This window comes from Pogona vitticeps, chromosome 1 (assembly GCF_051106095.1).
Source record: "Pogona vitticeps strain Pit_001003342236 chromosome 1, PviZW2.1, whole genome shotgun sequence".
In the NCBI taxonomy this organism is placed as follows: Eukaryota; Metazoa; Chordata; class Lepidosauria; order Squamata; family Agamidae; genus Pogona; species Pogona vitticeps.
In genome coordinates this window covers 61,981,932-62,053,946 of record NC_135783.1, presented here as the reverse complement: position 1 = coordinate 62,053,946, position 72,015 = coordinate 61,981,932, and the positions used below count along the sequence as shown (strand labels likewise).

General features: G+C 40.3%; 2 protein-coding genes across 9 annotated transcripts in view; one reads left to right on the top strand and one right to left on the bottom strand.

Annotated features, from left to right (window-relative positions):
• Positions 1–5,045, top strand: part of FSAF1 (40S small subunit processome assembly factor 1) — a 19,651-nt gene extending 14,606 nt beyond the window's left edge. For both annotated transcript variants that reach the window (XM_020801189.3, XM_072993839.2), the window contains exons 4-8: positions 2,241–2,336; positions 2,756–2,839; positions 3,380–3,432; positions 3,649–3,806; positions 4,881–5,045. In XM_020801189.3, coding sequence (XP_020656848.3) covers positions 2,241–2,336; positions 2,756–2,839; positions 3,380–3,432; positions 3,649–3,775 — 360 coding nt within the window. In that variant the 3' untranslated portion in view covers positions 3,776–3,806; positions 4,881–5,045. The remainder of the gene's footprint in view (positions 1–2,240; positions 2,337–2,755; positions 2,840–3,379; positions 3,433–3,648; positions 3,807–4,880) is intronic.
• Positions 5,046–17,317: 12,272 nt separating this feature from the next.
• Positions 17,318–64,848, bottom strand: TRIM67 (tripartite motif containing 67). Of its 7 annotated transcripts, none has more exons than XM_078383163.1 (10): positions 63,680–64,848; positions 47,417–47,512; positions 44,378–44,500; positions 42,160–42,270; positions 41,519–41,678; positions 34,514–34,671; positions 33,876–34,014; positions 29,742–30,045; positions 20,618–20,780; positions 17,318–18,847 (listed from the first exon to the last, which is right to left on the bottom strand). In XM_078383163.1, exons 1-10 carry the CDS (start codon positions 64,670–64,672, stop codon positions 18,782–18,784), a joined length of 2,313 nt encoding a protein of 770 aa, XP_078239289.1. In that variant the 5' UTR covers positions 64,673–64,848; the 3' UTR covers positions 17,318–18,781. The 7 variants fall into 7 exon arrangements, with proteins under 7 accessions (XP_078239289.1, XP_072849885.2, XP_072849878.2 ...); XM_072993784.2 differs by having other exon boundaries at positions 34,514–34,659; positions 63,680–64,780; XM_072993777.2 differs by having other exon boundaries at positions 41,525–41,678; positions 63,680–64,780.
• Positions 64,849–72,015: the final 7,167 nt, after the last annotated feature.

Below are 72,015 nucleotides of genomic sequence, written 5' to 3'. Positions count from 1 at the left end.
TTTTGGGACCATGCTTCACTTAACGATGACAGTTTTAGGTCCCCTTGTTTCGCTTAACTTTTTTTTTTTTACAGCCCCATTTTTGCTATTTTTAAAATATTCTAAAATGTTTAAAAATGTTTAAAATGCTTGGAATCGTTAGTGCACCTAATAAAACCTTCATTAACTTAATTTGGCTTTGTTCTGAGCCTTTTTGAATTTTTTGTGAAATTTTTTCCCCCATTGAAATAGGCTTCAATGCATTTCAATGGGTTTCGCTTAACGTTTTTTCCTATGGGGATTTTCACTTAAGGATGGTAATCCGTTCCAATTGGAACGGATTATCCGGTTTTCAGTGCATCTCTATGGGAAATGGTGTTTCGCTTAACGATGTTTTCACATAGCGATGTTTTTTTTGGAACCAATTAAAATCGTTAAGCGAGGCACCACTGTACTGAAACTGCTATTACAAGACATTTATATATGTAAGTCCCAAATTATCAAGATGTTTTCTTAACTTTTGCTCCAAAAAGGAAATGGAGTGGGCCTCATAATGTGGAACAAAGGATATACATTTGTGAGATTCTCCCTATTTGTATTGGGGTACTCTGCACTGATTAGACAGGCCATGGTGGTTTTCTGTAGATTTCCCAGGGATTTGTATGGGATATGAAGATGTGACTTGTGAAGATGCAATGCGCTTGGGCTCTTGGTGGAGAAAAAAAATAGCACAGTCTTGTGCACCGTTTCTTTGGACTTAGCATCACAATATTGAATAGGTCTCCTTTCAGATCATTAGCATAATTTTTCAGCCAAAGGCAGGCTGTTTGCTTAGCAGAACCCATGCATGGCAGTGATTTGGAGCAGAGTAGAATGCAAAGAAAAATGGAGGAAAGATCATCACCATGGAGGGGGAAGAGTAGTCAGTGGCATTCTCTGTCTCATATTTCTTGACAGGCATTCTAGCACTTTGTAGTTTTACTAAAGTTGACTGAGAAGTTCATTCTCACACTGGCAGCAAAATGTCTAAGACCAGCATTTAGACACTTGTATGTGTGTCCGTGTGTAACATCTATGTCTTGTGCCCACACACACCCCTGGCATTTTTTATGCCACTTCATACCAACTGACACTGTGCCATTTGATCCAATGTCCAAACAGTAATTGTAGCTAATCATTTGGATGGATCATTCTGTTTAAGTTAGACAGGAGAGGCTACATCATGTGTTTCAAATCTGGCCAGTCTTGCTGCTATAGCTGAATGCAAGAATATACATCTTGCACCTTTATTTAATGAGTGCTTAATCCCTTTGGTAAGGGACATGGTGACGTTGTGGGCTAAACCGCAGAAACCTGTGCTGCAGGGCCAGAAGACCAGCAGTCGTAAGATCGAATCCACGTGACGGAGTGAGCTCCCGTCGCTTTGTCCCAGCTCCTCACCAGCCTAGCAGTTTGAAAGCATGCAAATGCGAGTAGATAAATAGGGACCACCTCGGTGGGAAGGTAAAACAGCATTCCCTAGTCACGCTGGCCACGTGACCACGGAAACTCTCTTCGGACAAGCGCTGGCTCTATGGCTTGAAAACGGGATGAGCACCGCCCCCTAAAGTCGGACACGACTGGACTGAAAATGTCAAGGGGAACCTTTACCTTTACCTTTAATCCCTTTGGTAGAGGATATGCTGTTTATGCAGAAGGTCCCAGGTAGAGATGTGTAGGTTGATGTTTTGGGATTTTAGTCCAAAAAACAGAGATCTGCACATTTCTGTACACAGGCACAGTTGCTAATTTAAAATTACCAGGTAGTAGATGATAGGAAAGACTTCTGTATCACTAGGCCAATGCCAGTACAAGTTGATAACTCGATTGACCAGTGATCTAAGCCCAGAGTTTGGAAAAGTTATTCCTCCATTCATTGATATAATGCCGCTTCCTATGATAGTTGTAAACTACTTGTACTTCCATGCGTACATGGGCAACAAGATATTTATGGCTGGCAAGAAGCTTCTCTTCTTCAGCTACAAAGGAAAACTAGTGATACTAGGATAGGTCCTTATGCAGACCTCAGTAAGCAAAACCCTCATAGAGATGAGTAACATTTAACAATTCTTCATGAGTTCCACACTGCAGCTTCATAAGGATTCATTTTTGGTTCCAACACATTTTGGTATTCAAATGTTTATAGATGTTTTGTTGATAACACAGTTGCCAACTTCCTGTTGACTGATGTTTTGAAAATTGTCGTGACCATTTTTCATAAGGCTCGTTTGGAAGTGCACCAGTTTGGAATCACTGGATTTGAGAAAAAGGAACAGCGGGTTTTAGAACAAGAACGTGCTGTCATGTTGGGAGCAAAGGTATTGGGCTTTCTTTCCTCTTGACGGGTGACATGAAAAACGGGCAATCTGTCCACTACTACCATCATGATTTAAAGTGAGAACTTGACATAAAAGGGGCAAACTTGGGAAAGAGATACTTTTTTTGTTATTTACACATGTGCAAGCTAAGACCAACATGTAAAATAGATTTCAGAGCTTAACCATTAGAGTCCTTGACTCAGATTAAATCCTGGTTCTGTTGAGTTCAAAAGGCATGCATTTTCTCTCTTAAGAGAGTAGGGATTTTTTTATATAACTTTAAATAAGTCTAGAGATCTGCTTTACAGAAAGATGCATTCTGTGCTGTTACCTTTCTCTTTAGGTTGCCATTGACTTTTGTACCTACTCATCTTTTTGAAAATTTTGTAAAAGTTGTCATTTTCAAACAATTGTTTCAGCCTCCTAAAAAAGAATATCTGAACTACAAGATTCTTCAACAGAAAATCAAAGAAAAAAAAGCAAAGAAAGAAGAGACTGTCATGGTTTGTATGAAGTGTTTCCTATAAAAATAAATGCAAATTTGCTGGATAAATGCTTCAGTTTTCATAAGGACAGATGCATTTAACATTCTTCACTTTCAAGTGAAGCCGCAGTGTTGCCAGGGAACAGTCATATAGTGTATTGGTATGGAAGCTAGCTCAGTCTTTCTGAGCCTGACTATAGGATTATGGGAAGTGCACTCATTTCAGAGTACTGGATTAGGGAAGGCTCGTTTGCCTGGTCCCTGGTTTTCCAGGAAAAAAAACATGCTTTGATTGACTCATGAGAACCACTGAAACAGGAAAGTGGCCAGAAGTCTGTTTTGGTTTCACAAACACGTTTCTTAGTAGGTCAAAACAAGGCATGGGGGTGAAAACTGTTTTCAGAGAGAATTGGTACTGCTGAAAGATTCTGGGAATGGCAATATGCCTCTTCCAAATAATAACAGGAAGAGGGAGGGTGCACAAAAGGGGGCGGTCCTCATGCAGACTCCTTTTTGTGGACACATGCACTAAAGTATCTTTATTGATCTTCCTGAACAGGAAAATAAATCTGATTCTCTCAAGAGGCAGAAGAAAAAAGGACATGAAGAGAGGTGAGCCAATATTTGAAGAAATACATAAATAAACAATAACAATCTGGATCTGTTTTCAGCTTTACTAATAAAATCATTATAAGTCAGGATAGGAATCATAAAAGTTACTTGGGACATGCCTAGTGAGATTATTGACTCTGATTTGCTAGTAGTTGCTAGTAGTTGGTTTTTCTTTCAACATCTTGTGATACTTATTTTTTTTCCCTTTAAAAACAGGAAGTCTAGGAAGAAGACAAAGCAGAACATATTGCCTACAGGACAAGTTGGAACATTTAAAAATGGGACCCTGATTCTTCGTAGTTCTGACATAAAGAAAATCAAATCTTCCAAAGTAGTTAAATGAAATCACTGTACCATACTGAACAGAAAATGAGGTGAATAAATTTTGTTACAATATATATTTTTTAAAAAAAAAGTTTTACGTTTTTAAAAAAATATTTTATCTTTTGAAGAAAGAGCATTGAGGGAGAGATTTGTGGAGACATGTTTTGTGTTTTTTTCATATTGGGTGAAATCCTGTTGCTTAGTGTGCAACGGTTGTTGTTGTTTAGTCATTTAGTCATGTCCGATTCTTCGTGACCCCATGGACCAGAGCACACCAGGCCGTCCTGTCTTCACAACTACAGTAGGCCTATTGAATTAGTGGGGGTTTGGTCAACTCCTCCATTAAGTTCCATTGATTTACTAGGCCTACTCTGATTGCAACGCCATTGTATAGTTAAATAATGAGACGTTATAAAATAAACTCACAATATTATATGAAAATCATAATTCTTTTTTTAGCTACTGTTATTACAGTAGATAAGTTAACAATCAAGGCCACACTGAAATTAAACTAGGAGAGTTTTCTAATGGATTGTGCCCCAAGCCCATTTGATTTCCTATCCCTAGCTTCTCTTGAGCTCTGTACTGAAACAACAGCTGAGCCAGTACTTATTCAAATAAGAATTTAAAACGTGGAAATTTAGGACATTATTTGGAATCTCAGGAGGAGCCTTTGGGCCATTTTTCAGAGCTCTGTCCAACATTATTTTTAGTGGGAGAGAATCAGCTCAGTCTTCAGATTGACTTCTTATAGTGTAACAAATCTAAAAATGCTGGAATATCTCAAAAAGTTTGGAAATATGTTTGTTTAATAAAGAAATCAGAAGTAAAGCTGTCTTTAAAAAGGAAAATTTGGTCATAGAAAAGATTGCATGATGTTCTACTTCAGAACTAAGTCCAGTTGAACTACGAAATAGAGAAAAAGATGCCTGTTTGCTGGGATCTTAGATATTATTAACTTTTTCTTTATTTTTAAGTTTTTTTCTTAAATTTATTTTTAAAAACTATGGGGGAGGGGGTCGTGTTTTCAGTGCTGTTTATTCAAAGGTTCTTCATTTTGAACGGTTACCTCTTGGCAGCAGAAAACTAACATCCTTGCACTCTCTTTTATACAACCTTATTAGAAACGAAGGGTCCTAGCATGCCAGCTGCTTCCTGCAATGTGTGCATTAAGACTGGGCACAAAAATAAGCTGCCTGCTGAACAGCATAAGATATTGATCCCGCAGTAAAAAGTCATCCCAGCTAAATGTTCACTGAAGAATTCTTAATAAATATTTATGAAGTGTGTTAAGTAGTAAGACTCTTCTCTCCTGCAATGACTGAAACACAGCTGGGAAAGTGGTCCCTGCTCCACACAGGTCTGAACGTGCAGAGCTTCACAGCTTGAATAAGCTGTTCCTGCTTGATTGTTTGCCTTGCAGTCTGTTGAGTCAGCTCCCATTGTAGTCAATTCTGTTATTTCTAAATGTATGCAGTTTGTCATAATTGTTGCTTACCTAATCCAGAGATTTGCTCCAGAAATTCTTACATCACATTTATACCTTTTTCCCAACTTTTTCCCATGGGAACTGCAAAAGATTAGGGAACTGATAGCCTCTCTGCCCATTAGGCTGTGTCCAGGGTGCCTCTCAGAAGACTACCAGTCTCCTAATCCCTTACAGTTCCCTTTGAGCTTGGCTACTCCGATCCATCTCTTCTGTCTTTTTCAAAGGAACACAATGACTGGTGAAGTCTTCATTCCCCACCTGTGCATAATTGAAAACTCTTGTGAGTACTTTGATTTCTTTGCCAAAGCCCTCACAGTTCAGGTTGGAGGAATCCCTGGTGAATTCTGGAAGCTGACTGCATGTTACATGCCTAGATATGACATACAGTTTCTTTTGTGCTCATGGCTCCCACTAGGCTGGTGATACAATATTCAGGAAATAATAGCAAAAAATGTATCTCAGCAGATTTCCAGTCTAGTACAGTGGGGTATGAACTACTCTTCTGTTTAAGAAAAACTTGGAAGGAAATGGCACAAACAAATAGGAATGGCTTAAGCATCCAATATTGAATCTGTAGTTTTATTAGGCGTGCAAAAGGAATCTACCATATGCTGCAGGATTTAGTTTAAATGGGAAGTCAACTTGCCTTCTGCTACACACTTCACCATACCTCTTACTCCCCAGAATTTCTTTTCTTCCCACCCAAGAGTTGCCAGAAGACTGTACCCTATAATCCTTACTATGAATAATTAAGCAGTGCTTTGTCCCTGAAAGAATATTTTTAGAAAGGCACATGGGCACAGATATATTTTATGGAGGAAATAAATGAGGCATTGTCATTGGATCTGTTGGCAGTGTAATAAGAATTTATTAAAATCTGTAAAACAGCATAAACTCATACTTTATGTTTTCAAAAGGGTAATACACAAAAGTCTAATTTTGAGATAATAAGACAAAGAAAATTGTTTCCAATTCAAAAAATACAAAGTTTGTTATACGTAGAAAATTAGAAAAAGTCAGTATTTCCCTTCCCTTCTTCATCTGGCGCCATAGATAAGAGATGGACATTCCACCAGATCTAAAGATATAAACTATGGTATACAACAAAACCAAAAATGATTAGAGAGGGAAGCCAGAGCAAATAATCAAGTTTTTCTTGTCCAGATGTGAACATAACATGACTTTCTTTCCAATTGTTTTGCCAACATTTAAAGTAATGTCTTCCATGCTTTTTATAACAACTCGAGGAAAAAAAGAAACAGCAGTTCTACCTCATGCAGTAATTCTATCACATTTTCATCAAACCGTGTCTCTGAGCTGTGCTTCCATTAACTTATTTTCAATAGTTTCGTATTTTTATTGACAGCATTTATGTAAGGCAGGGTTACGAACTCCCGCAAAGTCCAAAGCGGTCCTATGTTTTTAAATATTGCTTGGCAATAAGAAATAATACTGATTTGTCTTCCCATATCAAGTTGGTCCAGTGACAAAGAATCCATCCTCCAGAACTTGCACAACTTACTTTTTGTGGTCTGCAGCTGCCACCACTCAACCTGAGCAGCGTGACCACATGGAATCTGTTGCCATAAAGAAAACAAGATTCTTCTCTCCTGTACATGACAGACTTTCTGGGGGAATTCTAACCCAAAAAATTAATGTTTCCAAGCTCTGATGTTAGCTCTTCTCTTGGCTATTCTTGGATAATTATGCCACAGCTTGGCCCAGCTTTGTCATACATGTTAATCTCTCTGCCTTCTCAACAAACCTTAGGAAACAGCAATGAGCATTCCTTCATTACTTTCCATGGAGAAATATCAACCTGGGTATCAGTCTCAGGTGTCTGGACCATCACCTCTCCCCCACTGTCCACAGCCAAGAGAGAGCAAGGAAGGAATCGGGCTGTATGGATTTTTGGCCTCTTCCTTTCTATCCTTCTACTTATTTTCCTTTCTACTTATTTTTGGATACTGAAGTTATTTTAATTGCTTATTTTCTCTGATGTACCCTGCCCAGAGTAGTCGAATGACTAGATGGGCGGGATATAAATATAAGAAATAAATAAATAAATAAATAAATAAAATACCCCTTTTCTGAAATGAGGCTGCATATGTCAAGAGGGAGGAAGGAGGGGTGCAGCCTGGTTTGCCCATTTTGGGATTTATCTTGGAAAAGAATGGATGAACAGGCCCAGAGGTCAAAACTATCCTCAAAGCCCAAGTAGATTCATGCATATACCATTTTGTAGCTTTACAAAGATTCTTGAAATCTTCCATGGGAAAGAGTTTTCACTTTGAATCTCGGCATACATGTGGCAATCCCTGACAGCATGCTGAGCACCCCTTTTTAAAACTACGATGAGGCAAGCCCTTCCATGGGAAAATGTTACAGACATATGAAGGAAATGTTGTGCTCCATATATCCAGAATATCTAGGCTGCTGTAAGCTTGTGATTGCTTTCAAGATCTATTTTGTGAGCTTCCAATGTTACACTGGGAACTGGTGCCTCAATGTGCCTATGGCAGCAGTTATTCATTGGACTCTTTCCCTTCCCCTCTGCCTTACAATGAAATGCAACTTTGCAACCAATGCTGGATTACAAGACACATGTAGGCGCTTATTTTGGAACCTTGGAATTCTCTGACCTGCCTATCACCAGCCCTTCTTTTTCTGCACAGTACATAGAATGGAAGCATTACAAGAATGGCAAGAGTTCTAGATATGGCCTTAGGAAGCAGGAAATATGTCGGCACTAAACAGTGTGGCACTTTGGTACCACTTTAATTGCCCAGGTTCTACCCTATGCAGTCTTGGGAGTCTTAGAATTCTCTGCTACAGAGCTCTTGTGCCCTGCCCTGAAGTACGTCAGAGAGTTCTAAACACTTCACCAAACTATAAATCTCAGAATTCTGTAAGACAGAGTGACAGCAGTTGAAATAGGATCGAACTACCATAACTTTGTGGTGCAGACAACATTCAGGAAGTAGATCCTGAGCATGACTGCACGTCCCACCTAGATCTAGCATCATAGTTAAAATCTGCGGTTACTTTGTGCTGTCATGTACATCCCCAGCAGTGCTTTTGAGATATGTGAGAAATTCAAGAGTGGTTCACCATAGCCTTCCCCCCGTCCCCAATGAGTTTGAGTGGCTAAATTGAGACTTGAACCCAGGATTCCTGAATCCGAGTCCGGCACGCTGTCCGCTATGTCACACGGGCTTTCAACGCCACCCTCTCAGTACCATAAAATCTGCTGCCTTAAAGAGAATAGGGTTCCTTTTTTGCTAATACGGGACATATTTTTCTGGAGGGCTTTTGGAATTTTGTCTAAAAAGGAATGATTCTAAGATCTGAGAGTAGCTAATCTCCTTTTTCCTCCTGGATAATTATGCCATGGCTTTTCCTGCTGTGGAGAGAGTCTATTCAAAAGGTAAGGCTGGTCATGTGAGTTTTTTCTCACCTAATTAGCACCCTCCATAATAGCAGGGGTTTAACGTATGAAAGGAACTATTTGGGGGGGGGAGTATTTCAAGAAAATAAGCTGCTGTATAAAACTATCCAATAAAACATATAATTGTATCCATTTCAGTTAGTTTGACAATGCAATTGGCTTAGTGTGTTTTTAGATTCTAAAGAAGCTTGAAATCCTTTAAATAAATCTACGCTTTGTTTCCCAAATAAATATTGTCAATAAAAATAGGTAACTATACATTTTAAAATACCCACAGGATAAATATTAGTAATAATGAGCCATCTCCCCTATATTGTTTTACTGGTTCTATTCAGTATGTTAAGCTGTGGACAAAATCACTGAAGTTGTAGGAATTTTATTACTACTGTATTTGCTACTGAACCTTCTACATTAATGTTGCAGTTTTTCTGAGCTACTGTGAAAGTAGCAAAAATCCAGGACTAGGCTTAAAAAGGTGAACAGAAACTCCAATTTGCCTGATAGCTTCAGTCCCATCAAGAGAACTGTCTCTAAATGAAATATGCCAAAGTCCTGCTTGGATTCTTGTCCATTCAGTTCCATACCTTCTGAAGTCTGAAGACCAAACTACCTGCTGTGTTGCGTGAATACATTTGAAGTGAATTATTTGTTTTATTATTACATAAATAGCAACTGAGAGGGAGCCTGAAGAACTTTGGGAATGTGGAAGTTTGTAAAGGGAGAGTTCACCTTGAACCGCCTAGAGTGGTCGAAATGACTAGATAGGCGGGGTATAAATACAATAAATAAATAAAATAAATAAACTTCCCCCATGTCCCAACAGAAAACACTTCTGCAGAAATCTGAGGCATCTTTTCATGTTCCCATGAGTGCCTGTAGAGGCTTCTCTTAAAATTAGGAAAACAGCATGGTTTTGTCAGAACCCTGTCAGGGAGAAAGAAAAAATAATAATTCTGCCTCCTCAAATAGGGGTGGGCAATCTCCCTGGGGCAGGTCCTCATGCTGGACCCCCACCCATCCACTGCTGGCCACATCTTTCACTACCAATAAAGTTTCCACCGTGCCACAAAATCCCAGAGACCTAGTAGTGGCAAGAAGCCTGTGAAGAAATTCTGTTTTTTGAGTTTCACAATAGTAATGGGAGGGGGTAAGATATGTTCTCCATGCCCTTCCTATGGTATAAAGAGGGCTCAGTCTTCCTCACAGCTACTATTTTCAGACAAGAGCTACTCACTGTACATTTACTCACACAACAACACATCTAGTTTGGCCACCACTTCACATACCAAGGCTGGACAGTAAGCAGCCCATGGGTCTTGTGTGCCTCTACTCCAAGGCACAATCCAAAATGGAGCTATTAAATTTTAGTGGCAAAGTACCCCTCCAAAACTAGACAGAAAACTTGGGGGAAAGGCGATATTTCAAGCAAGCATTTTGCTTCAAGTAGCTTGTAGTGATTTGACATTTATATACGTACTTCTCTCCTTCAACATACTCACAACAAAGCTTGTACTACATGTGGACACCCATTTCTCGCCCTTCCAGGCACCCACAGAGGGAAAGAAAAAAGGATGTGGAACAGGTTTACATGCATATAGACCTCAGCATGGAACCCCTACCCCACAAATCATGCTACAAGTGTGGTGAACAAGTGCAGTTTGGACATATCTCTGGTCCTCCACTACACAAAGAACAATGCTGGCCCAGCAGATTTATGGACCTTGCTTACATTATAGGCAAAGCAGAGCTGTGGCCATGTAAGTCTGAAATAAAATGGCAGCAACTGCAAGCACATTACATGGCTTTGCACTGCAGGAAATGGTGAAGCCTTTGATGGTTTGAAAAAACATTTTCCATGTTTAAAAGGGAGGATAAAAGTCAAAGCAGCACATTTCCTCTTGCTCTAAAACATCTATGAAACTTGGAAGCCAAGTGCTCTTTTTTTTTCTGAACACGTTTTTTAAAAAAATCTACAACACTATAATGGAACTGGACCAATAACCAATAACAGACTACGCCAGTACATTACAAGGCATTATTTACAATAAGATGGATTGGTATGTATACATAATACATTACATTACATATTAATACGTATCCTCTTACGCTCTATAGCTTATTTCACTTTTTTTTTACCACAATCCCCACGAAGTTAAGCACATTGAAATCTATGGCCTTATGTATACTTAACTGTTGGATTGTTGCCATTCTGTCTGTATGTTTTTCATTTTACAAAGGGAATTAACATGTGTTTTGGGGCTTCTTCTTTGCTAAATTAGAACAGTCCAGTCTGGATGCAAGCCTGGATTTATTTATGAATTAAATGTATATCAAGGAAAGGTGCTCAATAACCCATTTAATTATATAGTCCCCTTATATACTAAATTTTAGGCTCCCCCTATCCAGATCAAAATTATGTCTACAAAAATGTTAGTTTACCAAACAAATAAACAAAAATTAGTAGAAAATTGATTGAACAACTGCATGTGGCATCCTTACTGGAATCCTATTGATGCTGGCCCAACTTGCAGTTAATTGAGGAAGTGCTGGGTATGTCTCAATTGTGTGCCTGCTCACATGCTGAGCTATGGAACTGAGATGGGCCCAGGCATTTCATCAATTAGTTGCAATGAGCTGCACAAATCTTATGTGAACTCTAGAAGGGTTATTCCCCATTATACCTTATTTTTTTTTTCTTATTAGCTGCATGAAGTACACCATGCAGCACTTGTACCAAGGAGATGAACTAAGAGGAAGAATTATAATGGATGATTACCTGCACTGTACAGTGGCATGCATGATTTAAATCAAAATTTCACATTGTCTTCCAAGACTAAGCCTTCCTCTGCTTCCTCAGTGATAAAGATAACATAAGAATGTGGACTCGGCATTGAAGGTTTTTTTTAAAAAGCATTAAGAAAGCTTTCAGTTTTTATCTTTCATCTATTAGTCACTAAGGGCTCTATCTACATCTTAGCCTCAACTACAGTAGACCTATTGTTTCAATGTGAATTGTTGACTTATTAACCATTGATTGAATGGGTCTCCTCTTATTGGGATTAACCACTGGATTTTATCCTAAATACTGTACTTTGTTCAAGACTGTATTCATCTCTAAAAAGTGTGAGATGGAGAGGGCAGTAATTTAAGGGGCAGAATTCTGCACATAAAGCAAAAACATTTGAGCAGGTGGCAGAATTTCCCAGTTAGTATGCACGCTTGTGTTCTGTAGCCCATGCATGTACACAGAGGCAGCAGATGTACTGGAGCTGTGGACCAGAACACCATTAATGTAAGGCTACAGTATTTGTTTCCTCCATAGCAACCATTCCTCCATAGGTTCTGCTGAGCCAAGGGAGACAGGAAAGCAGAAAACCCAAAGAAGAGGTGGTGAGAACGGACCAGAGCTTTATTTATTTACCTATCAGAGTGTGTGTGTGTGTGTGAGAGAGAGAGAGAGAGAGAGAGAGAGATTCTCCATCCCTGAAATCCCACATGATTCTATATCCCTTGCGAGAACCCACCTGGGGACACAGGCTGCTGTGTTTGGCAGCTCCGGACATGGAGGCAAACAGAAAGGTATGGAGGTCAATCTGCTCGACTCTGGCGGCCTCTGGGCCCAGGATTATTCTGGTCAGCCTTCTCTTACACGGAGATAACACTGTCTGTGGTTTTTTGATGAAGAAAAAGTGGGCAACCATAGGACAAAGACCAGATATAGAAGAGAAACAATAAAAGTAAAACTGCTAAAAACAATTTGGCGACTAATCTCCCGTCGCAGCAGGTTTCTCTCATTTTCCCCATAATATTTTAAGGGTGTCTTTCTGCCAGCCTAATTGCATGCAGGTAAAATACTCCATAACTTCAGGCTTCTTTTTAAAAAAAGACTTCTAAGACCTGAAACAAGGTAAGGAGACAGGCTGTGTTCAAATGGCTAATCTGGAGACACAGATTTGTTACTTTCGGGGAATCTCATTATGGACTAGAGAACTGGGGACTTAGAGACATATGAAGGACATATGCCGTCCACGGATCCTGCCTTGAACTGTGTCAAGTTCAAGAGGCTCCATAACATTAACAACAACAAAAAACCACAAAAAACTATATACATACACACGGAGCCATTAGATAATATTATTATTTTTAACCATAAGAATAACATATGCTAGAGAGTTTGTTTTCCCTGTTTCCTTACTTGTTTTTTAATTGGTTACATAAATCTTGATACCCTTTGTTGTTCATTTTTAGAAGCCCCTCATAATCTGAAGCCCTAACTTAAAATATACAGTGGACCCTCGACTTACAGACGGCTCGACTTACAGACTTTTCGAGTTACAGACTTCTCTGGCTGCAAAATTTAGATTCGACGTGCAGCCATAGAATCGACTTACAGGCCAGAAAAAAACCAAGATGGAATAAAAATAGAATAAAAACCACTGGTTATGGGATTAATCGGTTTTCAGTGCATTGTAGGTCAATGGAGATTCGACCTACAGACTTTTCGACTTGCAGCCACCATTCCAATACGGATTAATTCCTTAAGTAGAGGGTCCACTGTATCTTACTTAGCTTGTATTTAAACTCAGCACATTAAATGGAAGATAATTTTTGTTAACACAAGGGTATAGTTCTAAGGCATCTTTCTAGAGCTGTTTCCTACACCTGTGATGACCACACAAATCAAAGAATGGTCACTCTGTATTCAGTTTGTATGAGGACCTCAGTGGTGAAATGGCTTCTATGGTGAAAGAGCCCTTTCTCTTTATGATGAAAGAAGCAAAGGTTTTATTCATTTTATCTCTCTCTTAGAATTAGAATACAAGGAAAACCTAACACAGCATGGACAATTTGTATTCTCACAACAATGAAAAATTTCCTGTTTACCCTACCTATTCTCCTGTTGACTGCATGTAGTTAATTTTGTCTTATCAACCTACACTAATATCTCTCTCATTTATTATCTCTAAGAAAAGTCTAGTACAAGTGCCCCATAAATACAAAGTAACACAGCAGTGTATAGACAGAAAATACTATTTTGGGGTGGGGGTGGGGACTTTTGAACTAGTAATAAAAGTTATTTCAAATTCTTTGAAGACTGAATTGAAAGAACACAAATTGCTAGGACTCATTTGGAGTGAAGACAGAAGTAATGGTTTGAAACAATGCGGTTTTAGCCATAGTAAGAAATGGCAAGTGCTTTTTGTGATCCACCTTGTATACAATTCATATATAGCTTAGATATGGCACTCATATCCACTAATGATTCCCAAACATTTTGTTAAGCAGGACAAACATTAATAGGATTACTGTGTGCCTCAGGCCTACCTCCTGTTGACTTTGGCTCTCAACCAGAAATTGAAAGCTCTACATGTCTTTGAATCTCATTATTTCCAATAGTCATTTCCCCACCTTCTGTGACTCTCACCCATAAACCTCTTGTACCCGATAGCAGTTGAATGGCTTTCCAGTTGTTTGGGAACCATTGTTGGGATGTGCAAGTTTGTTAAGAACAATTTGCTAAGTCAATATTATAGTTACATGTTCTATGTTCATAGAAGGCATGTTCACAGTGAGCAGGATCCAGAACATGCTAAGTGAGGTAGGCTTGAAGCAAACCCAGCTACATTTTCTTAAAATTGTGGATAAAAATATGACAACTTTTCAAATATGAAAATTAAGAAATAGAACAGCATTCTTTGCTAGTTTCATAATATCACAGTTCTAGAAATATTTTAAAATTAAAATACTGTATGAAAGTTGCTACATCTTAAAAGAAAGCACCATTGTTTGCAAGTATATGAGGAGAAATTATTATTTTTCACTGGGTTGGATCCAAAATTTCCTTTCCTCTAGCGAAAGTCATTTTCTGTAAGAAGTTCCTGGAAGAAGTTTTATCTGTGGAAGCAATCTTTCAATAAAAGATAGCTGCTTTTTCCAGAGGAAAGATATATTTCTGTCAAACCTAGGCTTAATCTTTCTTTGCTAGCCACAGCTTTTAAAAAAGCTCCACAATGTGCTTCTTTTGTAATTGGAGAGCACAAGGGCTGGAAGATAAGGTAGTTACAGGTATTGCACGGAGATTTCTCCACCTGTATTGTTCCAATATTCCCCCAACTGTGTTTTAATCCTTTGCCAATAACATTATCTGGTATACACTGAAAGTATATTGAGTTCCATGCAAAGTTCCACATCAAATGTCATGTGTTAAGAGATGGGTAGATTTAAACCAGTGCATATGAACATGTTTTATGCATCAGTTGGGCAAAGCCCAGCCAACCCAACCTGATGGTGGTGTTAACATAGCAACCACAAATTTCTAGTTACAGCATTTTCAGCTTTTCTCTGAAAATGTATCCCTCTCAAAATGGACGCACACAGTTGCACTTCACCAGCAATTTCAACCCAGCAGAATATTCACCTGTCATCACATATATATTCAGACCAGCGATAATGAGTTCTGAGTTCTGACTGAGCACAGGATGCCTACTCTCTGGCTTGAACTTCATTGGTTCTAGGAGTCCTAGTTTTAGGGTGGCCACGTGAGACAGAATCTAGGGCTCCTGTATCTGTAATGGTTGTGTAGAAGAGCTGATGCACTGTTGTCATGCAAGCTACACCTGCTGAAATGTCCTCCTCCATGCAACTCTTGTCCTCCATTTCATGTGGTTACCCCATTTACAAGGTTGTGGAGGATTTGGGTGTCCTTGCCTCCACCTGCAGTCTGAAATGATGCACCTCAAATACCAGCACATCACACAGGACTCCAGCTTCTTTGTTATCTTTCTGTGGAGGGACAGTATGTATATATGAAGGTATGTGGGCATGCATGCACATGCAAAGAATGAGTAGGAAAACAATACTATGAAAAGACAGAAATGAAATTGGAAAAGTATTTGATAATGCAAGGTATTCTCTTAATCTACGAAAGCATTTTCTAAACTCCAGCTTATTGGCATGCTAAAACTTAAGCACAGTGTTCCTTTGGTTACTTAAAGCAGGGCACAAACCTCACAGACTTCTTCATTAAGTAATTTATTTGGCTATCATAGTTTGCCTAGTACATAGTTTCTTCCTTGAGGAGCAAAAGAAAGGCATGGCTGTTACTGATGATGACTTCCATCCCCTTACAGCTTGGACTGTTTATTTGAAAATGGTAAGTTCTGGACAATCCAGCCCAGCATCATAGGCACTGTAGCTGAACACTTCTCCCTCTCCCTTCGCTTTGTGCACCGGCTTTGCTACTCAGTTCCTAGCTTATCATGTTGACTAGTTAAATGAAACTGAGCCAGATGCTGAAACCCAGTAATAAATAGACTAAGTCCACTGTAACTGAGTTACAGAGGAGTTGACTCCCTAAATCCCCACTGACTCATTAGGCCTGCTCTAGTTATGAGTTACTACTGTATATACTGTACTGTATATATGATAGGGCTGCCATGCCAGCAACATTCCTTTCCCTGAGATTTCAGGGACAGAACTAAGACTTAGTGGTGTGTCCTGAAGCTTCAGGTGGCAGATCTTTCAGAGCAGTTGCAAAATGATATGCATGTGTGACAATGTAAAGACATAATGATGAATGTAAAGAAAAGTGAAATGCTGCTATAAAGGGTCTGCCTTCCCGTTTCTGTGGGGAGAGACTTCCAGGTTGAAGGCTAGATCACATAGTGAAAAGGAAATGTATTGCTAAAAAGGAAAGTAATATTGTTTTCTATGTTAAATGTGGTGGAAGGATCTACTTGTAGATATCTGGGTGATTTGCAATATATCAGAATGAACTCTCAAGCCATGCCATGTGAACAGTCTCCTGCCTGAGAATTCAGGACCAAAGACTGACAACCTTAGATATCATAGATGGACCAAGAACTGAGCATGGAAATCAGCAGGAGGGGAGAGTGGATCAGAGTGCTCACCCAATGTGGATTCTTGGCTACAGAAACCACTGTTTACTGTAAACCTTAGTTTATAAATCTGTGATGGTTTGGACCACACCTGAGGAATAAACTAAACATGACATAAAATACATCTCTGCAGTTTGGCCCTAAGGTCCCAACTGTTACTCATCAGTATGTCAGTGTTATTCACTGTTCATACTGTTTAAAGATCCACCCAGCTGATAGCAACAAACTAACTTTGAAGGATTTTACTGCAGTCCTGCAAGATACATACATAACTTCAACTCTCTCAATACTACAGCTGATTACAGTGCTAAAGCATAGGGGACTAAATCCAGTTGCTAGTCCCAATTAGAGCTGACCATAGGACATATATAGGTGCTGCCTCAATGGGCTGTTTTCATTCAGTGGGTCTACTCTAGCTGGGATGTGCAGATGGATTGCCTGAAAATGTTTTACTTCTCAGGGTGTGTTCTAATACATTGTTCCCCCCCCCTTAGTTACACATTCTTGAAAACATTGTTCAGGTTGGCAGGAAATCCAGGCTAGAGCCAGTGCTTAGTGCTCTAGCTCCATGTTTACTTACTGAAAAAGGGATTACTCATTAAGGATGTATTTGCAACATCCAGCAGTTTTCTTCTTCTGTTGCCTTTTTTTTTTTTTGCATATATGCAATTTGCACCCATAGAGAAAAGGTGCTCATTGTGAGTGAGAAAGTTCATCACAGTCCAGTTTGTCAGGCTGCAAAAAGAAGATGGAGACAGGGCTACTACAATATAATGACAAGAAGGCTAAAAGAAGGGGGCACAGGACCATCCCAAGATGTTAAAGATCTGTTATTATCAAGCAAGTATGAACTGTATGTGTCAACTGCCCCATATCCCAAAATTCACATTTAATTGAGCAGATATTTAGTTTCTTTTACTAAAGCCTGCATATTATTTGGTTGAAATATGGTGTACCGATCATTACATTAATGTAAAGCCCCAAATCACAGGCACATGGTGGCGCTGTGGGTTAAACCGCAGAAGCCTCTGTGCTGCAAGTTTAGAAGACCAGCAGTCGTAAGATTGAATCCACATGACGGAGTGAGCTCCCATCGCTTTGTCCCAGCTCCTGCCAACCTAGCAGTTCAAAAGCATGTAAAAATGCAAGTAGATAAATAGGGACCACCTTGGTGGGAAGGTAACGGCATTCAATGTCTAGTTGCGCTGACCATGTGACCATGGAAACTGTCTTCGGACAAATGCTAGCTCTATGGCTTGGAAATGGGGATGAGCACCGTGCCCTAGAGTCGGACACGACTGGGCTAAATGTCAGGGGAACCTTTACCTTTACTTTACAAATCATTAAGTGAAAACAGCAATGTATGACCTTCAGCCAGATGTGACATGCAGATGTACCACTGTGGATATTTAGGATTAAATACTGTACTCCATTGGAATGACTCTGAGATGTGCGGTTTGAGGACTACAGCATATATTGCTTTAAACATTTCATCCTTGCTCACAGTGGAATACGTGAGAATAACAGGATTATGCTACTGACTTCAATAGGATAACAATCCATGCTACTATTGTTCCATCATGCCCAAATGTTTGGGCTGAGAGGGAGCCAAACAATGCCTTAATCAAAACATCTGCACTGGGAGAGAGTGCTTATAACATCCACATTTCCCAAAACAAATCTGCCCATATAATATGTGGCTCACAATCATCCACATTGGTGCATTGCCAGTCAGAGATCAGGATGGAGCAATAGTATCCAGAATGAATTTAATCCAGAGGAGGCTAAAGGGGATTCACAATTGTTACAATCAGTAGAGATTAATATGATTAACCTTCTCTAGTATGTGCAATTTAGTTTGAAATGTAATGATGAAGTATATGAAAAGGAAAATGTGATTTTAAAAATCTTTTTAAAAATCGGATCTATGATTGTCTTTAGATGGACAGACCAATCAGTTTTCACACAATGATATAGTAAAAATGCACAGGAGGTTTTGTGACATAAGCAGCTTGAAGGAATGCAAATATGTAAAAGGCATGTAGATTTGGAAATGACAACCAGTGAATTACCCGAATCAAATACCCAATGTTAATTTTGATCTAAACTATGAATGTTTTTTTAAATTGACTCAGGCCAAAAGTTATATAGAAAGATTACAAAATCCAGCTCAGATTTCAGTAGCGGAGCTTAATTGCTCGGCAGCTTTGGTGGTCTTATAGTCTGAGGTATCTCAAGTCCTGTGTGCAGAGTCACCTGCAAGAGGGGAAGAAGCAACGAGAATTCAGAACTAAAAATAAAATGCAAAGGAGGAAATCTACATAAGTTTTACAACACTAGGAAATGATTAATTGAAAGGCTTTGTCATTAACTTAGAGCAGGGCAAATGTTAGTTACATTCCCAGCAAGGAAAAGGTTCTTAATGACAGTGGCCATGACTGACACCGTAATGATCTGGAGGAAAGCCTGAGCAAAATATTCAGCATATTTCAGTATACTCAATATGAAGTTGCCCTAGAACATTCTGTCCACAAAGCAGATAAACTATGCAAAACATTTTGTGTATTCTGGATAGTTTCACAGGCAGCACTGAGCAACTTTGACAGGACTGGAAGCAAATTTACCTGCCCCAGATTCTACAGCAGGCTATAACCTTCTGTTCCCGGTTTGTGACCTCAATACTGTATTGAGCAGTGTGTCAGTTACCAGAATTGGGGGTGGGGGTGAGAAAACTGTTGTTGTTGTTTTAATTTGAAAAAAGAAGTACTGGGATCACACACATTAGAAGAATTGCACAACTGGAGGTTGCAATTCCCCTCTAAAGCCATGAACAGCATGTTCTTTTTTCTGTTGCGGGAAGACTGGATGGGTGGCATAAAAATGACCTAAATAATGGTTGTTGTGGGTTTTTTGGGCTCTTTGGCCATGTTCTGAAGGTTGTTCTTCCTAACGTTTCGCCAATCTCTGTGGCTGGCATCTTCAGAGGACAGCACTCTGTGCTCTGGTGCACAGAGCACAGACTGCTGTCCTCTGAGGATGCTGCCCACAGAGACTGGTGAAACGTTGGGAAGAACAACCCTCAGAACATGGCCAAAGAGCCCAAAAAACCCACAACAACCATTAGGTCCCGGCCGTGAAAGCCTTCGCGGACCTAAATATTCCTCAATCAACTGGAGAGTGGTGTGCATGGGGGAGGAGGGATCGTTGTATTTTGAGATATCAGAGAGATAGGAGAAACCTTCACTCCCACCTACCAGCAATTTTTCAAAGTCAGGAAAGGGAGGGTTAAAAGTTCATCTCCATGCAGGTTGAATTACATGTGGCTGGGCCAGTGAGGAGACTGCCATCCACATGTCTGTTTGCACACATACACGTGCATCTCCAGCTCTACCCCCCACACTCAAAGGCTGTGTACTCATCTACGCCAAGTGATTGTATAAAGCCCTTTCTGTTCCCCTCTGCAGTTCTTTGAGTCAAAGGAGAAGATTTACACAAGATACATGAAAGGCAGCAGATACAACGTTAGCTACCTGTTTTGTGCAACAAAAATGATTTTTTCCCTTCCAGTAACAACTATAACAAAAGCAACAGCAACAACAAATAGTAATGGTGTGCCTTCAAGTCAATTCCGAGTTACATCAACCCTTCCCAGAGTTTTCTAGATATAAAATACTTAGAAGTGGTTTCCCATTCCCTTCTTCAGGCTGGCATTTCTCTTACAAGACTTAATGTGGAACTGAAGTCCAACTGCCAGCTTCTTTCTCACAGATGGCTAGTTATACTAGTTGTACAAGCCAATGGCAATGTAGTGGCCACCACATCTACCACCAAAATAATACTTAAGCTTTATCTGAGTACTCTAGTGTTCTGGAGATCAGTTAGACTAAAGCAATAAAGGGAATGTACAATAGTTGTCTGTTATTCCTTAACTATAATTCACTTTATGCACTCACAGAACTTATGTAGATTGTTTTTACCATTGGCCTGCATAGAAGTTTCCCGAGACCCAAGGGAAAATGGTTTTACCTGCACATTTCGATTGAGGCTTAATGCAGGCATGAAGACACCCTCCACATTTTCAAATGCTGGAGGTCCCTGCTGTTGGCCATTTATGTAAAAGGTCAGCGTGTGCTTGTTGAGGTCCAGAAGAACACCTACAGTTGCACCTTTACAAACACCTCCTTCTGTCCTGTGAAACAAAGAGGCAATAATACCTGTGTTAATTAGACTGAGCCATGCAGCACTGTATTTCTTGTAGCCCAGGATAAGATAACCATGACCTTTGGTTATCACTGAGCTTGACACAGATAATGGCTTACATCATATATGCAACACATATCCTAAACTGAATTTAAAGTTTCAAAAATGTCTGGATTTTTATTTTAGCAATGTTCAGTATGGTCTGAGGTAATAGCATCTAGTTTTACAGGTGGTAAAACTGGTAGATATTCAGATTCAATACCCACATTTTAGTGTAATGCTAAAATTGCAGAATTCCTAATTACACTTGGTAAATGGTACATGCTTCAACATTCAGTATGATTTGCATCACGTCAGTAAATGTATTATGTACAGAAGAAAATTCTATAATCTCTAGAATCCTTCAGCTGGAGGATGACTCAGACATTCAGGTAAGGAACAGAACAACACCAGCTCTGAATCACACATGTCAGGCAAGTTATTTGTGACCGACCAGTCATGGTTAACAAAGCCCAAATCCCCCTTCACTTTTGCAAAGCATTCACAGTATTAGAAATTTGAACACAAGAAGGAATATTTATTTGTATAATAAACAGGAAGTGAATTACCTCTATTTTACTACCCTTGACACCTTGATGTCTCATTTTTGAGGCTAAACAGGCTTGGGCCTGGAAAGTACTTGGATGGGGGACTAACAGAATACCACTGGCTTAAGGAAAGCAAGGTGAGGAAAGATTCCTACAGGATACCATAGAGAGCCAGTGCCAGTCAGGATGGACAGTACTGAGTAAAATGGACCAATGGTCAGTTAAGATTATACAGCTGCTTCCTATGTAATTCTTCCCTCAGCTAATTTCCCCCTAAAATTTCTCTTATTTGCTTGAAACCCTTCTATTTCAGTCAGCAGTCTTGCAGGGAGGATCTGTGTCACTGGGCTCTGTGAGGCTCAGCTTACAGGTTATTTGCTATGGGCGTGGCTCTTATCAGCTTCTTGGGGCAAGTCAAGTTTCCCAGAGCGGCAGGCATAGCACAACAGAATACAATGATACAAACATGCCTGTAAGTTGCTTCGACAAGCAGCAGATGAAGAAGGCTGAAATATATTGGCTGCATTTACACTAGCTAGCTCTGCTTCCATTCCCACAGAGGCCATAGTTTGTGTGATACCATGGAAGTGACTGCGGCATAACAGCATCCTGATGGCTAAATTTGTCAGAATGTAAAGAGAGACAGCAACCTCTTCCAGACACTGGCAAGGGGATATCTTGCCCTGGAAGACTTCTTTGGGAACTAGGTCCTAAGGAGACAGAAAAAACCTTGAGCCCTCTGCTTGAGCCATTAAGTCAGGGGATTTGTCCTCCAAGGATACAGTGTCTGGGTCCTGATGTTGTTGGAACTCTCTCCAGCGTTCCAGACCTATGTTTACCTCACAAACATGCGTTCAGGTAGGGTAACAACAGCCTGGGATAAAACTTAACAGTGAAAGCAAACAGGCAAGGAAGGAATAAGGGTCATATACTCTCTCCTCCTTCTTACTGCCATGACTGCTTTGTCAAGTAGAGGAAGCCATCAGGGCTTAGTTATCCATGCCTGCAACGGAACTTTTAGTTTGTTCCTCAGATATTGTTCAAAAGGATCACATCAAAGTTAGCTGTATGCATTCCTTTCTGGTCTGAGCACTGCAGGTTAACATAGGTTATGCTGTAAGGTTTTGTTTGTTTTAGGAAGCTGTTTCCCCACTCATATCTAAGGTAGTTTGGTCCCTCTGAGATTGTGCTTATGTGTGTTCAGTATCTGCATCCTCCTCATTTATTTGTGCTGGCATGCCTTCTTTCTTAGCTTTGTTTTTCTTTGCAGATTGTTGAATTTATTTCTTTTGAAAAGACTTTGTTGATCTTGGCCAATTCATGCATTATGTAACAGCCATGTTGGTGGTGAACAATGGGTGCTATAAGGTGGTACAGTTTTAAATTTAGAAGTAAAAGTGCTTATCGTGAGAGTTGCCATAGGCAACCACCCTAATAAAGGAGAGTGCAAACATGCACGGCTGTTCATGTCAACATATGAGAAGCAAATCTTGCACAAGGTTAATGGCTCTTAATTGCTAATTCAAGACCAACCAGCCTCAAATGCTTTGCTTTAAAACAGGATTGCAAAAATATCCTATTCCTGGGAATTGCAGCTAAATTCAAAGGAAATAGGGAAGACTTGTGGGAGGTTAGCAGATGTCATACTCTTTGTTTGTTTGTTTGTTTGTTCAGTCGTTTAGTCGTGTCCGACTCTTCGTGACCACATGGACCAGAGCACGCCAGGCCCTCCTATCCTCCACCGCCTCCCGGAGTTGTGTCAAATTCATGTTGGTTTCTTCGATGACACTGTCCAACCATCTCATCCTCGGTCGTCCCCTTCTCCTCTTGCCTTCACACTTTCCCAACATCAAAGTCTTTTCCAAGGAGTCTTCTCTTCTCATGAGATGGCCAAAGTACTGGAGCCTCAGCTTCAGGATCTGTCCTTCCAATGAGCATTCGGGGTTGATTTCCTTCAGAATTGATAGGTTTGTTCTCTTTGCAGTCCAGGGAACTCTCAAGAGTCTCTTCCAGCACCACAATTCAAAGGCATCAATTCTTCGGCGGTCAGCTTTCTTTATGGTCCAGCTCTCACTTCCATACAACACTACAGGAAAAACCATAGCTTTGACTATTCGGACTTTTGTTGGCAAGGTGATGTCTCTGCTTTTTAAGATGCTGTCAAGGTTTGTCATTGCTTTCCTCCCAAGAAGCAGGCGTCTTTTAATTTCGGGGCTGCTGTCTCCATCTGCAGTGATCATGGAGCCCAAGAAAGTAAAATCTGTCACTGCCTCCATATCTTCCCCTTCTATTTCCCAGGAGGTGATGGGACCAGTGGCCATGATCTTAGTTTTTTTGATGTTGAGCTTCAGACCGTTTTTTGCACTCTCGTCTTTCACCCTCATTACAAGGTTCTTTAGTTCCTCCTCACTTTCCGCCATCAGAATGGTATCATCTGCATATCGAAGGTTGTTGATATTTCTTCCTGCAATCTTAATTCCAGCTTGGGATTCCTCCAGTCCAGCCTTCCGCATTATGTATTCTGCATATAAGTTAAATAAGCAGGGTGACAGTATACAGCCTTGTCGTAATCCTTTCCCAATTTTGAACCAATCCGTTGTTCCATATCCAGTTCTAACTGTTGCTTCCTGTCCCACATATAGGTTTCTCAGGAGATGGATACGGTGGTCAGGCACGCCCATTTCTTTTAGGACTTGCCATAGTTTGCTGTGGTCCACACAGTCAAAGGCTTTTGCATAGTCAATGAAGCAGAAGTAGATGTTTTTCTGGAACTCTCTGGCTTTCTCCATAATCCAGTGCATGTTGGCAATTTGGTCTCGAGTTCCTCTGCCCCTTCGGAATCCCGCTTGTACTTCTGGGAGTTCTCGGTCCACATACTGCTGAAGCCTACCTTGTATGATTTTGAGCATAACCTTGCTGGCGTGTGAGATGAGTGCAATTGTCCGGTAGTTGGAGCAATCTTTGGCACTGCCCTTCTTTGGTATTGGGATGTAGACTGATCTTTTCCAGTCCTCTGGCCACTGTTGAGTTTTCCAAACTTGTTGGCATATTGAATGTAGCACCTTAACAGCATCATCCTTTAAGATTTTAAATATTTCAACTGGAATGCCATCACCTCCACTGGCCTTGTTGTTAGCCAGGCTTTCTAAGGCCCACTTGACCTCACTCTCCAGGATGTCTGGCTCTAGGTCAGCAACTATATTGTCTGGGTTGTCCGGGATATCCAAAACTTTCTGATATAATTCCTCTGTGTATTCTTGCCACCTCTTCTTGATGTTTTCTGCTTCTGTGAGGTCCCTTCCATTTTTGTCTTTTATCATGTCCATCTTTGCACAAAATTTTCCTCTAATATCTCCAATTTTCCTGAACAGATCTCTGGTTTTTCCTTTTCTGTTATTTTCCTCTATTTCTTTGCATTGTTCATTTAAGAAGGCCCTCTTGTCTCTCCTTGCTATTCTTTGGAAGTCTGCATTCAATTTTCTGTAACTTTCCCTATCTCCCCTGCATTTTGTTTCCCTTCTCTTTTCTGCTATTTGTAAGGCCTCGTTGGACAGCCACTTTGCTTTCTTGCATTTCCTTTTCTTTGGGATGGTTTTTGTTGCTGCCTCCTGTACAATGTTACGAGCCTCTATCCAAAGTTCTTCAGGCACTCTGTCCACCAAATCTAGTTCCTTAAATCTGTTCTTCACTTCTACTGTGTATTCGTAAGGGATTTGGTTTAGATTATACCTGAGTGGCCCAGTGGTTGTTCCTACTCTCTTCAGTTTAAGCTTGAATTTTGCTATGAGAAGCTGATGATCAGAGCCACAATCAGCTCCAGGTCTTGTTTTTGCTGACTGTATAGAGCTTCTCCATCTTTGGCTGCAGAAAATATAGTCAATTTGATTTCGATGTTGCCCATCTGGTGATTTCCATGTGTAGAGTCGCCTCTTGTGTTGTTGGAAAAGGGTGTTTGTGATGACCAGCTTGTTCTCTTGACAAAACTCTATTAGCCTTTGCCCTGCTTCATTTTGAACTCCAAGGTCAAACTTCCCTGTTGTTCCTTTTATCTCTTGACTCCCTACCTTAGCATTCCAGTCCCCCAGAATGAGAAGAACATCCTTCTTCGGTGTCAGTTCTAGAAGGTGTTGTAAATCTTCATAATCTTCATAGTCTTTGCTACCCCAAAACTCCCAGGTCTTCAACCCTGCGAGCCCTGGTTCCACTGACATTGTAATACAGCACATCAGAAAGGCCTTTTATTTGCCTCATGAAGAGTCAGTCCACTGTGCCATCCCAGCACAGCCAATTTTTACTCGCCATCCATTCTTTGTGGTCTTTCTCATACATTATTTCACCAGTTTCACTATGCATGATCATCTTATTTCTGGAAGGTCCAGTTATGGGGACCTCCTACCAAAATGGTATCTGGTCTGCCAGAGAACTACATCACTTCACCCCTAGGCAGAAGTTTTATTTTTATTTTTAGTACACTCCCCAACACCACGTTTCAAAAGCAGTTATTTGAAAATGTATAGGTTTCAAGACCAAATCTAATACATTTTTGGTCAAATTTCAAATGTGAAGAGAAGCTTATGTAATAATTACAGAAATGAGAAAGGACTGGGTACAGATCATTGGTGGCTTATGACTAGAGCAGGTAGGTGTCCCCCTGAAGTTCTGGGGTAACATGTTCCCCCCCTCCACCTACGAGCCACCTACAGAATACAAAGACAAAGAGAAGCAACGTACACAATTCTCTTTCAAAGCCCTCAAGCTAGGTCATTCAACGGCTGCTCTTCTTCCCACAGCTACAATCCTGACACAAGAAACTGCACCTGTAATACATCAGCCTTCCACTGGATTCTTTAATGAGACAAGGACCTCCCTCCCACAGTTTCAAATGAAGTCACTGTAATCTTGAGCTATAGAAAACTAGTTTGGCCTATTGGTATAGTTGTGTTGTCTCAAGGCAACCAGAAAAGGCCTGTCCATGTGCACTTGCAATTTACTTGGCCATGATGCAGAACCAGTACTTGAATGAAAGAGAAGTTTGGAGCAGATGAGATCGACCTCAATGTACTACTGTTTGTTTCTTAAAACTCTTACAGTGATAGGAACAGCTGTGCAAACTATAGGCTCCAACTATGATTGTGGATTCAGCTGACTGCTACATGCAAGCCTAATTTGACATTAATGTGCATCTCCCTCAGGGGAATTAATCTAGCCCATAAACCCTACAGGATGGTATATAAAAGCATTGAGCCAGAAACCCATGAAAAATGCCCATTGACCACAGGCACTTAAGCTTTGTTAATGCCACTGGAGTTTTGCCAACAGAATTCCAGTCTGACACGCAAGGCCTTATCTTAGCATTCATTTCAAACAGATCAACAGAAAGAAAGAAAAGGGGGAGTCTTTACATTCTTTAGAGAGGTCTCTCCCTTCTTTCTCTACAACATTGGCTAACATTTTCTATCTCACTAGAGATGAAGTATTTGAATATACGGTACTTATCAAAACTGTTTTAGAGACAATACTTATAACTTGTTAATATCAATAGCAACGGAAGCTTCATACAAACCATTCTGTCTTGATTCTATAAAGGAAATGATGCTACAAACTTCCTACCAATAACTCTATGAATCTTCCCTTTGGGAAGGTCAGTCTTGAGTGGATATATGACTTTTAGTAATTTCCAAACAGGTCTGAGTGACATTGTCATTAAAAGGGTAGAGGATCATCATCAGGAACTAGCAGACAGAAAGCATATGAAGGATCTAAAAACCTGCACTAAAAGGGCTGATACTGTCACATCATAAGAACAATTCACATTGAAAATAACTAGTGGCAAATAAATCATTGTACAGTTGAAATATCAGGAGGTAACAATTACTAATGTGTTAAATGGTGAAGTTTACAGGTATACCAAATGATAATGTTTGTCTTATAAATGCTGAATGCATTCTGATAATCTTCCATAATTTATTTCAGTATTTGGAATTAAAGAACAGTGGCTTCAATCGTGAGATACATTAACCTATGGAACTTTACAGAAGGCATATTTCCCCTTTCAGCTCCATGTTTTGCCTTAAAAGCCTCTGTTGAGAGTTGGTTACATTCTGAACAATAGGGGAATGGCGAATAGCAACTGATGATGGTGGGCATACTGGCTAAAAATCAGGCAGAACCCTGGTAAAAAAAAATCAAAAGAATGAAATATAAATATTGTAAATTTTGGAAATAAGCCTAAGTGTCACTTCCAGAAAGGAATATGCTCATGCATGAGGATTAAGTATCAGAGAACAAGGTTTTATGGAAAAGTCCAGATGTTTAAATGAAGTGAAATACAGTGGATACACTAGACAAAAAGTTGCTAAGATCAGCCTTTTAAAACTGAAAATAGCAGCAAAATTATTGCATTGCTAATCACTTTCCTTGTGTAAGGGTCCTAATTTGTCATATTCTGTAATTTATTTTATGTAATGGGAAATCAATTTGGTAGTATTTTTAAATAATATATATATATTGAAATAAATTTTATCTTTGAAAAATATTCTCGTAAGGTGTTCTCTAAAGAATAGCTTTTTCTAAGCCCTTGGTCTGATTTGCAAAATAGGTTACAGGCCTGAAATCTAATCTGCTGGAGACCTCATTCATAAAATAGGTTTCTAGGCCACTGAATGGGTGATGTGCTATCCTGTTGGTTTTTTAAAAAAAGCACCAACCTACCCCGAAGGCAATGTAAGCTCTTTTAGTTTTACCCAATCTGCTGCCTTCTACATGTGCTGGACTACAACTCCCAGAATCCCTGGATCCCATCTGGTGAGGAACAGGATGGAGAAAACTAATCTATTTCAAGTTGTTCCACATTTGGGGTAGATTAAGATTATTGCTGTTCCTAAATCTAATCAGGGATTCAAATGGACAAAAATTAGCAGAGGGAAGAGTTTAAATGGAAATAATATTCACAGCTGATTAAAATATATTACAAACTGTCAGAGGAAATATAAACACTTAAAAAAAGAAAGAAAGAAACTGAGTGAGGAAATAGAAACACTTCAATTGATCACAAGGAGTTTTTACATTCTAGTCTGCTCTTCTATGGAATACAAACCTGTCAGACTTTTTCATTGTCTTTTCGAAAGAGGGAGTAGAGTCCAGTAATTATGTGGCCCAGAAATACAGGGTTACTTTTCAAGTTCTTCTCTAGCTGTGCAGCCAAGGACCCAGCATAGTGAGGGGTTTCAGACACCAACAGTTGGTTGTCAAGCAACTGCTAAGTGTAGGAAGGCAGAATGTTGCTGGTACTCCTCCTTCTTGGTCTATCCTTCATTCTTTTGTCTCACCTTTCACAGTTTTGTCAAACTCATTTCATAATCTCTCTCTCTCTCTCTCTCTCTCTCTTTCTCCTCAGTTGTCTCAGAACCAGAGTCTGGAAGTAACTCACACTAAATAACAAGCTACCTATAACAGATTCCTTTTCTTTTTTGGGGGAAAGAGGAGCTAATTATATTACTTTTACATTATATTGTAATAAGCTGTAGCACTGTCATGTTTTTCTCAGTGTCGTATGCTTTCTGATTACTTTAAACCATTTTTAGGGGGATCTTTCCTGGTTGATTTGGGGAGATTGGGGGCCATTTTACAGAGTTAAAAAGCAACCACTCTAATCTCCCAAAACAACATAGTAGCTAGCAATCACAATGAGTTCCTTTTAAAAAGTAACAACTATCAACTCCTTTTTAAAAAGTAGTGTTCCAAGTTCAGAACCTGTTTCCCCCATTCATTTTAAGAATTAAGATTCCAAGCTCTGCTCAAAACATGTCTTCTTTCTCAGGACCAACTTTTCTACCCTGTATAGCACACTAAAAACATTGCACTGTAAGTAAATACACATCAGCAGAAGACTGCACTGAACAGAATTACACAAGTACTGAATCATATTGTTAGCTCTGTTCAGGCTTCATTCATCTTGCTCAGGCCTACCTGGTATTATTTTCATCAAGAAGAAGGTGATGAGTCTGAAGAGAAGAGGTTCCTGTTCACATGGAGGCTCTTCACATGAGCAAAAACCTGCTTTTCTAGTGTTGTTGTTCATGGTCAGAATTTCTCCTCTTCAGAAATCTCTTTTCTTTTGACCGATCACTTTCCACATGAAAAAAAAACCCTGATGGTTGGGCAAGGATCAGCAATCCTCTGCTCATATGATGGATGAGCATAGGGAATCATTATAGGTGACTATACCAGATCAGTGTTTCAGAAATGCTAATGTCATATCTAGCTCGAACCATGAGTACCCTATTCAGAAATGGCGACAGAACTGCAGGACATAATTACATAGGAAGAGGAGAAAATCATACTTAACATTCCGGAACGCTTACCGATTTGTATGAGAATTGCAATGCATGAACCAACTGCGATTGTTGTCAACGTACATTGCCCATGCCTTGTCATCCTTGCCGAGCATCATGTCCTTGACCACATTAATTCTCGCAATCCCAAAGGCTGGATCTGGATGGTTATCATAACGATCTACATGCAGTTCCCAATAGTGGACTCCCTTTGAGAAAGCTGCTGTGCCGAGAACAACACGGTCATCGTAGCTACTGCAGGTAGCTGTCTGGTTGTCATTCGAAAGGACAATGTCCCTATGGGCTGAACAGGGATCAAATGTAAACCAAGCCACTAGAGAGAAAGAAAGAAAAAGAGGGAGGGAGAGAGGGAAAGAAATCTGCAAGTTAGAAAGATGGTTTATCATGCTCCATTCTAAGAAAACTAGCTGGATCAAGAGGTGATGATGACAGAAGAAAGGCAGGATATGAAGATGAAAAAACAAAATTATTTAAATTCCAGTGTCTGCTGAGAACTCAAGAGCTAAGCATATTGTCTTAAGGATTCATAGCATTTAAGAACCAGTACAGACCACCTATCTATCCCAATTGCACCAAAACATAACTTGGTCATCTTATGCATTCAAGAAAGAAGAAAAATATTACCATACATCTACCGTCAATGTGTGGTTAGATGGTTCTAAAATGTATGGCCAAACAACTGCTTGTACGGGTTCACTGATTTAAAACATGATGATGATTAACCTCTGAGATTTGTGACCATTATATAGATGCCATACCTCCTTTTTTTAATGTTTTCTTCCTAATATCTAGTAATAAAAGTATCACGTAACATCATAATCCCGCATGTTCCCTTGTCCTTTGTATAACTTGGTACTCCTTTCCAGGCTGGGCCAAGAAATCCAGTTGTCTGAGTCATGGGGCAGGATGCCACCCTTTCTCTTACCTCATTATTCAGAAGTCAACTAGACTGGCAGTTTAATCTTATGTTGACAAAGAGAGTGGGTACAGAATACACAATAGCTGAATTTTGTAAAGCACATACAACTCTATATTCTCTCCACCATCTCACCAACAATCCTTACACCTAGCACCAGCTGCCTAAGATGGCTGTTTCATCTCACCTCATGGTAGGGTGGAGTGTGCAGATATTTGCCATGTGAGGCTTAAATTTTATATCACAAGGCATTACCATGTCAAACAGGAGGTGAGGCTTCTGTGTTTTTACAGCCTCCGTGGCCTGCTGGAATATTTAAATTCTGGCCTCAGCAACTAGATTTTTAGAATGAGGAACTTCAAAGTTGTGCTACATAAATAATACAATTACTAGGTCCCAGAGAAACCTTGTTATCTTGTATAGTCCCAAGATGTTCATACTGGAAATTAAATTACAAATTATTCTTTAACTCAAACATGTATATTTTTCAAAAGTTTTTTAGTTTATTAGAGACCAGGTTTATTACAAATCAGTACCATTCTCTGCAGGCTTTTAAAGAAAGAATCTTTGGTAAAAAGTGGCTTTTTTCCTGCCATAGTTTAGCGACATTAATAAGAAGGAGAGAATGAGATTAACATGTGTTTTATGATTCATGAAAGTTAAGTATCATTAATCAAGATTAATTTCTTTGGTTGCCCTTATGGATAGCAAGTGTAATTACATGGAACCGAGGCATGAATTAACATCCATATTTTATAAGACACAGCTAGGAAATTATTTCCATCAAAGAAGGAATGTAATTAAACTCTGAAATTCAAAGCTGGTTCAAAATGGAGGAGGGAGCACAATGCAAAACCAATGAAGCTCTTCCACCATTGACCCACTTAAGTTGCTGATTTTGGCTCTGCTTTAAAAGCACATGGAACATGTCTCAGAGGGCATTTCATTCTTTGTACACATTCAATCCTTAACCTTGTTTCAGGAAGAATAAAAATCCACATGCCTGTATTGTGCTAAAAATAGTCCTGTCAAGCTTGAAGTCACCATGAGAAAGGAACACGATCTTCCCTTGGTACTGGCCTGGTCTTTGGGAGGCAGTCTTACATTTTTTTAAGATACTGGTTTTGCAGTATATTGTGTATAATCTTCACTTTGCATCATTTTGTTCATTTTTCTGGGATCACAAAACCTACATTTTTTAAGTTTTGTTTGACATGTTGCTAAATCTCAAAAGTCTACAACATGGATTCATTTAATCTCACACGCTTCTTCTCTGTTTGTATTGGAAGCCATCCAGTGGTGCTTCTGGAGTGGAAAGGTCAGCCTCCCGGAGGAATGTGAGGACTGAGAATTTCACAAGCAAAAATATGGATTTTGTTTTTTAAAAAATACCACAGGGATTTTCTACCCATGTTGTTTTTTCACCTTGTATACATAAAACCTCACCTTCTTTATGCCAAGAACATTTTTGTAATTCTTAAAACCAATAAAACTCCTAAATATTCAAAGGAGTTTATCTTTATTGTTATGATTATTAAATAATTAATTATTCAGATAAAACTCCTTTGAATATTTAGGAGTTTTATGCTGAAGTTTTGAATTTCTGATAAACCTCCTTTTTACTATGCAGTAGAAGTACAGAGATGAGAGGCTGCAAACAGAAATTCCACCATTTGACTGGTTTTAAAATTTAACCCAAACAAGAAGAAACTTGTGAGATTAGTTGTTTAAGCTTCAAGGTTTTGACATTTAGAAACACACACACAAATGCACACAAACACATGTATACGTGTATGTAAATGTAAGAATGGGTCATGCCTTTTATTGGTCCACTAAAAAATTAAACTGAACATTTTTGTGGACAAAATTTCACTTCATCAGGCTGAACACAACCCTTATGCTTGAAACATAACATTTCTTTTTGGCTGTGGGGGTGGGGGAAATGACATGTATGTATGTATGTATGTATGTATGTATGTATGTATGTATGTATGTATGTATGTATGTATGTATGTGTGCGTGTGTGCGTGCGTGCGTGCGTGCGTGCGTGCGTGCGTGCGTGCGTGCGTGCGTGCGTGCGTGCATAGGTAGGTAGGTAGGTCGGTCGGTCGGTCGGTCGGTCAGATTATAGTTGCTGACAGTAGCTTCAAGCCATGCCCAGGTTGGCCCATTCTTGGGGTTAGGTTCCTGCTTCATGTGGCAAAGCAGGAAGGATGAAAAATTCCTTACCGCAACCACTGAGGATGCTCAAACAGATACCACGCACCCCCAAAGCCCCAACAGTGCTACTTTTCCACTGTAGAAAAGCTTGTAACTCCCAGAATCCCAGAGCCTGTGGGGTGGGTGGGTAGGGGGTTTAAAAATACCCAATGTGGTGTTGTTGTTTGAGTGACAGACTAGGACTCTGGAGACCAAGGTTCAATTCCCCACTCAGCCACAAAAGCAGATTGTGGGAGTGCAATTCGTAAAACCTCTCCTTAAATATCTTCTTTACCTTGAAAGATCTGTTATGGCTGCTTTAAGTCAGTTCTGACTTGACAGCACATAACAACCATAGACTTTAAAAATAAACTTTTCCAGGTTGTGAAGGCACATCAAGGCCTTTTGATTAGCCTGGCTATCATTCTGAAACCATTATTCATCCCAAAGTCCTGCAGAGTAGAGAATGCTCAATGCATTCCAGATATAGTGACATTTCTCAAAGGATAATTTATTTTATTTATTAAATTTGTCTGCTCTGGGCGGATCACAATAAAATAGACTAAAAACAATCAAATAGTATCAAACAACAATTTAACAACAAGGAATGTCATTCAAGATGGAAAAGATAAAAAATCAGATAGTGACCAGAGGGAAAGCCTGCCTAAATAGCCAGGTCTTGAGTTGGCTTTTAAAAATACCCAGCGAAGGAGCCAAACGAATCTTGGAAGGGAGACTATTCCAAAGGCGGGGGGCCACTGCCGAGAAGACCCAGTTTCTTGTTTCTTCTTTCTGGGCCTCCCTTGGTGTTAGGCCCCTCAGCCGCCCCTCCTGGCTAGAGCAAGTGATTCAAGCAGATCTAGATGGGAGGAGGTGTTCCACCAGGTATCGAGGTCCTACACCATTTAGGGCTTTATATGTAATCATTAACACTTTGAAATCAATGAGGAAACAAACGGGCAGCCAATGGAAGGCAGTCAGAGTGGGGGAAATATGCATCTTTTTACATATTGTTAAAAGTCACTCACCATCAGACGTTTGTAGAACAACTGTCTTGCTGTAAGGGCCCACTCCTGATGAATTAAAGGCTTTGACTCTTGCATTGTAAGTACTGTTGAAATGAAGGCCATCAATAGTGCAAAGAGTCTCCTTACCAACATACACTTCCTAAACAGGAAAAAAAAAAAAAGGCAGGAACAGAGTTCATTTGGTTCTTTTTAACCTGGCATAGCCAGACTCTTAAATGGAAACAGCATGCAAAATTTCTTGTTGTACAAACACAGTAAAATTCATAAACATGAAATCCATGCAATGAGAATTTACAGTTGAAATAATAAGGAATAGAAATAAGTCTTTAAAAGGTATCCCTTCTTTCCCTTCGTGTCCCCCTACCCCCAGAAAGACAATTTCATTGTTATCTATCTGGAAACTACACAGAACCTTAAAAGTTAGCCATATAGAAGGGGCCTAAACGAAAGGACTAAGAAACTTCAGCATGAAAACATTTATATACTGTATAGCCAAATCATGGGCCTTGTGAAAGGCCCACGATAATTGTGTTCATAACATTTACAGTCCATTACTGAACTCTCTCTTAACATGGCAAGCAATGCGAGGGTTTGCCTAGGCTTGCCAAACACAAATTAGTGGGGAACAAGCATCTCACTCGGAATTGGCCGCCATCTCCGTCATCCAGTTCTAGGATGTAACCTTCCACTGGGTTGTGGCTGAAAGGTGGCATCCTCCAGGCTAGGGTCACGCTGTTGTTTCGGGTGCAGCACTTCTCTAGCTGGAGTAGAGGGACTGGTGGCACTGAAACAGGAACTAAGCAGAGATTAGTGCAACTCTGCCCTTACCCATCCGGCTGTTCATGCAACAAGAAGCGCAACATTCAACGCGGTGTAGCCCAAAAAGGGCACCCGGATTTCTCTTCCCACTTAATTCTCAACAGGTCATCTGTAGAGCAGTGGCCCTGAAGTCAACAGTGCTACAGCCAGTTCACACAACTTTCTTTTTCTTTCTTGATCCTGGTGAAAGCCCCTATCTAGGAAAATGCTGAGCAATTACTCTTCAGTAAATCTTCATTCGTTCAGTGTGCATATGTTTAGCAAGAAACTAACATTTAATATGTGTTTAATTGTGCTCATTGACCATACACAGCTGAGATAAGCCTGAACAAACAAGCAAAGAACAAACTGTTAAATTTGTTTATCATTTACTTTCATTTCCTGCCTTCCCCTCAATAAGCTCAAGGCAGACTATATAACTCTCTTCCTTCTTCACTATTGGTGAAAGATAGTGAATGCCCCACAGTCACCCAGGAGGTTTTATAGCTCAGTGAAACTAAAATCCAGATCTCTCGCATCCCAGTCCAACATTTAAGTCAGGTGGGGCAGTTCCAGAGGCCCATCCCAGAACATGTTGGGTCAATGTGCTTCCACAAGCCTTCTTATTTTTTAAGCTTCTTTTTCTAAACAAAAAAGTTTCATCATATCTTCTAGCACTAATTTTATAAGTGGCGGGAGCAGAGATGCAGGAGGCAAAATTGGCAAAATTGGCCCTCATAAAGTACACAAGGGGACTTTTTGAGCAAAAATGCCAAAAAAATATTTTTTTTTAATTTGATGTGGTAGGGCTGGGAATGCCATGACATGGGGAACAATGTGCAGCCCTCAGACCACACTTTGTTCACCCTGACCAATTTTACTCATTTTACAAATGTCTAATGTCGCATTTGATCTTCAAGGACTAGATGAAATGTAAAATTTAAGATCATTCCCCTTTTAAATCTGAAGTAAGTGTGTGTGCCTCGATCCAGAGCTTAGGGGAGGGTCTTCTTACAAGTAGTCTTATTTCACAGTCACTCAGAGCAAACAAGAGACTGCTGCTAAATATCACAGAACAAATTTAATGCAGCAGATCACTTCAGCCCTAAGAGCATGGTCCCTACTGGTTGCCTGAAAGACAAAAGTCACTTTGGCTGTTATTGTGGACAATCAGTATAATGTAACACATTGTCACGATCTTCCTCTGGATTAAAAGAAATGCCACTATAAATGTGATTCATGTATCTCTAGACAAAGTTATCCCTGTCTTTAGCATTAAGAATGAAAAAAATAAAATCCCAATAAGGTTACTGATCTCTTTCTAGACTTTCCCTGCCCGAATATTGTGGGTGAAATCTGCCTTTGTGTGGAAATGACGATGGCTGCTGAGAAGCGATAATGTGTGCATCATAGAGATCTCAGTACTTTTGTTTACTTGGAGAATAATGTGACCCATGCCATTATAAACATTCCAATGTGGAAATCAATGTCTAATTAGGTGCTGGTGTTGCCAAGCTCAGTTAAGTATTGATACCATTCTCTGATTAGAGTCAAGTAACCATAAAACCTTGAACTAGATTGTAAAATTTCCAAAGGATTTGCTGAATCTGGGCTACCTCTGTGACTGATGCTTTAATGTTTCTTTGGTGTGATGAGTCACTCAAAATCATTCTAGAGGCAGGGTGAAGGGAATGCTTTAGGCTCACAGGAAGCTGGGCACCAGTGCAAGATCTATGTGGAAAGTAACTGGTAGCCCTTTCCAATGTTTCAGAGAATACATTTGGAAATTCAAGTTGCCATTTCTACTCCCTCTCTGCAGACAGACCCCTAGTACACTGGTGCCCAAGGATTTAAGCTCTTCCCAGGAGGCATTTACAGTCCTCCTGAACAGTCATAGAGTGTAACCTCTGTCTATAGATCAGACATCCAAAGCAGACCTCTGTTTCACAGTGTCCAAGGATCTGAACAGCCTTTTTTCTGGTGTTACAGATGCAACATTTTAAACTCTTTAACTTAGGCAATTGGTAGTGGCAAACCTAAGGGAATATATTTTTAGCTATAATAGACAGGCCGGCCTCACAGACAAATTCCATTTAAATAATTTATTTCTACAGCTGCAGTCATCTCTGCATGCTGACTTCTCACAATATGTTTTGAATGTAATTAGGGATGGAAGTGCTTCCTTTTCTTCTGGCCTCATAATAGAGGAGAAAGTGCAAGGCTTTTCCCTTTCTTGTTCATTTGTAACACTGATATTTGTGCATTTCTGTAAATCACAAAATTTGACTGCTGTGTTGGACTATTAAAAAGCAAAAGGACTGGATGGGTGGTTTGTATCCTTGCAGACAGTCATCTGGTCCTTTTGTGCTTTTGCTTCTCTTTTTCTCTCCATGCACGTATGTACTTTGCTTCTCATAAGGAGAAGACACTAGGGGCCTTTTTTTTTCTTTGCAAATTTTGCAAAAAACAATGGGGAAAAACATTTGACGTCTTGTTGAGTTCTCACCAGCAGTGAGAACTCTTGTGTGGGCGGGATAATTTTTAATATGCTGTCCCATTGCAATGGCCTATCTCAGCTAAGAAATGAGAAACAGGTAACTTTTCCATATGCTTAGAATACAGTGCAACACTTGCTTCTTTTGCTCAGGGAATGTTTCCAATTTATGCATGAGATGGGGCAGAGTACTTTTCTCTCAAGGTCTTTGCTGCCTGGAGTTGCCCTTTGACTGAAAACCTGTCTTTAAAGGATTTCCCTCCCTCCAAAAAAAATCCTGTGTCTCAGCATACCTAAGACAGCATTCACTTTGTCTGTACTGTCTCTCCCATCTTTCAACATGCTTGTGAATTACTTGGCTTACATGATCCCATACATGAAGGTACAAATTCTCTTAATTTGCTCATGTCATAATCCTTGATCTCTTAGAATGCATCAGGTTCATTGAGTTGTACATGGTAAATATTTTGGTTGTTGCCAAGAGGTTGCTTTGCCTTCTAGCAGTTATTGCCTTCAAAAAACAAGTCATATTTGGTTCACAGAGACTATAGTGCTGGGTTGCTCCACCTTTAAGTCTATCCATGGAGTGATCATGGACAAGCAGTACATCCTAGAGGTCACCACATTCAGAAAATTCAGCAGGGTGATGAAAATCTGAGCAGAAGGGCACCTCAGCCCCAAATTTTCAGGGTAAGCCCTGTCCCCTTGCTTGGGCTACAGCTGCATATAAGTTTCTCCGTGGATAGTGTCACTCTGAAATGCAGCAGAACTATCTTTAGGAGAGTGTACAGTTGCAGAAAATGGGGCAAGGATCTTACTGCTTTGTTACATTCCTTTTGTGACATCCGGCTATCAGCTATCAAAATGTCTCCAAAGTGAGAACAGATCCTTTTGCAAAAAATGCACACTGAGAGGTTGTATTAGATGCATTTTAAAATCTTAAATTGTTTTCAATTCCATTTTCTTTTCTAATGCTTACATTTCAATGCAGCAGTTTACTGATCCTTTTTCCCCACTAGCTTCACTAATATAACGACTGTTTTGGTTAAGCCACACAATACCCTTTTGGGGAGTAGATTTTTGCCTTTAACTACCTATCTAAATTCAAGCACTTTCTGCTGTTCCTCTGAGGATTTAGCTGTCAAATTGGCTGGCCTAATTGCTTAAGATTGAGCCTTTAGAGTTCAGAATTAAGCGTGCTGAAATCGAATGAACTTTGACTGAACAGGACTCATCATTTATGCACACATCTTGTGGAGATGAATAGCAAAGGCGGTTCTCTGTGAGCCCTGCAATTCTTTTCCAGCAGAGGTCTTGTTGACTGAAACATAGAGCCTTCTGTATTTTATCAAAGGAAATTCATCCTCTGCACTCTGTCAGTTCTGTTTATTTTGTTTCCCTTTGTTCCTGTGCTTATCTCTGAGCACTCTCAGTATCCAGAGTCAAAAAAGCAGTTCAAAGAATGATCAAGATATAGGAAATGGAAGGGCGAGCAGGCCTAAAGATCTATTTCTGGATATAAATCTGTGCCCAAGTAGGAGCTCCTGCCTGGGATTCCAAGCAGCAAGATGAGAGCAATGCTTCCCACAATATTTGTCCAGCTATAAAGCACTATGTTGCATCAAGGGGCAAATTGCACCTTTAAACCCACTTCCTTTCTTTTTTGCTAATTTAACCTAATATAAATGCTGATAAAATTAAAAACACTGGCTCTGATACTTGAGTGCTTTAAAGATTGTTCACAGAATCTTATCTTGTTTTGTTTTGTTTTTTCCCTTGGAAGTTAAAGTTCTTTGACCATGTGGCATAAGTGGTCAGCTTCCAACAAATGTAACAATGTCACCTAGATCTACCCGAATCACTCATTCTAGCCAGGAAGGGCGGCTGAGGGGCCTAATGCTGAGGGAGGCCCGGAGAGAAAGAACAAGAAACCGGGCCTTCTTGGCAGTGGCCCCTCACCTTTGGAACAGTCTGCCCCCAGAGATCTGCCTGGCTCCCTCGTTGGGTGTTTTCAAGAGCAAATGTAAGACCTGGCTCTTCAGGCAGGCTTTCCCTCTTGTCATCACTTGAATATTTTTCCCATCTTGAGCTATATTACTACTGTTGTTTTTTATGTTATTATATTGTTTTTGTTTTATATATTATTGTTAGCCACCCAGAGTAGACTTCAATCTAGATGGGTGGGGTATTAAGTAAGTAAGTAAGTAAGTAAGTAAGTAAGTAAGTAAGTAAGTAAGTAAGTAAGTAAGTAAGTAAGCAAACAAACAAACAAACAAACAAACAAACAAACAAACAAACAAACAAACAAACAAACAAACAAACAAACAAAGCATGCTACAGCAAACACTGGTTAACAATAATTGTTATTTGCCATTTGGCAGTCAAACTTCAGAACTTGAAAATTTAACTTTTGGGGAGCACAATTGACAAAACCACGCAATCATCATGACCACTGGAAGCTTTAGTTTTTAAAAATATAACTCTTCCGAGTTCTGTCAAACACTATCAAAAGCCAAGATACCTTGGTGACAATATTGCTGAATAACAAACACTATTCCACGTTAGCTATCTGTGCAAGTACTTATACCAGCCTATGATCACTGTCCACAGTGTCCAGGGCTAAATATCACTGAACATCAGGTTGCAACTTCTTAGCTGTCAAATGCTGTCATATAAAAACTCCTGAAGTCAAATACTAAGTAAAATATCAAATATTGAAGTCAACTATTGTTAGATGTGAAATTCTAATATAAAGTATAAAAATATTCAAAGATTTAAAATACGTATTAGGGAATATTCAATACCAAAACATATACAGAATATATTTCAGGAAACACATTCTTTTTTATTGCTAGATCTATATGATGTATCATTCTACTATACATTGTAGTATTTGGTGATGGTCCCCAATGTAGAGTCAAATTAGTATTAGAAGGGATGTGTATTCCCTGCAATTAGCTTACTTTACTTCTCACAACACATTTTCCTCAGGGTTATGTGACTGGGTTGAGTCATTAAGGAAGCCTCTGCCTTTAATGTGCCTTTGGAGATCTCTGATTCATATGGTCACGGAAACAACTTCAAGGCCATAACAACAGTGTGTGGGCAATCAGCAATGCAAATTAAATGCGTGTTTATCTTCCAGTACCAGTCACAAAACACATCACACTGGAATGCAAATTACACAGGAAAAAAAGAGCATGCATTGTGACAAACAGACAATTTTTGCAACTTGAGGGAGTACCATATCCAAGGTAAGCATATACTTTAGCTTGACCCTTAGGCAACTTTGAAAAGGATTACAAAAATTCATGTGAAATAATTCCGTTAATGGATATTAATAAGAATAATGTATAAAACTTATAGATTATGGTGAAATATACTTTTGAGTTCCATTTCTGGTGAGCTGATGGTGAGGAACCATGGGTGAGGAGAGCCATGAGGTGCTATTGCACTCATATTCTACTTATGGACTTCCCATAGTCATTTTTCTGGTCACTATGAAAAACAGAATGCTGGATTTGATGGGTCTTTGATTTAGTAGGACTTCTCTTACGTTCTTTAAGAATGATGCAACTTAAAAACATGGGCAAATACAATTGTCTATATTGGTAATTAAGTTTGAAATGCTGCTGATCTGCTATACAGTCGTGCCCCGCTTAACGATTACACCACATTACGACGAATCTGCTTCACGATGATGTTTTTGCAATTACAATTGTGATCGCAAAACGATGTTTTAAATGTGTGTTTTTTTTGCTTTGCGAAGATCAGTTCCCTGCTTTGGGAACTGATTCTTTGCATTACGACGATCAAAACAGCTGATTGTTTTCAAAATGGCCTCCGGGTGCTCAAAATGGCTCCCCACTGTGCTTAGGGACGGATTCCTCGTTATACAGGCACCAAAAATGGCTGCCGAATGGAGGATCTTCGCTGGACTGTGAGTTTTTAGCCCACTGGAACGCATTAACCAGGTTTTAATGCATTTCAATGGGTTTTTTATTTTCGCTTTAAGACGTTTTCGCTCTACAGGGATTTCGCTGGAACGAAATGATGTCGTTAAGTGAGGCACCACTGAAATGGAGGAAAGCTCTTTCTTAAGGGTACAGTAACATTAGCAAACTTCACTTTGAAAAGAAGAGATGAAACTTTTCATCTTCTCAGATGTCTAACATCATAATCTAATGCTCCTGTCTGATCCTTTGTGGGGGGAGGGGTAGTTGACATCTGGATAAATGACTCCCATTTCTGAAGTCCATGCCTGCCTTACCAGCACCACTGCTGTTTGAAATCCTAGTACAAAAAGGGAAAAACAGGAATAGTAAAGAAAAATCAATTTACAAAAGCTCACCCCTACATTTCATCTGAATGAAGTCCAGCTGGTGAATCGACTGCAGCAAGGGGTCACTGTCCAAAGTCAGGTCAAACTCAGCAGATACTTTTGGTTCCAGAGCTCCTTTGACCCACTGCTCCTGAGAGACTTGGACACGTTTAATCAAAGCATCTGAAATCTGAAACAAAAATATACAATCCCAAAACATACACAGAAAAGTTATTACAGGATCATCTGTTAAAAGTGATTGTGACCCCAAGAGTTGTAGTTGCTAGCCTTCAGGGAATCAGGTCCATGCTCCAGAGTCACCCTCTCAGTTTTTACTTTGGCCACCAAGTCCTTAGACTTCTACAATGAATCATCATGATTCCACTGGGTAGAATCACACATTATGAGAAAAAGATGGGGGGGGGGGAAAATTAAACCCATGTAAATAAGTGGGCCCATTCAAAATCATTCTCAAATGAATCCACATCCTTTAATTTTCACCTACCGAAATGGGTGGAATGACTCATTCATTCCATATAACTGCACAGGACCTGCAGGTGTATCAGGAAAGATGTTAAGAAAAACATATACTTCATAACTGCAGTCCTTTGTACATCACCACTATCATGAGCAACAACGATGGGTTACTACAGAATTAAAAGACAACATACCTGCAAAAACCCAGAAGGGTCATTTTCTTTGATTACTTCCAGACAATATTCCATCAGCCCTGTTGACTGTCGTAGTTTCAGGGTGCAATGATTTATCTGGTCCCACACAACCTAGGGGAGGAAAGAAGGAAAAAACAACTGTATACAGTGCGTGAGATTCTCAACTTCCACTGAACTGAATAAATCATCTTGGAAGGAATAGGGGCAGGGAGTACCTAGAAGCTATATATGCTGCAGCTGCAGTTGAAGTGATGCTGCTGATCTGCATTAGCTCCACTTCTAATTAGTCCTGTGTGTTTTGGAGATGCTGCAGAAAAGGGAGGGCAAAACCTTCTTCTCTTCCTCCTCCAGCACCCCTGATCTAGATGGCAACCCTGGCTGCAATTGCAATCTTTAGGGTTACTTTGCTCATTTCAATGTTATTAGTTTTGTTGTTCAATCTACTTTTAATCTCTTTTTTTACTATTTTGTAATTTGTTTTTAACCTGTTTGGATTATGTATGTTAGCTGCCTTTCCTGCTGTTCTTTAATAGAAAGGGGAGTGTAAACATGATAAATCAATCGATTCTGATCAGCTGATGATTGGGAAGCAGGGAAAAAGTGATTGGGGGATCCCATAGGCAGCAAGGCTGGACAAGAGGCTGGGATTACTCACCTCTGTTAAATTTGTAGACTGGGATGTGCCAGCAGCCTCCCCAAGCATGGGCAATGGCAAGGAACTCTGGGAATTGCCTCCATGGTGAGGAATGCTCCTTTGATGGCTGCTCCCAGCAATCCAAGCCATTACAGCCAGCAAGGAGAACAAATGCTGGGAGCTGCAGTGCAACAACACATGAAGAGCTATGCTTTGCGCAGTCTTGCCCTAAACCTTTGAAATGTAGATAAGACACATCTACAGGGTAGTCAAGCATCAGCATTTGGTAAAGCCAGGCAGCTGCTCCTGGAGGGTTCAGCAGCCAAAACAATCCTTGAACTAGGTGCGAGTCATCATCTCTTCTCCATTGTTTAGGATGCCAACAAGGAGAGCGGATTCTGGAGGTATACAAGTAAAACACTATGCCTAGAAGAGGGATGGGCTGCCTCAGATTGATGAGGTGTGGAGAGGAGATTGTGGGTCTTTTGCTTTGGTTTTCTACAAAGTCTGCTCTGCACGGCAGACTTATTTTGAATCTCCATTTGTTCAAGTTACAGCCCTTCAACAGATGAAGTGTTCTTGAGGTTCCCCTTGAGGTTCCCCTTGACATTTTAGTCAGTCGTGTTCGACTCTAGGGGGCGGTGCTCATCCCCGTTTCCAAGCCGTAGAGCCAGCGTTTCTCCAAAGACAGTTTCCGTTGTCATGTGGCCAGCGCAGCTATACACGGAACGCTGTTTACCTTCCCACCGAGGTGGTACCTATTTATCTACTCGCATTTATATGCTTTCAAACTGCTAGGTTGGCGAGGAGCTGGGACAAAGCGACGGGAGCTCACTCCGTTGTGTGGATTCGATCTTATGACTGCTGGTCTTCTGACCCTGCAGCACACAAAGGCTTCTGAGGTTTAGCCTGCAGCGCCACCACATCCCTCCACTAACCACACAGTCAAAACATAAAGATTTGGCCATTTATATTCAGAGGAACAGATGGGATTTTCCTGATGGGTAGGAAAATAAAGTGAAACAATCACTCTAGTATGAATATTTGAAACAATGTTTTATTGATCATGCTAGTCTTCTTTTACTTGGGATAATTCCAAGAAAGGGTTTTCTTTCAGTATTGCTCCCTTGAAGCTTTCCTTTGGATAAAATGAGATGTTACGAGGAAAATATGAGTCCTAACCCCATGTTTCTTTTGCTAGGGAGATTTGCTCCAGAAGATCAGACAGTGTTAGAGGTATGGTTTCCCATACCTTTGTTCACCACTGATTGTCCCCTACAAAAGTCGTTTGAATTGCTTGCTTTCTAGGTGGCTCCTGAAATGGTCAATAATCTTGACTTGGTTAACAGTGGAAACGAATGGTCATAAAGCATAAGGAAAATCTGCAAGCATCTCTTCTCAGCCACTAATCTCACTGGCACATGGCTGCCATGGCTCTCACTAATTGTGAGTGTGAGAAATGTTTGTCAAGAGAATGCATCACTCTGCTCTTAAGCTAATCATTGTTGAGTTGTATTACTTAATGGATATGTCCCAAGAAAGTTAATATATGGATAGGTGGTGTCAAATGAGGTTTTCACTCACCTTTAGTTTATGCTCCCGCTCCTTTGTAACTTTTGTGAGTAGTTTTGCCTTCTGACGAGTCAAAGCGTCAACCAGAGCATCGCACTGAGCAACTAGACAAGCTTCATAATCCAAGCCGTTTTCCTTGGGAAGGGGGGGGGGCGAAAGAAACCTGCACTTATTTCTACAATAGAAAAGCCTGGCTCTCTCAAGGCATTGACAACATTTATTTTCTTGTTCTTTTTTGAAAGGGCTTGGCAGATCCCCAGCCTGAACTGATAAATTCAAACTTATCTAAAATGGTTGCATGATGAATCTTCCCTGGTCACCTGTTAAGTGGTCCTTCCTAAAATAATATTTTGAGTTTCAAATAAGGTCCAAGTGGGGATGGCTTGTAGGCTGTCCATGGTATCAAATCTAGTGATACTCTAGGCAAGAGTTGAGACAGCCTAGGAAGAGAGGAAAAAGCAGCCCAAAGCCAGATAGTCAGTGGCAGAAACAGCTTGCTAGCAGCTGAAAAGTGACATGCTTCTTCCACTAAGGCTCACCCCATACATACACCCACTGCCCATCTCTATCCATATTTCTATCTCTTCTTTTTTGCTCTAATGCTTGGCTTGAGGACAGAGGATGCAGTGGTGGCAGCAACAGAAATAGTTAGCAGCACCATAAGCGGCTGGTGCCACTGACTCTGTCTCAGTTATCTCTTCCTCCTCCTCCCCCTCTGACTGCAGCAGTTTACCTGTATCTGCTGTAAAATACCTGGCTTTGAAGAAAGAGTCAATGGCACAAGCTGTCCAGAGGAGCATGGGCAGTGGTGTGTGGAGAAGCACAGTGCTTTCACCAACCCAGCGCTGCATCACCTTAAGTTACCACAGCATTGCATTTAATTGTTGTGCTAATCTATCAGGAAGAGATGCAAGTCTGGGAATAGTTCCTATAGCTGTTCCTCTTGCATCGAGCAGTGAGGCAGGGTGGGGAGAGAGAAATGTGGTTTGCACTTCACAGATGAATTAAGATGCATTTAAGAATATGGTTATTCTTGAGATTCCACACTTCTCCATGATTTGGTATGTAATTCTCAGCTCAAACATTCTAAGCAAAATGTAACTATTAGAGGACATTTTTGTAGGGTCTTTAACGTTGTTCTGCAGACTAAGCAATAATTGGACAGAACTGATGTAAGACTGAACGCAGAGAAAACTTACATTGACCATTAAAGAAATGTTCCATCCAACCCAAGCCTCATTACTCGGTTAGCCTGCCGGCAGCCATCTGTATAACATGTGCTAAGAATGCACTCAACAACCCAGCATTCTAGCACATAAGGTTTAAACTACACATTTTTAACATTCACACAGAGTGAAGACAATGTTTCTAACTTTTGTGGCTGGAAAATAGACAGCTGAAAGCTCTTCCTGGGTACATGGAGTTAGTTGCATGGTTTTCTTTTTAATCCTGCCTGAATGTAGTATTCAAGTGACTTAACTGAGTAACTTGAAGCAAATGGTGGAAACCACAGTAAGAGGTTCATAAATAACTCTTCCGTAAGGCAAACTGCATGGATCCAGTCATGAAAATGACACATTCATTCTATGGCATATTCACACTCAGATATTCTTATCCTGATGCCTCATCCTTTCAGGGAAGTGATCCGGGACTCTTGAAGGCTACAGCATCTGGACACAAGCTTAGCAAATTCTACCAAGCCTCTAAGTCTTCAAGCAAGCAGACAGTGTCTGAAGTTCAAGAACTGTTGTAGACAGTTCACAACATGCTGAGCATCAGAAGATTGGCAACCAGATGGTGAATTAGCCATAGCAGCTACAAACCCAAGAACAGTGTGGAATCCTTGCAATTTCTATCAGAGGAGGAACTGTCCATGCTGATGAGATCACAGGTTTTCAAGGATGGCATATTCGGAGGACCAATCCAAATTCAAAGGTACGCAATAAGTTTCCATGTATGAATACTACCATCCCCTTGCAACAATATTTAAAGCCAAGCATCTATGCAGATGTTATTTGACTGATTGTTTTGCAGAGATAACTATTCAAACAAGTTTTTGAAAACAGAACAACAGGAAATCCTTATAAACTAGGGGAGGGCAATCTCAGTTAGATTTTTTAGGTCTGCCAGCAGCCTGAGGGCCATTTTCACAAGAAGGCAAGACTAAAAGGGAAGATTGTAGCCAAGAAGGATAATTTGCATATTTAATTTGATGATGATGATGATGATGATGATGATGATGATGATGATGATGATGATGATGATGATGATGATGATAGCAATGAGTTTTTGTTAACTGGAAGAATGTTTACTAAAAAAATATTACAACTGAAAACCCCCCCCCTCTAGTGGCCATTTTAAAAAAAACTAAAAATATGGCATTATGGGGAGCAGCTGCCTTGTCCATCCTCAAATATGGAAGAATGGACCTAGGCCTTCAGAAGGCACGAAGGGGCTTTTGGAGTTTTTATTTTATTTTTTAAACCTTGTGGGCTAGGAGCTCCAAGGGGGCTAAGAGGTTGCAAAATATCTCTGGGGTGCTCCAAGTGGCTGAGAGGCCATTATGTTGCCCACCCCTGTTATATACCAAACTGATTTCTAGATTCCAAACAAACCCCCACTGATGTCAACTGGGCTTAGTTTTAATCAGTGTGCAGAGAATTGTGGCCTAAAAACAAGCCAGTTCTGATCTCATCAATTCTCTGAGAGCAAGTGTGGGCAACGTGCGATTCTGTAGATGGTGGGAGTCCTCCACAGCATTGCCAATAGAGTCTAATAACACCTGTTGGGCCACGAGTGACTTATTCCTGCTCTCGAATTTTATTTGAGCTTTCAAAAAGTATGACCATTTGTTTTTTCCAGAGCATTTGGGCCACAACACCGTGAAGGATAGGGCATTGCCCAGTTACTGTGGTTTCCAGTACTTGTTTCAAGTTAACCAGGTAAACATTCCTACTAACATCAAAGAGAAAGCTATAGCGCATGATTAGTTTGCCAGCTGACTTAAAACCACGCAACACAAAATCAAGAACAGAATTCTGGAATTACTACCTGTATCTGCTGTAAAATATTTTTCAGCTGAACCAGAAATTCTTTTGCTTCTTTTGCTTTATCTGAGATACCATTCAAAGCCAGAGACAATTGAGCCTGCAAAGAAGAGGTCCAGTGTCAGACAAAATATAAAGTAATCTTCATCCTTTATAGTTATTGTCCAATATGCCTATTTTCTATAATTCCCCACCTCATATTTGCCAAAGCTTTGATTTTATATAAAGGAAAAAAGTTCTAGACCTATTACCTTTTCCTCCAGTATTCTTTTGGTGCTGTGGTTGCTATAACAGAGAAATCCTGAATTCTTACAGTGGGATGTTTGAGTTGGAGACCTAAGGCTGCAATCCTATGTACACTTATGTCAGAGATGGTTCCATTGAACATAGTAAGACGGGCTCTATCGCATATCCTTGAGCTGTTGGTCAGAATTCGTATTTTCGACAAAACTTTGCAAAGTGTTTAATTTTTCTTTTCTTTTTAGGATCTTTTGCAAATATTTGTCTGTGCTTATTTGTACTCTCATTATCAGAGCATAATATAAATGGGAAAGTTTGAAGCTAATCTACATGTTCCATGGAAGCACATGTACCTATAGACAGAAAAACCTTCAGCATCCAAAACTGGTTTGGGAAGGAGCATTTAAAGTCCATTTGAATCCAGCAGAGGAAATCACTGCTGAGTTCGGGTGACTTGACCCAGAAGAGGGAAATAATGAGTGGGGAAAGTGGGTTAAGCACCTCACATGTCCCGCAACTTCTCTGCTGTCAGTCAACCAGTCCCAAGGCAGCAAAAACAAAGTAGTTTACAATGCTTTTATGGTGCAGGCATGTACATATAAAGTAACATGTCATTTTGCTCTGTATAGGTTCATCTCTGTTTAGCTAAACAGTTTGCAATGTGCATATTTTTATATTAAAGAAAAATATTCATAAATTGATTTTTCATGAACAAGAAAGGAACAAATAAAAACACAAGAAGATGGAAAGGGACAAAATATGCAGTCAAAGATAAAAAAAAGATGTAGAGATAGCTGTGATCTGGAAATTTCTTATTCAGAACATTATGAAAAAAGTTCATTTTTTCACCTAGTTCCTAGTCAGTTGTTCAAAATGAGATCACCTCTGATATGCCAACTTTGCTAAGATGACAGTGTCTTTTATTTAAAAGTCCAGCCCTTCACTGAGAAGGCAGTAGGTCTTTTCCGATAGTCTGTGTCAGCAGATGACAGAGACAGGAAGATTACTTCTAAAAAAGTAAATACCTACAGTTCTAAGGACTCTGTGCGTAACAGCACAGGGGTGATTGCTGCTGTTTTTAAAAAGCTATTCATGATCTTCTCATTTCTTAAAATACTCTTAAAACAATAACTGTTTTAAGAAACACTAGATGGTAGAAGCTCTTGGCCTGTGGTACAAAGCATGCTCTCCTCCTGCTCAGCTTGCCCTCACTGCAGTGCTCCTCCCAGAACAAGGCAGCAGGGCAGCACCACAAGCATTCAACATAGACAGTATGTGTGTGTTCTGTGCCATCAAGTCGGAACTGACTTATAGTGACCCTAACAGGGCTTTCAGCGTAACTGAGATATTTAAGAAGTGGTTTTACCAGTTCTGCTCCCCCAATGAGTTTCCATGGCAGAGCAGGGATTTGAACTCTCTTCTCCAGAGTCTTAGCTCATCACTGTACACCACACTGGGAATTCTTCACCATATAGTGAGGTCGAATTCATATAATGATAGAACAGATTTAGAAGTTGTAGTGTGGCACAATTGGAATGAAGTTATCCCCTCATTAAGTTACAATCAGAATGTAATGTAGTTATATTTTAGTGACTGGGAAAAAAGGAATTCACTGCAATTTAACTAGCTATAACTAGTTATAGAGCACAGAGTGCTGTCCTCTGAAGATGCCGGCCACAGAGACTGGCAAAACATTAGGAAGAACAACCTTCAGAACACGGCCAAAGAGCCCGAAAAACCCACAGCCATATAACTAGTTACTTCAAGCTCTTGCAGATTCTTATATAAAATATCTAAAATAGAATGGCATGATGTCCTTATGCATATAAAAGACCACCAATACATACAAAGCACCTGGATGATACTTTCAGCACTGGATTTCTTTGCAACCTCATCCCCTGCCATAAGAAATATGCATAAATACTGGATAACCCACCCCACAACAGATCATTCACCAAATGGTAGGGCTGGACTAAGGAGGGAGTTAGTCTGGATACCATTCAGTTCAACAGATAGTGTCATTATCTGCTGACACATTTTGACCACTTCTGATCAATAATGGCCTAATTGTCTTAACATTTCTATTTGTTTTTAATTTTACCTATATTTCATATGCGTCCCTAATTTTAAATTGTGCAGCACTCTGATATGAATAAAGAGAGAGCAGATTTTTCAAGGACATGTTTCATGTCTCATCACTTTTAAAAAGGTAAAGGTTCCCCTTGACACTTTTACTTTGGTGCTATCTTCAGAAATTGAACAACAAAGAACCCTCTCACACATTTAAAATGAATATGTTTTATTTGTTTTAATAAGCTTTCTTGGACTGAAGATCACATCATCGGATAGCTTGCATCTGTTGAAGATTGCTGCAGTTCACAAAAGCTTATGTTGAAGAAAACTTATTAACCTGTAAGGTGCCACAAGCCTTTTTATTGTTTTTGCTTCAACAGATGAACATAACTATTGCACTCCATCCCAAAAATTACAGCAATTCTTAAGAATTAGTCACCCTACACTCTGTTTTTCCTATTGGAAGCCTTTTTAAAAATACAACCTTTTATTACAAATCCATAGATTGCCTGCTATAAAATAAATGGCCTCAGTGTTCTTAATTTATAGTTATGGATGCCCTATAAAGAGAAATAGGTACACACCCTTTGCATACCATTGTAAACATTCTCGCGCCTGGAAGTTCTTTCACAATAGACTAGAAGCATTTTCTTTGAAGCTAAACTGTCATGCTGTAAGTGCCTGTGATGAAAGCAATTAATAATTCTTGACTATTTTCCCAAGATTGTTCTTGATCACTTGGACCTGAATCTGTCAATGCATGACACACAAGGATGGCTTCTTTATCAATTCTACCAATAAGCATTGATTCCATATTCATTCCCACATGAGAGTTTATTGTTTTTTTCTCTCCATGATAGCAGCAGCTGAATAATATTGATTTTCTTCCTGGCTTCACCTAATCTAGTAGCTTTATGCAGCTTACAAAATGCTGAGTCTGGTTGGTTTCAGGATTATCGGCTTTCTGAACTGACTTCCTAACTCCCATCCCACACAGAATGGGGACTGGTTTTGCCAATGAACTGCTTTGCCAGATCAGAGGCAAATACATGGGTGCTTCGGTGTTCTTTTTCTAGCTGAACCCACCCAGATGCACCTTAGAAGGTAAAACTCATAAAGTGATGGTGGTGGTGGTTTTAATTACTGCACATTGATTACTTCCAGGGAACAACCTTCTTCGTTGTGTCAAAATAACTTGGGTGGCTTTTAATGCTATTCATCTTGACTTGGGTTGATGTGACATTTGCTGCTCCTTTCTATATCCAATTGGGTACTGCGGCCATACCACAAAATACCTGTATTCTTGTTACAGATGATCCCAAGAAATTCTTGAACTGGCATTCAAAGTAATACCGTCTTAAAAACTGAAGGGTCAATTTAAATGTCATTTAAAAATTCATTGGCACACTTGTCCTCCATAAATGGCTCTTATCCAGCCTTCCCCAACTTCATGCCCTACAGATTTGTGGAACCAGAACTCTAATCACACCCGCAGTCATGCCTAGTTCAACACAGCTCTAATCCCATTGGCTGTCGTCCACATTTTGTAGCGGTGTATTCTACAAATCAGAGCTTGGAAATGTTATGCTTGTTTGAAGTACTCCCATAATCCCCCACTGATGAGCCAATTAGGAGAGCTGTAGTCCTGATGCTAGCTTTTCCAAGCTCTGTTACCTACCACTAATACATTGTATGAAGAAGAGGTGGGCCTGGATAGCTCAGTGAGCTAAATTATCTGGAGTTTGAGTCCCCACTGTGCCTCCCAGAAGAAGAGCCAGCCTACGTAGCCTTAGGCAAGCTGCACAAGGTGTCCTCAGAAGAAGGGGAATGGCAAAATACTTCTGAGTACTTTACACCCAGAGAAACTTGGATGTAAGGGTTGCAATAAGTTAGAACTGACTTGACTGCAGATGATGCAGTTTCTTTTGTTTTACATGATTAGAGTTCTGGTTCCACAAATTTGTTTTACATGAATCTAGTGCCAAAAGCATTAGTCTTTCTAGAATTATTAGAGAGAGAAAATACATTTACCCAGTCTTTCCAGAGTGGCATGGAGTTGTGATACTATAATGAATTCTATGTTGTTATTGTGTGCCCTATCTCCACATATTTGTAGTCTTACAAAATGTTTTACTTTCCTTTTTTTTCTCATAAACATTTTCTTATCTGTTTACTCAGGCCTTCCAATAATAGGAAATTGTTTTATGTGCTACTGTAATGTAATATCTCATATTCTCTGTGTATGTCATGATTACTGGGCTAGGAATTAAATGTGTACAGACGTTTTTGTTATATCTTTTTCTATGAGTTTTCTACCAGTCATTACTGCTGATATAGAAACGATGTGGAATCTTAATACCTATATCTCATGAATGTTTTGTTTGTTTGTTTGTTTATATACCACTCATCTAGTGGCAATCAGCTATTCTGGTTGGTTCACAACTGGTAAAAGGGCTCTCCACATCCCCAACCAAAGAGAAACATGTGTTCCACATGAAAAAGAAAATCCACAATGTCAATAGCTAAACAAAATATAGATTTAAATGTAATGGGTCAGGAGATTTACAGCAGGGGAACGATATTCTTAAAAGCCTCCTTAAAGAGCTGTGTTTTCACAAGCTTTCTAAAGGTTAACAGGGACAGGGGCTAACATAGCTCCATAGGCAGAGTGTTCCAGAGTGTTGCAGCCACTACCAAGAAAGCCCAGTTCCCTAGTTGCCATCTTCCAGACCTCCCTCAGGCTGGCCACCTACAGCCATACAGCCTAGGAATATTGGGTGGCTTGAGTAGAAGATCTTAAGTAGAGATGCTTTGACAGGTATTGAGGTCTCAAACCATTAAAGCCTTTACAAGTCAACATTTACACCTTGAATTTTGCACAGAAACACACAGAGAGCCAATGCAACAAGCCAAGATCAGGGAAATGTAATTATATTTCAAAGCTCCCCAAACCAACCCGGCCACTAGCTTCTTGAACCTGCTCTAGCTTCTGTGTTGCCTTCAAAGGCAGCCCAACATAGAGAGCATTGTAGTAATCAATCTTTACAGCGCATGAACGAGTGTAGTCAGGGATTTCTTATCCAAATAGGGCTGCAACTGTGCAATGTGCAGAAGCTGGAAAAACTCAGGAATTTGCTTCTCTTTTTAAAATGTGCATCCAAAAACAGAAGCAACAATGGTGGTGGTTTTACAGTATGATTCTTAGCATCATCTTTCTATGCTCTCTGTTCCAATTGGGTAACTGAGGGAGGGGTCATCTGCTTGTAGCCAGGCATTTAAGGCTTGCTTGCCACTGCTTTTTCTCCCTCCTACTGAGTCCTTCCAAGTCTTTCTTTCCTTTTAGCCGCCTTTCCCTTTTCTGCTGCATTACTTCACACATACTCTTCTCATTTCTCCTTTTGTTCACACTGCTTGACTTGCCAGGGTGACCTTCTTGCATCCTCTACTTCTCTCTCAACCTTATGGGCAATCACCTCTTGCTCCCCCTAAATTTCCCTCAGCTTCTTGATGTTGGTACCCACACTAGAGGAGAGAACAAGACCATCTCAGAAACTATTTTTAACTACCTAATATCTATCTATCTATCTATCTATCTATCTATCTATCTATCTATCTATCTATCTATCTATCTATCTATCTATCTATCTATCTATCTATCTATCTATCTATCTATCTATCTATATTATTATTATTATTATTATTATTATTATTATTATTATTATTATTATTATTATTATTATTATTATTATTATTATTAGTTCGTTTCTTCGTTCGTTCGTTCGTTCGTTTAGTCGTTTAGTCGTGTCCGACTCTTCGTGACCCCATGGACCAGAGCACCCCAGGCCCTCCTATCTCCACTGCCTCCCGGAGTTGTGTCAAATTCATGTTGGTTACTTCGCAGACACTGTCCAGCCATCTCATCCTCGGTCGTCCCCTTCTCCTCTTGCCGTCACACTTTCCTAACATCAAGGTTTTTTCCAAGGAGTCTTCCCTTTTCATGAGATGACCAAAGTACTGGAGCCTCAGCTTCAGGATCTGTCCTTCCAGTGAGCACTCAGGGTTGATTTCCTTTAGAATTGATAGGTTTGTTCTCCTTGCAATCCAGGGGATTCTCAAGAGCCTCCCCCAGCACCACAATTCAAAGGCATCAATTCTTTGGCGGTCTGCTTTCTTTATGGTCCAGCTCTCACTTCCATACATCACTACTGGAAAAACCATAGCTTTGACTATTCGGACTTTTGTTGGCAAGGTGATGTCTCTGCTCTTTAAGATGCTGTCAAGGATTGCCATCGCTTTCCTCCCAAGAAGCAGGCCTCTTTTAATTTCGTGGCTGCTGTCTCCATCTGCAGTGATCATTGAGCCCAAGAAAGTAAAATCTGACACTGCCTCCATGTCTTCCCCTTCTATTTCCCAGGAGGTGATGGGACCAGTGGCCATGATCTTAGTTTTTTTGATGTTGAGTTTCAGACCGTTTTTTGCACTCCCCTCTTTCACCCTCATTACAAGGTTCTTTAATTCCTCCTCACTTTCTGCCATCAGAGTGGTATCATCTGCATATCGGAGGTTGTTGTTATTTCTTCCGGCAATCTTAATTCCAGCTTGGGATTCCTCCAGTCCAGCCTTCCGCATGATGTATTCTGCATATAAGTTAAATAAGCAGGGAGACAATATACAGCCTTGTCGTACTCCTTTCCCAATTTTGAACCAATCAGTTGTTCCATATCCAGTTCTAACTGTTGCTTCATGTCCCACATATAGGTTTCTCATGAGATGGATAAAGTGGTCAGGCACTCCCATTTCTTTAAGAACTTGCCATAGTTTGCTGTGGTCGACACAGTCAAAGGCTTTTGCATAGTCAATGAAGCAGAAGTAGATATTTTTCTGGAACTCTCTGGCTTTCTCCATAATCCAGCGCAGGTTAGCAATTTGGTCTCTAGTTCCTCTGCCCCTTTGAAATCCAGCTTGTACTTCTGGGAGTTCTCGGTCCACATACTGCTGAAGCCTACCTTGGAGGATTTTGAGCATAACCTTGCTAGCATGTGAAATGAGTGCAATTCTACGGTAGTTGGAGCATTCTTTGACACTGCCTTTCTTTGGGATTGGGATATAGACTGATCTTTTCCAATCCTCTGGCCACTGTTGGGTTTTCCAAACTTGCTGGCATATCCATATCCAAATCTTTCTGATATAATTCCTCTGTGTATTCTTGCCACCTCTTCTTGATATCTTCTGCTTCTGTTAGGTCCCTCCCATTTTTGTCCTTTATCATGTCCATCTTTGCGCAAAATATTCCTCTAATATCTCCAATTTTCCTGAACAGATCTCTGGTTTTTCCTTTTCTGTTATTTTCCTCTATTTCTTTGCATTGTTCATTTAAGAAGGCCCTCTTGTCTCTCCTTGCTATTCTTTGGAAGTCTGCATTCAATTTTCTGTAACTTTCCCTATCTCCCTTGCATTTTGTTTCCCTTCTCCTCTCTGCTATTTCGAAGGCTTCGTTGGACAGCCATTTTGCTTTCTTGCATTTCCTTTTCTTTGGGATGGTTTTTGTTGCTGCCTCCTGGACAATGTTACGAGCCTCTATCCAAAGTTCTTCAGGCACTCTGTCCACCGAATCTAATTCCTTAAATCTGTTCTTTACTTCCACTGTGTACTCATAGGGCATTGGGTTTAGATGATACCTGAGTGGCCCAGTGGTTTTTCCTACTCTCTTCAGTTTAAGCTTGAATTTTGCTATGAGAAGCTGATGATCAGAGCCGCAGTCAGCTCCAGGTCTCTTTTTTTGCTGACTGTATAGAGCTTCTCCATCTTTGGCTGCAGAGAATATAATCAATCTGATTTCGATATTGCCCATCTGGTGATTTCCATGTATAGAGTCACCTCTTGTGTTGTTGGATGTTTGTGATGACCAGCTTATTCTCTTGACAAAACTCTATTAGCCTTTGTCCTGCTTTGTTCTGAACTCCAAGGCCAAACTTCCCTGTTGTTCCTTTTATCTCTTGGCTCCCTACTTTAGCATTCCAGTCCCCTAGAATGAGAAGAACATCTTTCTTTGATGTCAGTTCTAGAAGGTGTTGTAAATCTTCATAAAATTGTTCAATTTCAGTATCCTTAGCATTGGTGGTTTGTGCATAAACTTGGATTATTGTGATGTTGAAAGGTCTGCCTTGGATTCGTATTGACATCATTCTATCATTTTTGAGATTGTATCCCATTACAGCTTTTCCCACTCTTTTGTAGACTATGAGGGCCACTCCATTCCTTCTACGGGATTCTTGCCCACAATAGTAGACATGATAATCATCTGAGCTGAATTCGCCCATTCCCGTCCATCTTAGTTCACTGATGCCCAGGATGTCGATGTTTATTCTTGCCATCTCCTGTTTGACCACCTCCAGCTTCCCAAGGTTCATAGATCTTACACTCCAGGTTTCTATGCAGTATTTTTCTTTGCAGCATTGCACTTTCCTTTCACTTCCTTTCACTTTCATTATTGTCATGCCTACCATCAATATTTCTCAGATGTTGTCTGTATAGTGGCTTATTTATCCAACTGTTTAATTTATTTTCAAATTGTTGTTTCTTATATTTAGCCTTTGTTTCTGTTGTTTTCAAAATATTTTCCATTTCCACTACCTTAAGTAATTTTTCTCTAGTTGTACTAATATAATCATTTAGGCTTCTTTTTTCCTCCTCGACTACCTGCTTTTTATGTATTCAGTTTGTGCCAGATCTTCAACTTCTTTGTCCAGGATATTGTCTGCCCCTTCTCCTTCTCCTTCTTCTTGTTCAAAAACACCAGGCACAGTCAATCAAAATTAGAAAACTCTTTACTCATATCATATAATAGATACACGTTTTAACCAAAAACCTAAGTTTCTGTTAAATATCAGCACAGAATATTGACATCTTTTGTAGCTGTGATAGTGTTATTTCCAAGATCAGCAACTGCTTATAATACTGCGTAGAATTTCTTGATATTGTTTCCAAAGCCCCAATGACTACGAGGACCACTGAAGTGTGCTTCTTCCAGAGGCGAGATGTTTCGATTGCCGGATCTTTGTAGTTTTTCCAGTTCTTTATTTTCAACTCTGACATCCCCTGGAATTATAATGTCAATGATCCAGAAATGTCTTCATTCTATTACTACCATGTCTTGTGTGTTATGTTCAAGGTGTCTATCATAATGACCAGTACAATAACTTTGCCACTCTATCATGTCTAACTGTGTTATATGTTTGAGCTATCTCTGACATTCACAGATGAGGTGTGACACAGTTTCATTTTTTTTCTTACTGTTAGCACTAATTACTTGAATCTTTAACTTTCATCACATTGGTTTGGAGTGCTAGTTCTTGTGCAACAAAGATCAAGCCTTTGGTTTCTTTCTTAAGAGTTCCCACTTGTAGCCCATGTTGAATTATGATCATGCTTTCCATAAATTTTTCTCAGGTGTTGTCCATGTAGTGGTTGTTTTTATTATTATTATTATTATTATTATTATTATTATTATTATTATTATTATTATTATTATTATTATTATTATTATTATTATTATTATTATTATTATTATTATTATTATTATTATTATTATTATTATTATTATTATTATTATTATTAAAAACAGATACATGTTTTAACCAAAAACCTAAGTGTTAAATATTGGCACAGTATGTACTCTGTTTAAATATTTAAACAATTTAAATATTGCTGGTTTTGTAGCTCTGATGGTGTAATTTCTGAGATCTACAGCTGCTTATAATACTATTTGAAAGTTCTTGATATTGTTCCCAGAGCCCCAAAGATGATGGGGACCACTGAAGTTTGCCAGATGTCTGTACTTTGTTAGTTTTTCCAGTTCTTTATTTTCAACTCTGGCATCCCCTAAAATTGCAATGTCAATGATCCGGACATTTCTTCGTTCTATTAATACTATGCCTGGTGTGTTATGTTCAAGGTGTCTATCAGTTTGGATCTGGAAATCCCACAAGATCTCGACTTCCTCATTTTCTGATGCCTTCTCTACCTGATGTTCCCATAGGTTTTTGGAGGCTGGCAAGTTATATTTTTTGCATAGTGATCAGTGCACTAACTTTGCCACTGTATCATGTCTAACTTTGTATTCTGTTTCTGCAATCTTTCGACATTTGCAGACACAGTTTCATCTTTTTCTTGGCAGAGTTGACATTTACTATTAGCACTAATTCCTTGGATCTTAGCTTTTTATTGTTGTTATTTAGAAATTTTAACCCAAAACCTAAGTATCAGTTAAATATAAATGTAATATGTATGCTGTTACTAATATTGAGAGTTTTTTGCTTCTCTAATGGTGTTATTTCAGAGATCTGAAGCTGATTGACAGGGACTAGGCTCGTTAGAGTCCCTTCCACCTCCGCAATTCTAAAATGATGATGATTATATTGTTCCCAATGCCCCAATGACCATGTGTGATGCATTTTCATTACTTTCCATGTTTTTTGATCCAATTCTTCTAATTTGTTTTGCATCCAGTCTATTATTCCAGTTGGATATCTAATTATTGGAACTGCCCATGTGTTTTTGGTTTTGATTGTATTTCCACCATTTAATTTTGTTTTTAAGATTTTCTGCAGTCTTTTGATATATTCCCTTTCTGTCATTTTTAAAAACTTTTGTGTGCAGGATGTTATCTGCTTTATTATTATTATTATTATTATTATTATTATTATTATTATTATTATTATTATTATTATTATTATTATTATTATTATTATTATTATTATTATTATTATTATTGGAGCTCTGCAACACATGAGGTTCTCCACTGAATGAGTGACAATGAATGAGCATAGTTGTCCAGCAACACTTGGAGAATCACACGTTGTCCTCTGATGCGTTAAAGGCTGTCTAATTAAACACTCTTCTTTAGTTACTTGACTTCTATCCCACCCTTCTCTCTGAGAGCCCCAAATGGCTAACACTTTGCATACAAACACAGTCAAAACCACAAGATTCAATCCACATCTGTGGGGAGATGCTTTCTTCTAAGAGGTATGTAGTTACAGTATGTTGGCATAGGTAAAGAGAAGGAAGAAAAGAAGAAAAGAAAAGAAAAAGCCAAATACTATAGCACTATAAAAGATTTATTTCAATGTGAACTTTTGTGGATCAAAATCCTCTGCTTGGAACACAGAAAGCATAAGTGAAGAAATGAACTTTGATCCATAAAAGCTCTCACTAATTTAAATTTATTAGTCTTCGAAGTGCTACAGTATTTTGCCTTCCAACCCCCCCCCCCTTTTCCCCTTCCTCTTTACTTTCACCAACAGGCTGAGACAAAGACTGCTGGTTTGTTGGAAATTGATATAATTACAGTTTTACAAAAGCTTTCCAATTTCTCTGAACAAGTTTCTTCCCAGAAGAGATCTTTGAGCTCAAAAAGCATGAGATCATTAAATAAATCAATGGTTTTAAAGAGCAACAACAACAGGAACGTCTTTTTGAACTCTGTGTATTATGTGCAGCTTTAGTCTTGTGTCACTAAGTTGGAACTCAAGCTCTGCCTTTGCCTTTGTTGTGATTTAATGAAACTGTCCACATGCACCTGGATGATGCATGAACTCTGACTACTCACAACCATATGTGTTATTTGTGGTGTTTTTCAATGTTATTTTTAAGACAACATCTCTGGGGGTTGTGGTGCAGAAAATAACTTTTTGTATGCTCTGGTTGCTCAATGATGCCCAGAATCTCTCTAGAGTAGCCTTCCCTGACCAATTGCTTTCCTACAATATTGGAGTCCCATAATCCCACAGCCAGTGTGAGAATGAGCTGGAGGTTGGAGTTATGGCATTTGTAGTCCAAAATATCTGGAAGGCAACTCAGGGAAGCAGGCTGTTCTACAGCTACAACCTGTGATGCAGAAGAGACCACACATTACAAGTGATAATTTCAAATGGTGAGATTTGAATTTTTAGGTTGCTTCCCTCTCCAGAATAGGATGGATATAGTATTTCCAATAAATTGGAATAATCAGAGAATTTCCCTTGATAATTTAGACTACATATTTCCTATTAAAGTTACATCATTAAACTTCACCATGTGAAGATGTGACACTGGTTCTGCTGATTAAATGACTTCAGAATTATTCAAAGGATAATTTAAGCATGACAAAAAGGCTAGTTCCCCAGACATATAGGCAGGAGTATGAATTAGTTTGTAAAAGAGTGACGACTCTCATATGCCCACAGAGGGTAAGTATTCTACACCACCTTCTACTGCCATATCTCATGCAAGAGTCCATAAAACCTGATGAAATGAGCAGCCCAATTGAGCACATGGCACTCTAATTTTTGATTAAGTGACCGGGTTGAGCTGGAAGGCTAGAGCTTATGAAAAACAGCTGAATGCATAGAAGCTGCTGCAGCTGGGTTCAAATCTGTGATTTTAACATGTAGTTTATTGGGGATAGACTGAGAAAGATGGGCGATTGATGTCACGTTTATATTCTGCCAAAGCTATTGTGTAAGGGTAATGAACACTTACAACAAGAGCACACGATAAACACTATGATCACAAAAATTAGTTAATAGTGTGTCTAATTTTCTATTCTTTCTCCAAGTGTTCAGAATGAAAGCAAAAAAGAGCATGGGAAAAAACAGGAAAGAGAAACTAGAACACAAACTGAAAAGTTACACTGACTTCTTGCATCTAATTAAAATGGAGGTTTATTTTATATGATTCCTTAATCAACAAAGCATGTTATGTCAATATTTGTAAGGATCATTTTTAATCAATGATTACTCCAGATGTAATTTAAACTGCTGGTGGCTCCTTCCAAATACTAGTTATCCTAGAAGACTGAAGTCATTTGATTAATAGCTTCCTGGATTTTAATCAGGCATGCAGCTTTTGTCATCTTCTTATCCCATAGCAGTAAATATTTGTTATCTCATGTGGATAACGGTGACAGGATGACTTGCTAATGGGCTCCAAGCTCACTGGAATCCAGAGCGGAAAAGGAAAGTAAACAGAGCCATCACGCCTTCTAGGATAATAATGTTTAGCATCTATCAGGCTCAAACATTTTACTTTGTAAAATAAGGACAAGATGTTATTTTCCCTAGGATGGCCATAGGAAGAAGAGAGTACCATAACAGTTGTGTAAAAGAGGATGTGTCATGCATACGAAACCTGCTGAAAATTCTTCTAACATACCTGTTAAAGGTTCAGGAGATTTTAAGGTGGAGAACAGAAACAGGAAGTGCCCAGACAGTCACTTCTGGTTCTGTCTTTTTTGAGGTGAGGTTAAAAGGCCTTCACCCAAGTTTCCCTATACAAAAACTACTGCTCCTGGATATCCCCCAAGAGTGGAAATAGGGCTCTCTCTTTTTTTGGACAATTTAAAAAACAATGTCTGATGGATCACTTGGCCTCACATGTGGCCAGCTAGATGGACCGATAGTCTGGGTCAACCTATGATTTAAGATAGCATTTTGTGTACAACCCACATTGTGCAGTTTGGATGAAAGTACATACATTTATCTTGATTTATATTTTGATGGTAGAAGTGAACTGTGTGTTTGTTTTCCAGGAAAGAAAGAGAAAAAAAGGGGGTGGGTCGGTGGGAGGGGTAAGTATACATTGGATAGATCAGTGCTTCCCAACTTTGGGTCCCCAGATGTTCTTGGACTACAACTCTCAGAGGCCTGGGAACCATTGGCGTAGATGAACAAGCTGCAGGGCCGGTCTTGCAGCATGCAGGGGATTGTGGTGGCAAGGGAAGATCACTTTCTCTTGATTCCTTTGGTTTCAGCTGTTCCACCAGTGGAGGCCCAGCATCAGCAATTCTTCATATAAACTGATTAGACTATCACTTTGGATATTAGTCCAGAACTTGTGATTGGATAGCATCTGCCACCAAATCTGAGCTTAGCAGTTCAGTTTTAGGGGGATGAAGACAGACTTGTGCTGCACATACAACACTGTCTTCCAATAGACAAAAATGGCTGGGAGCCCTAGCAAGAAACAATCATGTGACTGTTGCAGCTTGCTCCCTAGCATCAGCTGCCTCCCTCTGCAAAACGGTAGGGCCAGCACTGAGAAAACAGACAGAGCCTTGGATATTGAGTTTTACTGACCTAACATGGCAGGAACACTTGCTTGCTATTGGAACATTTCTCCTTCCTTCATCCAAGAGGTTGTTTTAAATATTTGGAAAGTTCATATGTCAAGATCATCAAAGTTCTGCACCACTTCTAAATATATACAGCAGAGAAATGCTTGGATGCATACAAACGTAAAATCTCCTTCTCTGAAGTGCTAGCATTTCACCTAGAGGGAGAGTAGCGTAGGGTGGGGGACAATGGGGTGTAATCCAGCTATCCCGGATGGGTTTAACTGCATTGGCACAATCCCATGGGCAGTGTAGCATGTATACATTACTTAGTAATAAAAATGCCTTCATCCAAGTGCAATATGAATAATCAATAAAGAATTGGATAGCCTTGCTTCCCAGCAAAGATGGATGCACTTAATGAGTTTTCAGATCAGTTCTCACATCATGATCTTCCACTTTAATTGTAAAGTAAATAGAGCTGCATTTTATATAAATCATGTAACTGTCACACTAGACCTGTGTTTGTTGCAGAGATTTCCACCTCTGTAACCATGAATTGGCTCTCTGTGATGTTAAAACAAAGAAAATTTGGTTCACATTCTAAAACAATGTTCAATAGTTAATGTTATTTTTAAAATTATAAAGAGAATTCTGTAAGAGAGCAATAAATTGTCACATAACATTTATGCAAGTTATCATCATTATTTAAGAGCTTTGATAGGAATTCAACTATTATGAAATTTGTAACTGCTTTTTATTATTCAGCAGCCTTGTGGTATGGAGATGAAATCCAGGGACTACTGATGGGTTGACAAAAACAATAATTGTGTTTTTACATGGGTTTAAAAAATGTTGTAGCCGTCCTTCTACAGGGGAATCAACCTCATCAGCACTACCACTGTCTTCCATGCAAACTCTGAAAGAGCACCAATGCTTGACTTAGCAAAGCTTCCCCCAAATCCCTCCAAACAGCCACTATCTTCCTACTGCAATGCTTCTGTGATTCAAGATAGATGTGAGTCACTAACTCTGCTTTGACAAAGTGGTAGCTCTTTAACTACTACAGTAACTTTGTTCAGGGTGAACAACACAACCAGCATTTGTGGTCAACTGCAGGAGAGTATTCAGATCTAGGCTAGTGAAAGTCTATGGGCAATATATTCTTACCCCTCACTGAGGTATTCAGAGGAAGTCTCTACGCATTATGTTATAGCTATTCATCGTATTTAAAACAGGGACAAGGATTGTGGCAGTACAAAATACAAACACAACATAGTAGCTTTCCTCCACCTGGTGCCCTTTCAGATGTGTTCTAGTACAACACTCATGGTCACCAGCTAGAATGGCTATTTTGTCTGGGGATTATATGTGTTGTAGAATATATGAATAGTCTAAATGGGACTATTCATCCATAGTCTCATTTAGAGGTGCTAGGTTGTGAGTGTGAAAACTAAACAGTGACAATTTAAAAAAAAAATGAGACATTATTAAAGTGGGAAGTAATCTGTAGTGCAGAGGGGCTTACTTCCCAACTCTGCCCATGAGATTTATTTCCCCTTGGGATGGATTTGTACTCTGCACTGGCTCAGACACCTTGTCCATGGCAGGTTCATGGGTTTCAAAGATGTTCTTCAAACATGAGGTTGAAATTAAACTCTGCTGAAGATGGGTTTTCCCTGGGCTCTCCTGGCGCTGATAGATCTGTAAGCTTGGGACCATTGCAACCGCAATGGCCAGCCCAGTTCTAGAGGTCCAGTTCTCCTGACCCAAAGGGACTGGCTGAGATCTGGGGCCTGCCTTGCCTTATGGGCTCCAGCCTTTGACTGGGGCCAAAGAGGGCGGGCCCTCTGCCTGGCTTACCTTGTGCTGCTTCCACATGGCGCCCAACGCCTTCACGTCGTGCTTGGAGTGCTTGCCTTCTTCCAGGCACTGGTAGCAAACGGGCGTCCGGCAGGTCACGCAGTACATGCTGTAGTTCTCCAGTTCATGATCGGCGCAGGTCGGGGGCTTGCGGACCACCGCTCCGGGCGCCTTGCTAGCCCCCCCGCCGCCGCCGCCGGGGCCCGCCGCGCCTGCCGGGGCGCCCATCTGGCTGGGCGGAGGCACCAGGCGGTGCTTGGCGAAGGGCCCGCGGGAGGGGTGACACTTGACCTGGCAGGCCGCGCAGTAGAGCACCTCGCACTGCTCGCACATGACGGCGGCCGCCTCCGGGGGGCTGCGGTCGCACAGCTGGCATTTGGCGGCGGCCGAGGCGGCGGCCCGGCCCTGCTGGTAGCGCTGCACGATGGCCTCCAAGAGGCGGTTCCGCTGGAAGCCGCGCAGGCCGCGATGGTCCAGCGAGGCGCTGCGATGGCATTGCGGGCAGGTCAGCGAGGAGCTGGTGCCGCTTCCCCCGCCGCCGCCGCCGCCGCTTCCCCCTCCCCCACGGGGACCTGCCGCCGCCGCCGCCGCCGAGGAACCGGGAGGCGGCGGCACCAAGGGCAAAACCCGCACCCCGTTGGGAGACTTCAGACTCGGGGTGTAGGAGCCGTAGCCGCTGTCGGTCTCGCTGTGCAAGCTCAGCTTGTCCGCGTGGTCCACGCCGCCGCCGCCGCCGCCGCCGCCGCCTCCAGCGCCCCCGACCCCCCCGGCCCCGCAGTCGTAGTCAAGGGAGGCCGGTGCGGTAGCAGCCCCAGCCCCGGGCGCTGCCGCAGGGCCCCGGGGGTGCAGCAGGGCAGGCAGGTGCTGCTCGCTCTCCGGGGTTTGCACGGCGATGGTGCGGGCGCAGGGCAGGCAGACGTTGTGCGAGCAGGGCAGGATGATGGGCTCCCGGAACAGCGAGCCGCACACGGGGCATTTGAGCTCCTCTTCCATGGCTGCCGTGCTTCGAAACAGCCCGGCGAGGATGAGAAGGGAACCGATCAGCACCACAGAGGCGAGGGGGAACGGCCGGGCTTCTTGCTCCTCTCGCCGGCCCCCTTTCCCGCCTCCATCTTCCACAGGAGCTCTGGCGTCGCCCTCCCTTCCTCCTCCTCCTCCTCCTCCTCCTCCTCCTGCTGTGCTTGCAGCTGGAAAGATGTCAGAGCGGAGTCAGATTTCAGTACCGCGGCGGGAGCGGAGAGTTCCTGGCGGGTGATCTGGGCCGGTTCAGCACCACGGCGGGAGCGGACAGCTCCCCGAGCTGCTGCTGCTGCTGCTGCTGCGCGCTGGCTCCGGGCGGCCGCGGCCTCGGGTTGGGCCGCTCCTTCCAGGGTGACTTCCCCGGCGCCGATGGCCGAGGGCTCTTCTTGACGCGGTGCAGCTGCTGAGTTCCGCACTCCTCGCGGGGCCAGGGGCGCGCGGAGAGCGCGGGGTGGGGGCGGGACAAGGGGAAGGGAGGGGGCGCGCGCGTGTTGCCGTCTCCGCAGCTGCTGCCGCAGCGGGACTGACCTTGCCTCGCTGCAGCCAACGGGGTGGAAGGCGGCTATTGTTGATTGCAAAGGAATTTCCTTGCTCTTGGTAAATGCAGTCGGCGTAGTAGTTCTCTCGCTTGGATTTCCGTTGCAGAGAGTAAAGAGGGGAGGGAGAATGGGGGAGGAGGGAGGCAGGGAGGGAGGAGGGGGGGAGAACCTGAAGGGGGCGGGTACAGCGTTTTCAGCAAATAGGTGATCGCTTTTATTTTAAAGGGAGATGTCTTTATACGCTACGGTTATACATTTACAATCCATTATTTATACATAGTCATGAACATAGCGGGGGGTTTCTTTATCTCTAATAGCTTTCTTTTCCCCAGAGGGAAGAAGAGGAATGCTCAAAACGGGGACGCTTGAAAGGGGAGAACGAGCCTCAAATATGTTTTCCTTTCCACGGTCCTTATCGTGCTGAAGCACAGATTCAGACCACAAAATGTCAGGCGCTCTTAGCCAGAAGAATGAAAGCGAAGAGGGTTTTTTTATTATTTTTTATAGGTGGTACACAGGGTGAATCCTGATTGGACGAGAGCATTCCAGACACACTGGTAGAGATGAGGTTGGAAGTGGAAACAGAAATGCACCACACAATTGGCAGCTAAATCCAGATTTGCTTCAAAAAACAAATCAGAATTGACAGCTGAGTATTTTGTGAACTGGGAACAGCCAACAATACAAGAAAGCCTGAACAGCAGGAAATCTCAGTCTGTTTTTTTCTTCCCTCTACAGATGTTTAGGAGGACAGAAAGATCCACCATTTAAAATTTTAAAAGAAAAATCGCAAACAGCCATTATCTCAGGGCTAAAGAGAAATTACATTGGTACCATAATGCAACTGTTAGTGGTGTAGACACTAAACTAGATTGGCTGGGGTTTTTTGGGGGGGGGCTCTTACTGGTAAATCTTATCCTTTGATTTCTTGCCAAAGGGTGTGTGGATGTTATAAACACACTTAAAACCAAGGAGAACAAAAGGTGACTAAGAACTGGATTGTAAGAAACTGTATAAAAGCAGACTAGACTAGAATGTTCTGGTCAGCAAAATAAACTCCCTTTATATTCCTGCTCTGGTGGAATCTAAGCAAGTCCAGTCCCTATAAAGCCAAAGAGAAAGGGCAAAAAAGCAATGCATATACTGTTGTATATACAGTAGGAACCCTATATCCACTGAGGATTGGTTCTAAGCCCCCCCCCCTCGTGGATAAGTGAATCAGTGGATACTGAACCCATGGATAAGGGAGTCGTACTGTACTGTTGTTGCATGCTATCAAGTCATCTTCAACTTACGATGACCCCATGAACAAGTGATTTCAAAATGTCCTCAACAGCTCAGGTCAGCTCTTGTAAACTCATGCCCGTCAATCCATCTCAAATTTGGTCTTCCTTGTTTGCTTCTGCATACAACCCTTTCCAGCATTGTTGTCTTTCAGGCTTGATTTGATCTAGGACCCACTTGTTTATCTTTCTGGCAGTCCAGGGTATAAGCAAAGCTGTCCTCCAGCATCATATTTCAAACAAGTCACTTTTCTTCTTGTCACCTTTCTTTACTGTCCAGCTTTCACACCCATACAGGGTGATCAGGAATACAATACAGTAGTACCTCGGTTTGCGAACACCTCAGTTTATGTAATTTTCAGTTTATGAACCGAAATCCATAAGAAATAAAGCCACAGTTTCTGCTGTTTTCTTTCTTTCTTTCTTTCTTTCTTTCTTTCTTTCTTTCTTTCTTTCTTTCTTTCTTTCTTCCTTCCTTCCTTCCTTCCTTCCTTCCTTCCTTCCTTCCTTCCTTCCTTCCTTCCTTCCTTCCTTCCTTCCTTCCTTCCTTCCTTCCTTCCTTCCTTCCTTCCTTCCTTCCTTCCTTCCTTCCTTCCTTCCTTCCTTCCTTCCTTCCTTCCTTCCTTCCTTCCTTCCTTCCTTCCTTCCTTCCTTCCCCTTTTTTTTGCACTATGAAAGTGTTTTCTCAGGGCACATTGTGCCTATAGCACCGTCCCTTTAGCAGAGCAATTGGCATTTTGGTTTGCAAAATTTCCATACTACGTAATGTCACGTAGAATGGATCCATATCGCAAACCAAGGTACTACTGTACTGAGAATGATATTTCCTAGTGTTTTCATTTCTGCCCTTCCAAGTCTCAGTCCTATTCTGAACTCTTGGATGTACTCTCAATTGGGATTGGTATACAAAAATCTTTAACAATTTCTTGCTTGTCTACATTGAAGTTGTACAGTTCTTTTGCAGTCACAATTTTTATATATTTAATGTTCCACTGCAGTCTTGCATTAGCACTTGCTTCTTTCATTACCACTAAAAGTCATTTCAGGTCTTTCTGCCAGTAAGATGATGTCATCAGCATATCTTAAATCACTGATGTTTTTTCTACCGATTTTCACTCATCCTTCATCTGAATCTAGTCTGGCTTTCCATATGATATGGTCTGCATACAGAATGAAGAGGTAAGGAAGAAAAAAGCACACTTATCTTATACCTTTGTCTATAGGGAAATATTCTGTCTCTTTATATTCTGTCCTGACAGTAGCCTCTTGCCTACAATACAGGTTACGCATCAGGACAATTAGGAGCTGAGGCACACCCATTTCTTTCATAACAAACCATAGTTTTCCATGAACCACACAGGCAAAGACTTTGCTTTAGTTTATGAAGCACAGACCAATCTTCTGAAATTCTTTGATGCTCCCCAGTAGCCAGCAGATATTTGCATTATGATCTCAAGTGCCTCCTCCTTTTCAAAATCCAGCTTGAACATCAGGCATTTCTTTCTCCATACAAAGTAAGTTTTTTGTTGCAACACCCTACGCATCACTTTGATTGCATAGGAAATTAGAGCACTGGCCCTATAGTTACTGCATTCCTTAGCATCTTCTTTCTTGGAAATTGGAATGTATATTGAATTTTTCCAGCTTGTGTGCTATTTTGTTATTTTCCATATTTGTTCACATATTTTTGTTAGGATCTTCACAGATTCAGTTTCTATAGCTTGCAATAGGTCTACCAATATTTCATCTGGCCCTGATAATTTACTGTATTTCTTCGCTGTGCCTTCAGAGCATAGTTCACTTCACTCTCTAGAATTTTAGGTTCTTCATCATAGGATTCCTGTTCAAAGGAGTCTGTAATTCTTTTATCTCTTCTGTATAGGTCTTCAGCATATGATTTCTGCTTTCTTTTTATTTTCCCCTGGTCAGATAATATGCTTCCATGTTGGTCTTTTGGCATTCCTAATCTTGGTTGAAAATTCCCTTTATTTTTTGGAGCTCTTGTTTTTTCCCCTTTTGTCATTCTCTGACATTTCTTTGTCAGGGTTTCCTACCTTGACTCTCAGAATTAAACTAATTATAGAGAGTATAGGAAATAGTCCTAAAATGGCCTAAGAGTAAAGTATTTTTATACTTGCAGCATGAAAACATTGTTTATTACAATTGGCACTAGCAAGGTCATTTTTGCCAACCAACTGTTCTATTTTGGTTTCCATTCTTTACATAAGAGATATGGAAATAGAAATATTGACAACTAATGGATAACTGGTGCAAATACATTTTGTTTTTCTTCTAGTTATGTCAGCATTGTTTTTCTTCCTGTTTTTTAGCAATAGCAAGCAGTGAAGTAAACAACCCGCTGATCAGTGGTGGTGGCTGCTTGTTAGCGGGTTATGTAAATGAAGATTAAACTATAAAAACAGTTTTTATTTTTCACAGAGCTATCAGAAGAAGCTCTGTGGTGAGAAGCAAAACAACAGGGTGCATATCATAAACAGACATGAGGTATTGGAATATCAACAATAGTTACACAGATTTTTAACTACAACCTGGCTAAAATTGGATGAGAACATAGTGTATTCATTTTATGTGAGTTTTAATATGCTTGGAGCTAAATAATATGACAGTCACTGAACAACTGCATTCTGGATTATGACCTTATATCTGTCATCTTTTACTTTTGCATCTTGCCTATCCTTTATAATTTTAAGTGTTTTTTCCGTCATCCATCCAGGTTTTTCTTTTGTTTTTACCACAGGAATTGTATTTTCACATTGTTCCATAATACTATATCTGAATTTCACATTTATCAAGAACAGTGTTTAAATTATATTTTGGCACTAGGATTCTTTTAGTAGTCTTTTTCACTTCACTCTTGTGTTTGATATTAACAGTACCACAATCTGCTTCTGGTCTTGTTTTAGCAGAGAACATGCTGCTTCTCCATCTCCTGCTTACAATTACAGAGTCTATTTGATTTCTTCATTGACCATCTGGTGATATCCATGAAAAATATCCCATTCCTATTTACTTCACTGACACCAGGCATGGTAATATTTATATATTCCATTTCTTGCTTTATGGTTTCCAGTTTACTTTGAGCCATACTTCTCATGTTCCATGTTCTAACTGTATTTGTTATCCAGCATTGGACTATCATTTCACTTCCCTGCACATCAGCTACTAGATGTCCTTTCAGCTTTAATCTAGTCGCATCATTAGTGACAGGGCTATTCATACTTGTCCTTTGCATGAACTAAAAACAAATTGGGCACCCCACAAATTAAAAAGAAAGTTGAAGCGAACAGATGGAAATCAGGAGCAGGGATTTATTTGATTAAATAGTTATAAGTACCAATTCTGAATTACTGGCATCAAGGCAATTCTGACTTATGGTGACCCTTTATGCCTTATCCAGCTGGACAGAAGAAGAAATAAAAGCGGCATGAAACATATACATGTTTGGCTTGAATATTGTACTTCATACATCTGAAGATGCAAATTGTTATTAACAAAAGCTCATGCTAAAATAAACCCATTGGTCTTAGAGGTGCCACAAGACCCCTTTTCTTTTTTTGTTACACTGAAACCATCTTCGAAAACCTTACTTATCCATCCATGTGTTCGAAAACATAAGAACCCATCTTTCTTGCATGTGCAGCGAAGGTTGCACTCAACAAAGAAACATTTAAGAATTAAAGAAGAAAAGAAAAGAACCAAAACAAGATTCCTGAAAGTTCCAACCTTTATCTTACATAAGGCAGTAATTCACTGATTTTGTTTATTTTCACCAGCATTTGTGGATGTTGTTGACATGCAATGGAAAGGTAAAGATATATTTTCAGATCAAACGTACAGGCTAGTAGACTAGCAATCAAATTACAGTACAGGTATTAAATGCCCAAACATGGTGTCATCTTGCAATGAATCTGATCCAATTCCAGCCTACAGATTCTTATTTTATGATCCTCGAAAGAGAAGTTAGGACATAATAAATGTATTTTAAAGAAACCACTCTCTTACACTGTCAAGGTTTTTTTTTTCTTTCTTTCATATATTTTATGTTGGTGTTTGTCATTCAGGACTCTTTCTGGAGATTTTAAAGGTCAGTATTATACATGTAGGCCTTGGCAGAATGACAGCTAAGGGTGGAACTGTGTGGCGTGGTGCGTTCTCGTGATAACCTGACTTGCTTATTTCACCCTCAAGAGCTTCTTTCATTCTTTTCTTCCTTTTGTTGAAGGAAGAAGGGACCAACTGCACTCCAGCTCAGTCAGTAAAATGGGCCAGCAAGGGGAGCGCCATGACAGACAACAGAATGAGAACTCTCTTCTCCCTCCCCCCCTCCGCCGCCCTTTGCAAGTAGATGCACAATTATCATTCCATTAGAAATGCAGAGGTGAAGGATTACCATCCTGCTGTCATGTTTAATGCTCTGGAGGCCAGAAGAGAAACTAATGAAGCTACGGAGGAGGAATGGCCTTCTGGCCCCAGAAAATACTGCCTGCAATCCCCAGGGAGGAAAGGTTCTTGTACTACTGTGGTAATAACTGAACAACCTCCAGTACCTTTCTTTCATCTCAGTTGTTTTTTTTTTAAGCTAAAATAGCATTGCCAAGGCAAAGGTTCACTCTTCCTTTTGAGCAGTATGTAAACACTTAGAGAACACAAGAAGGCCAATTTCAAACAATTAAATCTGATGTCAAGCATGGTGGCAAAATTTCGAGTACAGAATTATCGTCCTGCTCTTATGGTGACAATCTGTTTGTAGTAACTTCTGGAGGGCAGCTACTGGGTAGCAGCAGTAACTGAGGATGATGCTGGCACACAATCGTTCACAGATGGTGGCAGTGACACTCAAGCTAACTTTTGTTACCGTATTTCCCTGAAAATAAGATAGGGTCTTATATTAATTGTTGCTCCAAAAACACATTAGGGCTTTATTTTCAGGGGATGTTTTATTTTTTTAATGTACTACAACAATCTACATTTATTCAAATACAGTCATGTCATCATCTTCTGGTTGCTGCACAATGGTGGAGGGCAGGGTTTCACTTAACTAGGGCTTATTTTTGGGGTAGGGCTTATATTACGAGCATCCTGAGAAATCATACTAGGGCTTATTTTCAGGTTAGGTCTTATTTTTGGGGAAACAGGGTAGTACTATGCAGAAGAAGGCAAGGGTGAACCACTGCTGAATCTTTCTTATTTTAAAACAATATGACAATACAGTCTAAAATGAAACAAGAGATAGTATTGGAAGATGTGACTCCCAGATTGGAAAGCACTCAATCAGTTCTACATATGAATCATGCTATCACTAATGATGTAACTAGATTAAAGCTGGAAGGATGTCTACTGGCTGAGGGACAGAGAAGTGAAAGGGAAGTCTGAAGCTGTACAACACGTACAATTGGAACATGAAATGTGAGAAGTATGAATTAAAGTGAACTGGAAACCACAAAGCAAGAAATGGAACATATAAACATTGCAG

What these genes read in the sequence shown, in the direction of transcription:
- TRIM67 (XM_078383163.1), bottom strand. Translation starts at nt 64,672, where the DNA reads ATGGAAGAGGAGCTCAAATGCCCCGTGTGCGGCTCGCTGTTCCGGGAG. An exon ending in CCATGTGGAAGCAGCACAAG is followed by an intron (nt 47,513 to 63,679) that starts GTAAGCCAGGCA and finishes TCTTCTTTGCAG; the next exon opens with GCTCAATTGTCTCTGGCTTT. An exon ending in CATTCAGATGAAATGTAGGG is followed by an intron (nt 34,672 to 41,518) that starts GTGAGCTTTTGT and finishes ATCTCTGCTTAG; the next exon opens with TTCCTGTTTCAGTGCCACCA.